This window comes from Vanessa atalanta, chromosome 11, assembly GCF_905147765.1.
Source record: "Vanessa atalanta chromosome 11, ilVanAtal1.2, whole genome shotgun sequence".
In the NCBI taxonomy this organism is placed as follows: domain Eukaryota; kingdom Metazoa; phylum Arthropoda; class Insecta; order Lepidoptera; family Nymphalidae; genus Vanessa; species Vanessa atalanta.
The window spans coordinates 5203528-5257121 of NC_061881.1; the positions used below are offsets into that span (position 1 = coordinate 5203528).

General features: G+C 30.7%; 1 protein-coding gene across 1 annotated transcript; it reads right to left on the reverse strand.

Moving 5' to 3' along the window:
* Positions 1-14773: 14773 nt before the first annotated feature.
* Positions 14774-51342, reverse strand: LOC125067524 (lachesin-like). The gene is made up of 10 exons (XM_047676182.1): positions 51242-51342; positions 23443-23546; positions 22225-22432; positions 21792-21947; positions 20849-20977; positions 17901-18038; positions 17375-17524; positions 17105-17173; positions 16222-16305; positions 14774-14856 (listed from the first exon to the last, which is right to left on the reverse strand). Exons 1-10 carry the CDS (start codon positions 51321-51323, stop codon positions 14774-14776), a joined length of 1203 nt encoding a protein of 400 aa, XP_047532138.1. The 5' UTR covers positions 51324-51342.
* Positions 51343-53594: the final 2252 nt, after the last annotated feature.

Sequence of the window (53594 nt, forward strand, 5' to 3'; positions counted from 1 at the left end):
CAAAATATATTTAAATACTGGCTTCATAAAGGTTTACCCGCTCGAAATTTACAAAACTACCTATAGCACACAAATGGTCACACCCCATTTTACATCTCGAGGGGTAAATTAAAAAAATAACCTATGTTCTTCCACGGAACTCAAATTATTTCCATACCACGGTTTAAGCGTGAAGAGGTAACAGATGGAGTTATTTTCGCACTTATAGTAGACGATGGTAAGTGGTCAACACCACGCATAGACATTGGCGCTGTAAGAAAAATTAACCGTTCTAAGGAACGTAAGCGTCGCCAATATACCGTCTACCTATGGAACTAAGATGCTACGTCCCTTTTGCTTGTAGTTGCACGGGCTACTCACCCTTCAAACTGGAATAAAACAGTACTAATTATTATTGTTGTTTGATGGTAGAATATCTGATGAGGAGGTGCACAAAGCCCAACCGCCAAATAAAGTAAAGTAAGAATTATAATATTTATAGTTTCAAAATATACATTTTTAGATATAGCTTATTATGTCAATGTATTCCAGATTAAATTGTCAGTCCGAGCGTTTTCCGAGCGAAAGCGTCCAAAACTGTAACAGATACATGAAAACTTTGTACGGAAGATTTGTAGATATCCAAAATGTTTAATATTATTTTAAGCACTTTGTGTAAATAAAATCACCGTTTGCACTTTGCGATTTGTTTTAGATTAATAACTATGTATATATTTAAGAGGGGGTTTGGATAGATATCCAGAATTACAATTATAAATATTCACAACGGACTTTCTGTTAGTGTGTAAAAAGTTAAGTGTTAGGTGCCTTATGCCTTTTTGTCATATAGAAAAATATAATCATCAGTCGAGTCGTTAAAACGTGAAAACTTAACAAACAAACAAACTTTTGAATTTATATGTATATTCAACGCAAATATCACGGCAGTAAAATATGTTTTAGATTATGCTTGTAAACTTAAATAACGCGACAACCAAAAGTGGTCTCATGCATTTAGTTAAGACCGTATAGATACTATTTCTTAATACCACTATAGAAAGAGACCTGTAATAAATGATTAACAATTGTTACCGTGTGTCCCGAATAAACTTCCTCTTATTCTTAACGGTACGATATGATAATAATCTGATCACGTTCAACTGCCAGATGAAATTGGAATGACGTAATTTTAAACGCGTTTTTGTAACGACGAATATTTCGTACGAATACTTTATTTTGGGGCATTATCGTTAAGTTTTAGTATGTAGGGAAAATTAAAGGTTCTAGCGGCGTAACTGTGTCCTGTAATTAAGTCTTTCCTATTTAACAACGCAGTCGCATGACTTAAAAATTCCTATCCATTTTTTAATACGGGAACATTTTGAACGACGACTTTAAGTATAACGTCGTATAAAACTCTTGTAAAAATTTGTTCGTCTGTTGCAGATGTTGGGTATCCTATGTACCCCCGTGAACAGGTATGTGAAGTTAAAAGCGTAACTTGGACATAAATAAATTAACCTACTTTTACATTTATAATATTATGTTAGGATGCTCGGATTTGATAAAGATTACAACTCGCTTGCATAAAAACAACTTACATAAACTTTTAGTTCAGCTTTCTATTAGTTATAGCGAGTTAATCTATTGAGATTACTAACTATATATTGATATAGAATTATGTTTGTCATCAACTTTTATGTATTTATGTCAAAATGTTAAAATTTACGTTAACACGTGAGAGGTGCAAGTATTCGACATAATTATGTAAATTATTTTTATATAACTTTATCAATTTTCGAAACACGGAATGTTTTGATTTAACCGGCGAATATTATCAAAACATGACTTAACGATTTTATTATTTAAATAAGTCTGACCATTGAGGAAAAACAAAATGAAAATCACAGCAGTAGTTTTTAAGATTAACGCTTCAATATGTATTTAAAAGAACATAATATAATATATTTCTATGAATTATTTAATTTGTATGTATCAATGTTAATGCCTCGATAAAGTCTTACAGCATGGCTAGAGATATTTCAATTTTCAAACAAATTATTTTTATGTTATTATACGAATCATGTTGTTTCATGTTTTAAAAGCATTTCATTGTTCGAAGCGAGCAACGTAGTTACGTAGGGAAAATGGGATGGTGCATTTTGCTTCCTGTGCCTTGGGCTGCAAAATGAAATGGCCACGAAAGGCTTTTCATTTTGTGATATTATTTTTAAGTAAGATTGCATATGATTAAGGCTCGGTTAAAGTACATATTTAATAAATATTTTGTATTTTAACTATTAGAAGGTATTTATTATTATAGTTTAAGCCTTTGTTTTGTTTAAGTACAAAAATATGGAGAGTCTCCAAAAACTCAATTACATAAATTAGTTTTGTGTGGATGGGGAGTGCCATTTATCTTTATAAATCTACCTTTTTTATCTAAAAGGAATATATGTATGTAATTACTTCTAGGTAAAGCTTTATAATAATTGTTTCAGTATGTCTCTGTTTGAACGTGAAAATCTCAAAAACTACCTGACGGTTTTTCATACGATTTTTGCTAATGGACGTTATTCATGAGGAAGATTTAGGTGTATAATTAATTATAAGTTTAGTGTGTTTACTGGTTAAAATATGAAGATAATTGTTGTCGACGTCGGAAAAAAATCATGCCAACGGAAACTTTACTGGCGTAAACTGCATACCGATAGAGTTTTATGTATACCCTTATTCTACACGTGTGAATCCGGGACGGGATGCTAGTATTATTCAAGAGATCAATTTAGTTTTTGGTTCGAGTTCATAAAAAATCAACTAATTTCATTGATACTAAAATGTTATAAAATTGATGGCGAAAATATTTTTAGTTTGCGAATAATACCAAAACTACAATGGACACAATAGCGTTGCATCCACGGGTATCGGGTATCATCTAATATTTGTAGATCCTAAAAATATACAGAATATTTATCAAATATTAATAGCATTTTTTCCAAACAAAGGAAATGTTAAGTTCACTTTAATCATCAGTATTATTATTTAACCATGTAAACCTGTAAACATTTCTAAGGTATGCGTTGAGATGTACATATTTGATGTATGAGAATTATTTAATTTAATTTAAAATATTTATGGAATTTTACGGCTAGATAAATGTATGAAATGCAAACTCAACGAATTGATTTAAATTTCAGTTCTCACAATATATTTCGGAAAATAAATAACCGATCTAATAACATATTGATACACTTGTAACTGTATTTTATTTCGTTAACTGAGTACCTACTTGTCGACTATGTCTTTTTTATGGTATAGGTTGGCGGACGAGCATATGGGCCAACTGATGGTACGTGGTCACCACCGCCCATAGACAATGGCGCTGTAAGAAATATTAACCATTCCTTACACCAATGCGCCATTAACCTTGGGAACTAAGATGTTATGTTCCTTGTGCCTATAGTTAAACTGGCTCAATCACCCTTCAAACCAGAACACGACAATACTGAGTACTGTTTTGTGGCGGTCGAATATCTAATGAGTGGGTGGTACCAAGTTAAATGTGGCGACAAATTGTTAGTTTTCACTTATGTTATTATGCTGTTTTCACGTTTGTCTTTTAGATCCCTTTGACACCAATAAAGACAATTTTATTGATCTATTTAGTATTCTTATTAAACAGCTGATAAATAAACATTCGATATCGACTATATGTGGTGTTTCTTAAACATAGCTGTTATTGACATTCGATTTATTTGTGTTCAAAATAACCGCTGCAAAATAAAACAATCAATGTTGTATGTTAATAATTAATAGTACTTTAGTATTAACAATCAACACGTACTCATAATAGATAGCTAATATTGTTCAGTGGTTAAAACACGCGAAACTTATACGAAAATTGCTGCTTCTAATCCCGGCACGCACTGATGAATTTTCAAGTGCTTAATTTGTGTTTATATTTCACCTCGGGCTTGTAGAGGTAGAAAATAATGTCCGGAATTTTTTACGTGTCAGATGAAAATCTACCAGTATTGATGAAGTGGTGGAATAAGCTTTATATCTAATACTCCATAAGGGAATCCCAGAACTGGGAAATAAACAGGCAGTTACTCTACTCATAATATCTTTGGCGCATATTTTGCCCGCTTAATGTGCCAAATTACTCGACGCTAGTATTACATTATAATAAAGCAAGTACTGCATATAAATAGCAGTAACAATTTAATTTAGTTATATATGTATTTTCAGCACAAAGTATTCAGATATTATTACTACGATACATTTTTTTCCTAACTATATAAACAAAGAATCTCGAAAACATAGCCGGCATTCAATTCGTTTTACACTACGATATGAATATCAAATGATCTATCCGATTTCAAATCTATGTCAAATGTGATTCAGACAAGTAACACGTTTTGTATGAGAAAACTACCGTATATTGGAAAAACTGTTCACAATGAGACTCTCATCTACTCATATGAGGATACATTGTCTGAAGCGGAACTAATTAGTGGTTTTATTATTAGACTTGCTTGGTTTAGTTACGAGTGAAGTTATGAACATAAAATAAGTAAATAGGAACTTTAGGGCGTCGTAACAATGAAAATGTCACTTTATGAAATGGGCCTACTGTTGATTAATGGAGTTGGAGTGGTGGGCTGTTCGGTGTTCTTATTCGTTTATTCATTCTGGTACCCATGTCAGAACGAAACAATATCGTAAATTATAATCCAGAATATTTTACAGAAACGCGGATTGCGATAAAAAAAAATACCGTTTCATAAATTTTAATTTATTATTTCAATATTTTTACACACACATCTATCCAGAAAAAGTGACGTCATTTTATATTTTCCTTTTATGTTTAGCATACTCTGAATAAATTATTTACTGCATGTTTTTAATAAATTTTTTTCACATTAGCAGCCTATAAATTACCCACTGCTGGGCTAAGGCCTCCTTTCCCTTCGAGGAGAAGCTTTGGAGCATATTCCACCACGCTGCTCCGCTCCAATGCGGGTTGGTGGGAATACACGTGTGGCAGAATTTTGTTGAAATTAGACACATGCAGGTTTCGTCACGATGTTTTCGTTCACCGCCGAGCACGAGATGAATTATAAACACAAATTAAGCACATGAAAATTCAGTGGTGCCTGACTGGGTTTTTACCCGAAATCATCGGTTAAGATGCATGCGTTCTAACCACTGGGCCATTTCGGCTCTTGGCGGTTTTTAATACATGCTTACTATTTCTGGAAAAGATACTATGGGAAAATAGAAGTTTAGATTACATTTTGTGTACTGGTTGTTTATAATACAGGAAAATTAATTAATAATTTAAGTATCTGTTAATATATAAGCAGGCAAAGATTAAACAGTACAGTGCTTTTTTTCCAATGTTTATCAAGCGACTTCCTGTTTTTGTTATAGACCTATTGATGAGTTTTGTTGTTATCAATTGAAAAATCGGAATAAGGGTATAAAGTATAAACATTTTCATAAATTTACTGTAATAATTATATCAACGAATTACAAACACTGAGCAAACATTAGTGCATATACATTTTGGTACTAAAATTTAAAAATAACGTTTTCAATTAAAATGTTTCAGCTTAAAACGTGGTTTACGGTTCTAACATTTAGAGGTTTATATAATAGAGGGTTCGCTTTGGAATTAATTATTTAATCAGGGCGGTCTGAGATGGAATAGAAACAATAAATGTCACGCGATATGATAACAACGCGATAGACAGTTTATGAAACGGCGTCGGTCCTGATAAATGGCGCTTCGGGACCCGACGGATGTAGTTTATGCATGGCTCTCGTCAAACTCATTATAAAACCCCGAGGAATTAATATTGTGTGTCGTTGGATTAATTTGAAAACGTTAATAATTTATTTTGAGAAAAAAATGCCATTATTAATTAATTTAAATGGCTATTATTTGGTATGAGATGATAGTTTTGAATTGAAACGCCATACAAATATCTCATCACTAATCAATAGTAACCGACCTATATGATTTGTATATTTTAAAAACTTTTTTTAGGAATGTGTGTTGAAATATATTATTTTTTTGTAACATAATTCACTTCGACATTCATTCAAGATAACAACTGTTGTCATTTATGTGTTTAAAATCGATACGTAACATACCGAACTAAATGAAAAGTAAATACCGCATGGCGGTTTCGATTTAGATAAAAATGAACCAATAATGCGTAGCACGAAATTAAAAACGTTCAGTAAATATTTTCAAGGGTTGCTTTGAATGAAATTGTATTCCAATATGGCGGGTGGGGCATTGAGAGTGATGTTTAAATAGGCTGCTAATCCTACCAATATTGAAATATCTGCGACAATATTCAGGCGGGATGCGGTGATCCGCTTTTATTAAAACACCGTTTTACATGCGAAACGGTAGAAAAAACGAAGGTACGCCACTATTACGTGTTCACTGTCGTCTCTGCGTATTAAGGGCACAACAATAGGTATTACTTTTTCAGACTTTCAAATTAGAGCTGTGTTGTCTGCAGTCGCGCGTTTGAATGAATATTAAAAATACTATTTTTAATTACATATTTCACATTTTTTTAATATTTATGTTTTATGTCTTACAAAAGTGGACGTTTGTAGCATGAGTTGTACCAGAAATTGCTTTACTAAAATTTGTCTCAATACCTTACAAGTATGCCAGTAGTAGGTACCTAATGCAATAAGCATCAAACGGTCCGTTCCCGTAGTTGGGAGTATCTAGATTTAAGATGCTACTAAATGTTACTTAGGGTGAATACATAATTTTTCCAGAAAGACGGGAATGATTCCTTTTATGTTTCTACGTAACGAGTATTAATGGTCCTGGCCGGGCCACCTTTCTTCTGTCATTTGCGAGCAATTAGGACACCCTCATTTCATAAATTGCGTAAGAATATGATTAATATCGTTTTTATTATGTCCGACTAAAATTTTAAGGACATATCAAATCATAAAATTTTGGTAATTGTAACATCTCGCTAATATAATCAAAAATAAGATTATTTAAATTTAAGTAGTATTAAAGCATATTAATGAATGACGGAATTGTTATTTATAACAATTAATAAAAAAAGCTAATTTAATCAAAAAAGAAATATTTTATTACACAATAGTAAAAAGTTAGTATTAAGCTTCATTCCTTAATGTATTGCAAAAAGTTATTAAATTTCAATAGATCCGTTTATAGGAAAATGGCATTAGAGCTTATCCTATCAGATTGTAAGACTAAACTTCGTTGCAGCTATTTCGATTTTACAACAAATTTTTAGTAGAGACGCGTCTCTTCTTACCAATCCGTTTTGGAACGGTATCCAAAGCTGGATAGAAATGGTAAATGAAAAATAAAACTAGAAGCTTATGCCAAGTTCACGAGTAAGCCGCACTAGCAGAGAGCAAGGAAACAGCACTTCACTCAACTGCCTTGTTACAAACGTTATAAAGTTGACCCTAGAGTACATTTACACTTTTTATGACTCAACGTGAGTGCTAGTTGAGGTTGAGATTAATTGAAACAAATAATGGTATTTTTTTTTCGAAGAGTTTTTAAATATAAGTTGAAATTAGCTATAATAGAGTGCAGTTACGTCATAGGTAAATGTATAAGTATACGTCGTAAGAGAGTTGGTGAGCAATTTGGTACATAATTTGCATATCTTTCATACCGATAAAGATATAAGTTCATTCATAAATTCGTAAATTGATTCAGTTACTTAAGGCTCTAGCCTTAATATACTCGTATAATAAAAATATTCATAAATAAGGGATATTACTCAATACAAGAATATATTAAAGATGTAAAAGCGAAGACTTAGTATTTATTGATTTCTAGGTTTTTTTGACATACTCTGTAATTAAAATAGTGGAAAAGATTGACTACCCAGTTTATTACCGGTTCTTCTGGTAGAATCTTCTTTCTGAACAGGAAATAGCTTTAAATTTAATTCAACAGTGTAACATGACGATTCAAGAGTGCTTTTATTTTGATTTTGATTTAATACATACCGTCTAAAAGATTTTCCAGTAGTACTGTTCCCAGGATGCATCTATTAGCTCACTGAATAAGAGAACTCACTTTTTGGAGTTAGATATGTACAAAGTACATATATATGTGTCTCGAAACACTGGAACTTATTTTTATAATTTACGGCCTTTGTGCATATCTCAATGTTCTTAGGTTGACTAGTACAGAATGTTTCCAGGTATTATGTCCGTCTTTTGCTCCACGTTGGTCAGTAACGGTTATTAGTGATAATAGATTTTTTTTTAATTACAACCTGCTCATAGACTTTGTTGCAGTTTTCTGAATACTATATATAAAAAGAGAGACAAATTGTATTTGTGAACAACTCGACTCCGTGTGTAAGGAGTGTGTGATTTTTTTTTTAATTTTAGCGTATGCATAAAATATCTTATTAGAGTATATCTAGTAAAAATATGCTAGTAAAAATCTTATTCGGCTTAAACAGAATATTCCAGGTATGATGACGGCTGCTGCAAATTGTTAAGACCATGTTATCCTGTGTAAAGTTTCCAATTAGTGCAAATTGGACGTTACTGCATTACATCGTTACCATTAGACAACATGTCATGAAGATGCATTAAAAAAAAACGAGTAAGTTAAGAAATATGTATATTACAAGAATTTTTAAGGAAGAAAAAAAAATCTTATCTATTATAAGTACAGATACGTCACATGTTCCCGTCAAATTTTTCTGCCTTTAATGAAAATAACACACACAATGAAATGAGATGCAATACAAAAATAACTTAGCTTATCTTGATGAAACGAAATATATTGAAAACAGCTTTAACTTGGTGATAAGACTGCAAGCCCATCTACCCAGATGGTCCCAGGTATCAGCCACGCATTAGATATTCTGTCAAAGAAAAGCACTATTTAGTATTGTTGTGTGTAATCTAAAGTTATTAAGTTTTTCAATCAATTTCAGCCAGATAAAAAGTATACCTTCATACAATAGAAATAATTTATATAATTTTCCACATATATCTACAGACTATAAACATTTTTATTTAATCGCACAAAGTTTGTAAAAGTCTGTACAAAAAGACAAAAATTCTTAATTAAATAAGCGTTCACTACTATTTATTTAAATTTTCATATAACAAAAAGGAAAAACGGAGTGTATAGTATGTCTTAAAATAAACGGATTACATTATTTTTGTACAAAGAGAACTCGAGTTCGTTTAATAATTCGTTATGGTTAGTTAGTTAAATACTTCCAGCTTATTTAAACGTTTACCTCCGCCCGAGGTGGAAAGCGCGGTGCAAATTATATTTAGTACAGAAATTACACCATTATCCTGTTTATTTGAATGGCTAAATAGATTATGTATATGGAATTCTACAACAACCTTATCCGTTATTCATTTGGTTGTGCTGCTTGCAAATTAAGTTGGCACTGTCCCAGAAATTGATATTTTCGATAGCAACTTTTGTATAGGTACTATTGTATAGAATATAAAAACTAGCTCTTAATTTCTATATATTTAAACAATAGAATATGCAAAGAAGATAATTTTTGTGCTTAATTTAAAAAACTCTCTAGAATACGTTATTTTTTTAAACCTACCTAAGAATTATTGTTTTGAACCTTCGAATTTTTAATGAGCTTAATTTGTGTTTATAATTCATTTGGCATCAATTTAGTAAAAAATAAAAATCTTTAGGAAAAGTGAACTGGTTAGATGAAAATCATATACATTTATATCTACCAGGCTGCATTGGAATAGCGCGGTGAAACAAGTTCTAAGCCTTATGATAAGGAGATACGGTCTTTGCCCAGCAATGGAACGTTCAGTTGCTGTTTCTATTAAAGACACTTTAAAGGCGATAAATCAAAAACTTCTTTATAAATAGCTTAGGTATTAAATCATTTATTTTACTTTAGCCTTTTAGCCCATTAGATAATCTTTATGTTAATAGTTATACAAAGGTGTTAAGCGTAACGTAAGTCTTTATTAAATAATTTATATATTAAGTGGATACAATCACATCAAATCTATGTTCGTTCATTTTAAAATGCACTGCGAAAAGGAAGTGATTATTTTAATGGTGGGAAGTCATAAAAAATGTTGGTGTTGGTTTCGTCATTAATGTGATGGACATAAAATTATTTTTCTGATAAAAATCTGTAACAAATGTAGGTGAAGTACCAGCGAAAAGACTTTTTAAAGAAAAATGGCATATCATTTACAGCGTATTTTTAATATAAGATAGATCAATTTACGTGTAATGTTTATAATAAAACGCTTACCGAATATAGTTTAACCCAGAACTTTTGAATACGAAATATATTATTTTTTACAACTCATACGTGGAATTTGTTAGACACATATAAATGTCAATTTTATGGATTGCATTTATATATATGTATATAACCGTGCATACTATTTACACTGATATTTGAGTGTAACATTTTATTATTTTCTTTTTAGGTACATTTTGCTAAATAATTCGGTGTTTTAAACGATTCTCATACCTGATATTTTACTTAGTGGTAGCCATTTGTATAGGCCCGCCTGGTGAGGCTACCACCAACAATTAATTTACCGTCAAACGTCTATAGTCTTTACTGCTGTGGTTAGGTTTGAAGGGTGAGTGAGTTAATGTAATTACAGGTACAATGTTAGCAGCACATTGACGGTGTAAGGATTGCCTTACACTTCTTGTTGTGCCATTGTGTATGGGATGTGACCTGTGACTGAAAATTTTGGATTTTTGTTACTCATAAATCATAAAAAATAACTGTTTCTGTATAATTTATATATCGTAATGTTACATATTATATGTAGAAAAAAAAAAATAAGATTTTTTTTTAAATAAATAAATTAACAAATATGTCTACTTTAATTAAACAAATATAATAAAGACTGTAAATTTAATTATGACGAAATGGCGCGTACTCACCATTTCCAGAAAGTCCAGGACACAATAATCGTAGCATTATTGCTCGGCGACAGCTCGGCCGTCGATAAATCCTTGTAAACAAAATTGTAACTGTCATCGATATCCTTCTTTATGATTGTACCGTTGAAGGGGACGTGAAATTCAAATTGTACAAAATCGTTTCTTCTCACAGAGATAGCTACGGCTGTATGTGTTATCTGAGAGAGCAGTTAAAAGCTTTTAAAACGTACGAGGCCGTTGGACAATGACTTTGACGGGGCGTTATTATTATGTTTTATTCTCCCTCTCGACGCCTTATTATTTTTATACCTTTTCTTTATAGGAGGTTATCGGCTATAAAAAACGAAATGTTTCTTGCTTGATTGAACCTTCGTGAAGCGCGTATTTTATTTCCTTATAACTCGTAGCGATATATTGTGATATATTTCTAATATTAATATTATACATATTTTATTACACCTTACGAGAGAATCTTAACAATTTCGTGACGCGAATAATAATGAATAAGATTCCATTGAGCTATAAAATCTTATAATATTGGATATCGTACGTATACGTAGATAGCCCGATAAGTGGCAACGATAAATTAATAGGTCATTTTCTAATAAAGCATACGATGTTGCGAGGTAGAAAAGCGGGGTTTATGGCTAATATGGTGCAACCCGCTCACGGCTTGAAACTTAGTTGCATTTTGCATAAAATCGATATCTTGTAGGGCGCTTGTAATAATAAATGCCTCTGGTGTGAGTTATCTTAGTTTCAATGTATTTTTATTCTCATCGCACCATGATAATAAAAGTTAATTTATTAGTTACACAGGTGTTTTAATAAACAAATAATTCTATGTCTATTAGTGCCTAAGAAATCAAATATTGGCCATGAATAGTATTTCAAGAATATATTTAGTAAAAAATATTAAGATTTCTTTAATTGTAATTTCTGAATTTAAGATCGTAAAAAAAATTTAGATAGTATTTAAAAGGACATATTTTTAAATAAATTTGATTGGTCAGGTAAAACGGTTAAAATTAAGGATAATAAAAACTCAACTTAATGTGTGAATGGAAATAAAACACATAATATTAAAATATTCAGTTACAAACACACACATACTTAAACCCACACATTTACATATATTACAATAAAACTTATTCGTATCTCTCATTAAAAACGATTCAATAAATATACCTGTTTTTCGTGATGTTAAATTTTAATTTTAGAATTGTAACTCGTTTCAGTATTTACGAGTCCTTGACAAAATTTTCATATGAGTTCATCTAAAAAGTGGCCTGATACGAGAACTAACAAACATGGCATGGGCGCAGCAAAACGTCGGTAAAAGTTGCATAAAAAAAAGTCTTGGTTGCAAGAGTAGAGGCACGACAGGCGTCCGTCCCTCGGGCAGCGGCTGTCATCGCATTCAGTTATGAATAAAACTCGACGATGCTTCTTCCAAATTTAAAACTGGCAGAGTTATATTCGGGCTCGTCAGTTACTTCATGACTTGGCGTAAGTGCATTAAGGCTTCGGTGTAGCTAAGCGGCCAGGTACCTCCGCTATTTTATTATGCAAAACAAGTTTCACCAGGAATAAATGTGCAATAATTTCGAAAACAATAGAATTTTGCAGCTCGAGATCTCATATTTTCTGGAAGCCGACACTGCATTCGGTATCATCGAGATGCGACAGATAAGAAATGAAAGTTTTAAAGTGTTAGTTTCTATTATCGTAAGTAGGTCGCGGGAATAGTGTTTGCGTACTGTAATAAGATGCCTCGAGGGTATTCGTCATTGCTCTTATGTAAATAAGTTCGCTTGCAGAAAATATTTTTAAATGTTTCGTTTTCTTCCACTTTTTACTGGATTTGATAAAAAAGAAACGCAACATAAATAAATAAAAATAGACGAGATGACCGTGCTTACATTTTTCAGTACAATATAATAAGAATATTTTATGCGTCAGAGAGATTGAATTTTATAAATAATACAAATGTTTTTTTTACAAAAAGTTTATTTCATAACTTTAAAGAAACATCTAACGGTCACTATTACTTAAATTTAACAAGTCGATTTGTTATTTGAGATATAATTTATGGAAAGTGATGATGGATTCGTCGGCGAAGGTAATCTACATACAAACAGCTATAAATTGCTACATATAACATTTATTGATATTTTTCATGTAAACAAACACAATAATTTAAACATTTTTGTTAAAATTAAAACATTAATGAGGATTTACACAATAAGGAATATCATTGGAATATGTTTTGTAAACTACGGTTAACATTCTATCTCAGAAGCACAGCAATCGAATCAACGTAGATTTTTGTTTACTAAATCAGTAATATACTAGAAATATCCAACTGCACTTGAAAGAGATTTCCACGTTAGTCCAAAAGCCCTTCATAGTTTAATTAAAAGCTAGTTTTAAGAAATATATTATAGATTTTCTATTTTCTAGTTTGGACATTCAAACGTTTTGTACAACAATGACTGTACACAACTAACTATTACAATAATTTGAGACTAGGAATTTATATTACAAAGCACGCCATATTGTCTTTATTGCAGAACGGAATGAATTATTTTTACACATTTTATAGTCAAACAGTTTCATTTTAAGCGAATTTTGATAGCATTATGTGACGTGTGCGACCGACACGCGACTCTAGGGAATGGTTATAAGTTAACGATTGTGAATAAAGTATAAAAGTTTAATATTTATTAAAATTATGAAGTTGACTAGAACTTATTGACAGACTATTTGAACCGGAAAAGGTAATTTTTGGCGTGATGCACTTACTTGAGAACATTATAATATAGGTACTCTTAAATAAAAGACAAATGCTTTGTTTCTTAAACAAAATTACTCTCATCTGATGAAATACCGTATATTCTTTCATTTTGTTTCGCAGTTCAATCTATAATCAAAATTTTTGTTCAATTACTTTGAATTAAAAATAATAGTTTGATTTTTTTTAACTTTTACAATTGATTTTACTATATATATAATTTGTAGTTATTTCGGCTGCTCTGATTTATAACATTTACTTTAAATCAAAAGTAAAAGTAACAATCTAAAAATGTCCCACTATGCCTTCTCTCTTTTTGAGGAAAACGCTTGAAACTGATTACAGTTTTTTTATAAATGAGAAACATATAAAGGAATATCGTTTTCATCCTATATTTAAGTTCCATCGTTGATATTAACTCTCTGTTATAGATTAAGTAAACAATACATTTAATTAATATTTACAACAACCTTATATATGTACATATATTGGAATTTCGATATATAACCAGATATGGCACAATTACCGTAAAATCTATCAGTCTTTATAAAGATACGAATCAATTAACATCTACTTTAAATAGAATCGAGTCATTGTAATCATAATAAGAAATATATAAAACTAGAAGTAAACTGGTACCTTACAGAATAAATAACTTTCAGTAAAATAATCTCAATTAAAATTATACTATAACTTTGCTTAGTCGAAAATCGTTTTAAGTTATAATTGCTCTTGTCTAGGAAATTCATTCCACTTATGCCCTGAAATTACAAACCGCACTTAGATACCCACATATGTATGTGTGGGTAAGTTTCTTTGCTCAGTAGTACAGATGGAAACTTGTTTGGGAAAAAAATATTTATTCGATGTTTTATGAAGTATTTTTTAACAGAAACAGCTACACACATTTATTATAATTATTTACAGAATAACAACTATGAAAAATACTTTTTTTGTTCACAAAGTTAGTTTTACAGACACTTCACAATCAATTGGCACTACAAGAGTTCTTTGAAGTTTTCAACGACGTGTCAGCTAAGAAGGGCCACGGCAAAAGTGCTGTAAATGAAGCCATGAATCCTAGAAGAACTAGAAGATTGAGTTGATTCATAATCTGTAGAAAAAAAAGCTAATTAGTTTTCGTGCTTTGTCGCATTTATCGATACCTCTATATTATTCGGGTGAGGAACTTATTTGTTTGTATACGACTATCAGAGTCAGCCAGAATCTGTCAGATATTTTTTTTCGGTTAGTCAGTCACCGAGATCGGAGTATAAGTAAAGCGTTTGAAACAACGCGGAACAATTAGTTATCAAAATATTTTAGTAATGTATTCAATATTTATTATCATTATATATTTACAGAATAAGTTCGATTAAAATAAATTTATTCCTTAAGTATTACGTAATCTTAACCCGCTGTATGTTTCAAGACAAGCCCTTAATTTTATTTCTGTTTGAGATCCGAAAACGGATCGCTAATTATTGTATAATTAGCGATCCGTTTTCGGTAAACTGTAAACTTTTCTGGGTATTAAATTTAATTTGAAAAAGTTAACAATTGGTAATTTCAAGTATTTTTAAAATAATGGTGTTTATTTTGGTCTATTTACAATTCAATAAACGTTAGCGAGGTATAATTTATTACCTTGTGTCGACATTACAATATTCATTACTGCCAAATAGTTATCATTTAAAATTTTGTGAATATATTTAAATATGAAAAAAAATAATGATACTAATATGAATACATTTAAAAAAGAAACCTAATCCTTTATGAGTCCTCAGATAATTATCATTGTCGTTCTGAATTTTGACTTGCTAATACTCCTAATTTTATTTTTTATTCATGTTTTCTAAGAATTATTTAAAGTATTAGAAGTGTATATTGTTATTATGTAGTACGAATAAGTTTCAGAAATGTAAGTAGCAGTCAGTTTTGCGGTTGTGTCCCTGGAAAGGGTATAAAAAGCAAACAGCTAAGCTAGTTTGTATAAACCAATAACCGGCGTTGAGTAATATGAGCTTGTTTATATCATTTATAATAAATGATATTTCTAATGGATGAAAATGTTTTGTTATTTATTAAGAGTTTAAAAGGTTTTCTAATACAGTTTACGTATTTATATCTTATTAGATCTCTAACGAATATCATATTATAAGACTTTTAAAAATAGATCTATTAACGTAATTAAGATAAAAGTTAATTAATTACAATTAACAAGACAACAAAAATTATGAAATTTCAGGTTAAATAACTTTTACTACTCATACCCTACAGTTCACTTGTAAAATTAGCAATAGATGTAACTTATATACAAAGTTGGTTTCAATAGTAGAATCTGTGGCAGTACATGTCTACAATGACCCAAAAAAAGAACAAAATAATAAATAATAATAACAAATATATAAATTTATTTCTTAGCAAGATTATATTTTAAATATAGAATAATATTTAGTAATTTTATTAATATACATACCAATATCTTTCCATTCCTCAACTTCATAATCTCCTATAACTCTATTTTCTGCTGAAGTATCTCGCCATCGGTTCTTGTGTTTACCTTATAAATAAAAATATACAATTAATTTATATTATAAAAATGTTATCTTATAATATCATAGAGACTTAGATTAATTCATTACGAGATTAAGGGCTCTTTGTTTTGCAACGTTGCGTTGATAGGATTTCCCGTTGACGTCTTTAATGATATCCGACAGATTTATTTGGTTATTATTTTTACGATACGAATAACATGGAGCACGCTTATTTGAGAATATACAAAGATATTGCACTAAAACACGGTAAGAGACAAGGGTTAGTTCTAGTTTTCGAAAACAATATTGGAACAAAAGCGCCTTTCAATTCTAAATACACCGTATAGTCTCGCAAAGAATATAGAGGAAAGCCCAAATCTGTAACAATAAAAATGTACATTGAAAGTCAAAGAGCAAACAAAATCGCTTTTCCCACAATAATATTACTAACGACCCAATTGTACGGAAGCATTGGGCTACGGCGGCAAAACCAATAAATACAGAATCAACCATCGACCTTTCTCGATCGGCAGCTACAGGCCGACGATGAATGTATAAAAGGCACGTGGGCCACAGAAGTTTTGACTGGTATTAGTCTCCTAACCCTGGTTTACATGGCTATATTAAATTTCCAAATTTTCCAATAAGCAGAAGGGAGGATGAACATGAAAAATTAATTCCGAAATCACTGAACTCGAAAGGGTTTCATTGAAGTTCCTACCTGCTTAAATATTAATTATTCGCCTATCTATGTCTTATTGCTGATTTGAGTGAAAATAATTAGTTTATATTCAATTGGTTTTAACATTTGTTTGTTATATTTACCTTTTTTTCGTTGAGGAAATGTCGGGACGTAATTAATTGTAGTACTTGTTGTTGATGGAGCTGGAATTTCTGTGCGAAATGAAACAAACAAAAGTAATAAATTGGCTCTTTTGAATAATATCCTATAATTATAATTATTTTAATAATTCCGGTATTTTAAAATATAAAAAAAGACATTTTAACAATTTATTTCAAGAAGTGTATGTTTTGCATAGATAATATATTAACGAGGTAAGTTAAAGTGTTTGCTCGGTTAAAATTGTAGCTCACCGTCAAGTCGAATAAGACCATCCGTCTCACCGAGGGAATTCTTAGCTACGCAACGGTAAGATGAGAAATCCCTGGACGATACTTTACGTATAGTCAGTTTCATTTTTCGACTATAACTATCGTCGTTTAATGCTGTTATATATTTGTTACCTGTGAAATAATTTTGGTTTTAATTAAATCATATAATTGTGAAAATAAAATATATAAATATATGTACAAAGATGGTCTTGTGACCCCTATGAATCAAATAAATCTAATCAAATTTCTTTATTCAATAAAGACGCATTACACTTACTTATTGATTATCAAATTATACACTACGGCTGGTTTGAAAAAAAATACCCTGACCTGAGAATAACTGACGGAAGAAACTTAGTGGGTTATTAGAAATAAATGTAACGTATATTTCAATTAAAATTAGAATTTTCATGCTAGAGAATTCAATTGAATGTAAAAAAAATAAAGTTTCTTATATAAATTAATTCATCACATTAAAGTAAAACATGTCCTCTAATAAGATACAAACCAGATATGATCATATCTCCACGGTCCGTGGTCCAGTAGTTAATAGAGGATGGGTAGGCCTCTGTGTGGCATTCCAGCGTTACGTCCTGCCCTACATATGCAGCCTCCAACTGATTCGGGATCGATAACATCGGCGGGACTGCACACAAACATTACATTCCAATATAAATGTATTTAATAGTTTTAAATATATTAAATGACGTCTATAATATCGGACTAAAAACATTAAAATATATCGGCGAATTATAATGATGTTCAAGGTAAATAATACTTATTTAAATTCAAAATGTATTTTGTCCAAGTAGGTTGTACCATGTACTTTGGAATAGTCATTTTACAAGATATCTATTAAATATAAAGCTACCACTGGTTCGGAATGTAGATTCTATGAAAAAGAATCGGAATAAAATTCATTAGCAACTGTTTTTAGGGTTTGGTTATTGGTTTAAACGAGATCTAGTTACGTTTTTTTTTAATACGTCATAAATCGTAAACCACAATTTACATTTCATTCAATCCACTCAAATATAAAAAAAAAAACATAAAATTTCATAAACATAAGCCTTATGCATAAAACGTGAACCATTATTTTTATAAATAATGGTACTGAAACCTTCGAGCGCGAGGTCTACTCGCACTTGGCCGGTTTTTTTATTTACCAGTTACTTAACTAAATTTTAACAAAATACGCTAATATTACACCAGAAAATTAAAAAAAATATATACTGCATGCTGTTTTATTATTCATTATATTAACTTACATGGAGTAATGTTATGCATTATTTATAATCAAACATATGAAATTCCAAATTTACTTTGATCATTGCCAATTTGTGATAGCAAATAGCCACATTACCGTAAGATTAAAGCTTCGTTGTTATAATGGAATACGACGAATTCATAAGGAAGTTTCATTGGTTAATCGAGTGAAAGTTACGTGAACATTTTACGTATAGTTCATAAGAAACGTAGAGCTATGAATGTGCTGAGATACGAAATGTGAATTAGGGGTAAGGAAATCGCCTCATTGGCTTTCGGGCCGTCGATGCGACAGAGGTGACGACGCGGGCGCGGAGACCAGATAGCTATTACAGCGTCCGTGCCATATTCACGTCAGCATAATGTTCTAATTGGCCGCAATTACCTCCGTTCCAGCGGAAGGCTCTGTCAGATACCTTGTCCTCGTAAATACTCGTTAACGACGCCCGCATTGAGAAAAATAATATTTTAGAACGCTTACCACCGTCAAAAGAAAACGATGTGAAAACGTTCGCGTCCTTACGTCGGAAGAATTTGAGGCTGAGTTAACAGGGCGAGAGATATGTGCCCGGCGGTTACTTTACTGGAACGTGATATTTGTATAATTTGGAGTATGTGTCCCATCTATTCGCTCTATTCTAAGTAAAACTAGTGGCTATTTTGTTCCGATGACTAAAAAATAATATTCAAGCAACGTTTACAAAATATAATTAAGTAATTTTACTTTCAAGGTCATTTACGTTAAGTATACTTTAATGTATACCTTATTTAAGAAAATAAAGTATTTATATTATATAGAAGTTTAATTTAACTAAATAAACAGAGGAAACATTTTTTAAATCCCATTTTAACATTATTTAGTTCGTGTTTGTTTTCAAGTGTCATTTTAATTTGAGAGATCATGACATGATGATACGCTATTGTGATAAACTATTATTGGAGCTTAATTAGAGACCAAAATGAAACATAATACGCTTGTATCAGCTGTATCAGCTAGCTTATGAATTGATTTAGGCGAAGTTAAATACCTAAAATTATTAACATTGTTGGTTATTGTGTTTCAGTTCTAAGTTATGATAAATTATAATAAATAAATAATAGTATAAGTGTTTAATTTGTATTTAAATTTATGAATGGTAAGTAAAAAGGATTATTATTTTAAAACATGAACTAACGAAAGCTTTAAAAATCAGATTGATATAATAACATAAATAAATATTATTAAATGTAATTTATTTTTAAATTAAGAAAACATTTAATGATTTATAAAACAAAATGGACCGGACTTTGTTAGTTCAAGAAGCCACGCAATTACAGTCATATTTTCCAGTATAAGAAAAATATTTAACGTTAAAAAATAAAACGTACTTTTAAAAGTTGCTGCTGAACGCCCATTGGTCCTTTCGGTAAAGGTAGCACGTACATACGCTCGAACTTGTATTCCATAAAACTCTTTAATTGTAATCTATTGAGTTTTGTTTTTATTGGTTTCTGGGTTTCATTAAAATATATATTTTAAAGTAAAAACCGTAAACATACCGTGTGATAGTAAATGTACGATTGTACTTCACGTTAAAAATTATTCGATAGATTTATACAGTTTTTGGAGTACAAATATGTATTATATCAATTGTTACTATTTTTTACGACAAAACACTACGAAAACTCATTATGCTTATTGACACAAACAAATAACAACCTTCATCCCTTTTTAAATTAAATTAAATATGTAGATAGCTGTGAGATTTAAGTGGAATCTGCAATTAATTGTCTTTTGTATGATTGATAGCATCAATTTATATTACAGACATCCCACATATAAATAATAATTCATTGTTCTGTACAATACATACAAAGGAAATACATATGTATTGGGTAAAATAACTAAATAATAACATGCAAGTTTATTTTTTAATAGTGGGCGTATTTATTGATAGTTCCATTACAAAATATAATTCCCTAAATATATTTATTAAAATTCACAGCTTTAATTCCTGATTCCAATTAAATATTTTATTTTGACAAATTTTATATATTTAATAAATAACATCGAACAAATAGTTTTGTTTGTGCTGTTAGCAGTATAGTCCTGTGAGGTATTTAATGTTTTATAAAAAACCGTATATAATTTTAACTATGCAAAGAATAAAAAATATTAAAAGAGTTACCACATACATAATATCTACTTACACTGTACCATTAATACGACTCGTTTACTGATCGAAGGCGGCACGCCGTTGGAAGCGATGCAAAGATATGCTCCCATGTGTAGTCTTGATACTTTCGATATAGTTAGATTCTCACCATCAACTACATTCACTGAAAAATGTTATTCAATTAATCATATTAACAACCCCGACCACAATAATCTATTAAGCCACAAAGTTTAAGGAGAGTAATTGTTTGAGTGTGTGCGTGCGTGCCTTCAGCTGACATTTATCATGTAAACTGATATTATTATCAAAATAAATCTTTGTATATATTTATATACTACAATATAAGACATTTTTTTGATATTTCAAGATTAATTACATAATACAAGTAATCACTCCTTGATTACAAATAACTGTTCAGATAATGCACGGACATAATATCTATTCGAATTTAATTCTAAAGTAATGAGATTGTTCAACATAATATTAAACAAGCGAAGTTCTACTCCACCGCTTCAATCTTGTAAATATTTCGGCTATGCGAAGATTGTACAATTTGGTTGTATTGTACGAAACAATTGGTTCAAGTTGTCATTTCGCCGGAAGGTCGCTCGATATCCCGAACCATTGGATTCAGACATTCACCTAAAGTCGCAAGGAAATTTGAGACTCGTTTCTTACAGGAATTCGAATTATTCGAAAGGACCTTTAAGGTATTTCGTTTATTTCATCGAAAATTCATGGTTAGACTCTCTCTTCTCAAGTGTTGCGCTTCTTTACGTGATTTTCGAGCTTGTATTTTATCGGTCTTTTATTTTTCTTCTGTTTTATTTCGTAAATTTGTCAACATAATGATTTAAGGATGTTTTGTGATATTTTCGTTGGTAGATATCTTACCTAATTTCTTATGATGTTTCGGATTTTATTTTTATTATATAGTATATTAAATAAATAAAATAGCTAAATTTTATTTCCATTACCTGATTCACCATTGCAATTAAACTCCTGACCATCCTCACGTCTCCACATGACATAGGGCTCAGGGTAGCCTGTGGCTCTACAAACCATGGTAACATTTGTTCCTTCCCGGACAACCATATCCGTAGAAGTCATATTGTCGATAATCATGGGCGGTACTAAAAACAGTATATCGTATATACGCAAAATGTATATGTTGTAGGAAAAAATAAAATGAAGAAACACATTAACTATGAGCTTGTTTTATGAGGCATTAAAAAGTAGTTTTCTGTGGCTAGCAAAAAAGTAAGGAGAACTCAAGGTCTAAAATGAAATTTCAAGACTTACACTTACGCAATAAAGCACTAGACTTACGCAAATATTTTACGATTTATAAAATTTGCTTTAACTATATAGTGAGTGTACAAATAATTTTAAAACTTATTTTATACGAACCAACGACTTGTAGGTAACCTTTCCTTGAGCGCATAGGATCGGTGTTGACTTGACACATGTACCAGCCGCGATCTACCTCTTGTACGTTCTTGATGTGTAGATACCATGAGCGGTGGTCGTTGTACGACAGACTGATTCGCGGATTCTGGGTTATTATATTGTGATGGATGCTCAGAATTGTTTGAGTGTCTACACGTACCCATGCGACCTACGTAAAAACATATAATAATATTGTTATATTTACATAAAATGTACACAGTTTTTGATTTAGCGTCTTGACCAAAAGTTATGCTTATAATCGCATAATAAGCGCGTTCTAAGTCTTCTACTCAAACTGAGAGGAGACCTAGGCCCAATAGTGAGCGTAGTTCTCAAGCAAATATTTTACTTGATATTTTTCAATCTATTTCAAAATCCAATCTGAGATGAACTAGCAAATACGTGCTAGTTTATTTCAACTTAGTTTTGGAACAAAAATTCATAAAAGTCATTTTATATTCTACACTATTATTCGCGATTCAGAACACACAATGAGGTAATTCAATAATCTCTTTGTTCCAGACCACAATGCTACAGAGCAGTGCGCGAGCGTGGACTTGTTTACTCGTCAAAGAATATTAAATCGTCTTCTAAAACTCAGCTCTGGTGTATTCGCCTCATCCCACTTAAATCTGAGCACACTACATGCCACTCCAATTTCACTAACTAGCCGTCCTGCATGATTAATAACTGGCGAATCGTGCATTCTGAGCAAAGTGATATTAAGTTGGCTTGTTAAAACTTTACTTCCTGCGCCGCTCGAATGAAGTTGTATAGAATTTCTGTAACTATGCACGGATATATTTATAGAAACAGTATGCATTCATAGTGTACCCAGTAACATATTTTAATTATAAATATAGACTCATTTAAGGCAAAAACGAATCGTATTCATAGACGTTGCTATACGAGTGTTTAGTAAAACTTAGATATCTCTCTTTTCTATCATCATTGATTTCACAGAAATATCACAGAAATAAAAGAAAACATCATTATTTAAGTAGCACCCCCTAATATTTATAGATAAAGCTGTATGCGTATACGACTCATATTTAGGCAAATCATTTAAACGCTTTATTACGTCTATTACCAATTGAAACGAATAAGGCGAAAGTATTCAGGATGTGGACGTTATTCTTTGGCTTTATTAAAATCGTAAATTGAATTGGTTGACGATACCTTGTATCCTCTAAGATCCTCGACGACGCACGCGAGAAGGGCGTCCCTTCCGACAGTCACCGTAACGTTGGGCACCGGTTCCACGAATCGAGGGAACAACGATTCTGCAACAAGTCAGTAATAAAATATTCAATTGTGTTGTGTTTACTTTAGTCGTTATTTGTTGCTTTCAAATCTCAGAGATAAAAGTCAAAGTGAATTATTTTATAAAAAAATATTATATTTCCAAAATTGTATTCAATTCCGATTTCCAATAGCAAAATGAAATTGTGATTGCTTTATGTATTTAAAAATAACGTTGTTTTGTAAATGCTTTTGTATAACTGCGTTTTTCGGATAAAAAAAAAATGATTGCAGCTGTTAACAATGTGCTGTTGTGAAATTCAAATATATATAGGTGTATATGCAAATGGATCCAAGTCCAAAAATATAAATTTAGTTAAACGAGGTTAGTTAAATACCTTCATCATAACATATATTATATATCACAAAGAGTGCACTACATATAATCGTTGCACAGTGCTACTTAGGAACAGCGCTGTACTACGTAGGTAATTTAATAATTTAACTGAAAATAGCAAACTAGGTTTCTATCTGGTTTCTAGAGCACTGCCAAGTTCTGTATGCTGTGTGCCCCTTACATCGAGTTCAGCGTTTTTAAAGTTTACGTTGCCTATTGTCGACTACAATGCCCTGTACAAATACTTAGTTATTTATTCAGATCTTTTCTTTGAAGGCACATGAACCTTGTTAATATGAAAATGTGTTGTATTTGAATCGCATTTCACACATTTTTTACGTTTCAACCGTAAACTTGATTTAAGCAATATAAAACACAGGCTTATAAAATGTTTCTTCTCATTTTTTACGTTTCATAATAATGATGTGTATATTTTTTAAAGGAATTAATGCCGGTCTCATCTTCTGTGTAACAAACAATTCAAGTTAATGTAGGTCATATTCTAGGTTTGAAACCAATTGAAACGGTAGGCTCATAAAGCATGCCTATCGACCGACATCGATCCCACTCCAGCTCCCATGAAAATTGTTTCAATAATCACAAATGTTTCAAGAAGATAATATGAAAATATGCTTTAGCATTGTAGCACAATTACAATATTACAATACTATCTATACAAAAAAGCGATTATAATCATAAATTTATTTAATGGTATTCATTTCAAAATAACTTATTTTTTATGGATCGATTAATATATGTTGTAATTAATATGAATTAATATTTATTTTTAATTAATTTTGAGATTATTTTGTTACTTATAATTTCGATAATGAATGTGACACTATCATTACACTACATTAACAGCCTGTAAATTTCCCGCTACTGGGCTAAGGCCTCCTCTCTCTTTGCGCAGAAGGTTTGGAGCATATTCCACCACACTGGTCCAATGCGGTTAGGTGGAACACACATGTGGCAGAATTTCGTTAAACCATAATTTGTAGGTTATAATGGAATCAATAAAAAAAAGGATCAATCTAGAGACATCAGTTAAATGGTGCGTCTCCTATACTTTTATAATTGAGTAAACGTCAAAGTTAATGTGATACACATGTCGATATGAGCGATGCTCAAAGCCTGCAACAATCTATTTAGGCTAAACAACCTGAGACACGGAAAAATATCCGCGAATGATTGATGAGTGAACGCGAATAGAACAAATCCATCCAGAGCCCATCAATCTTGGCTGTACAGAGTACAGCCTTCTCTGCACGACGTCTCCCTCTCTAATGAAAGAAGAGCTCCGAGCACATATAAACAATCGGAAAATGTTGTTTCTAATATCCAGCGCATGATAGATGGCTCAGTACGAGACTTACTTAAATAAGTGATAAACTCTCTCAGCGTAATTGAATTGAGAAAATATTTCATTTTCATGTGACTTTAATAAATTATGGTATTATGATATAATAAGTAACAGATGGTTGATTTTTTTTAGATCGTCGATTTTACAAAAATAAACTTTAACGGTTACATAATAAGAATGAAATTAAAAGTTAATTGATTGCTGTACAAAAACAATTAAGGTTGAAACTCACACGCGTAGCCAATCTCTGCAACGGTGCGTATTTGCTACAGTAGGTTGTTTGACGAGAACGCAATTACCACCTACTTTCCTATGTAAAATGCAATTAATATGAAGCAGCTGTGAGTCAAAATAGAATCGAGTTACATTTAATAACATATTGACTTAAATTAACAATGATACCGTTTCTATTTATTCAAACTATTATTCAATTATTAAAAGTTATGTTGTTTTGTTACAATTAGCTAGTTTTCTTCGACAGAAGTAAGTACAATATAATAACTAAATCGAGTTTATTAGTACTTTTATTGAGACGATATTTTGCTAATTGTGCTGTTTCATTAAGTCTAATATTTAATCTAAAGAAGATTGCAAATCTACTAGACCGATGATCAAAAAAGTAAAAAGTAACATTGTTAAATAAAACGTACTACTTTATCGTTAACCTTATCGTTCTGTTTCATAAATTAATTAATTATGATACTGTTAATATATTCGACTCTAATAAGGGACATTGCGTAGGTACTTGAAATAACATGATTATGAGCCGTGAATAGATCAGGTTGGTGAGTGTTTGCGAATGCAAGTGATGGACCGGCCTTTCTCGGTATCCGTATTTACCTAATTGGAACAGTGCGCTGTGACAAAAGTCCACGTTGTCCACCCCAGTAAATTAGATTCTCCGTCCCACGTTCCGTTGCTCTGAAAATTCACATTCGCTTTACTTACCTCTTTTACCCCAAATTAACTACCCTTCGTCCTAATTGAAAAACGCGCCAAAGCCCCATTACCCCATTAAATTCTGTCCGCTTTATTGCTATTTAATATTAAACATGTTAACCTTAAATTCGCTCTGACATGTTACAAATATAACGTCCTGTTTAATGTCAGTTCATTTTAATGCGCTCAGTTTTGTGTGCTATATTTATGATTATAGAAATGAAAAATTCATTCCAATATGACATTGGATTTGTTTTAACGAAAACATCTAGCGCATGAAAAACAATATTATTCGATATGCAATCACCATAAGCTTATAACTATGCAACAGTTATGCGTTTGAAAATTGAATTATCTGTTTTCCATTCGAGAATAGTGTTCTAAAAATAAAACCGATTTCAGTAAATGCGATCTGGCGAGTCTCATGCAGCACCACCGCGGCTTCAGCGTGGGTACATTCATGAGTATCGATTTTATGCAAAATGCAACAAGATTCACTTGAATGTCTGTAGGTACGTATTATTCGAAACATCTATCGAGCAATTACACGGGAATCGCTATCGGCCTTGTAAATGGAGGAACGGCGTCAGGGCGTTGAAATGCGATGTCCTATTCGATGAAATTGTGAGGATTGAAGTCGTGTATAAACATGAAACACAATTAGCGGTTAGGGTCTAATTACGCCGTGAGCTTTAATAGCTCATTTGTGATATCGCGTAGAAAGCCAATTTGAAAGTATTAGATTTCATGTTAATTAAATGAAGTGTTTTATAAGTATCTAGATTTTTTAGTGTTGCCGATTTAAATAGAGTCGAGATGGCCCAGTGGTGCAGAACGCGTGCATCTTAACCGATGATTTCGTGTTCAAACCCAGGCAGGCACCACTGAAATTTCATGTGCTTAATTTGTGTTTATAATTCATCTCGTGCTCGGCGGTGAAGGAAAACATCGTGAGGAAACCTGCATGTGTCTAATTTCAACGAAATTCTGCCACATGTGTATTCCGCCAACCCGCATTGGAGCAGCGTGGTGGAATATGCTCCAAACCTTCTCCTCAAAGGAGAGGAGGCCTTTATCCCAGCAGTGGGACATTTACGGGCTGCTAATGCTAATAAAAAATGATTTAAATAAAATTTGCCAATATTTTATTATTAATACTAAAATATATTACTTCACTTCAATATGTATACAATATACATGTATAAAAGTTTATTAAATATTTTTAACAATGACGTTACAAGGCTTTTGACAAATATGTCAAATCTTTATAATGATAAGGAGATCGTAGCTTCTTTCATTGTTGCAAAATTTTTTACTTATGGTTTTGCTTATACTAGGTTAAGTGTAGGTATATTTTCATTTATTTATTGTGGTAACATTTCAGCGATAATTATCTGTTATTAAGCGATATGCACTACAATGGTCTTAAAGTAACTGTTAAAAAATATTTTTTTATTTTATGTTATAATAAATTTTATCTGAATCTGTGTTTAACTTCTTCTTCTATATAATCGCTGCAATAATCACGTTCGACGTATAAGAAACTTCAGTCTTAGCTATGTACAAACATGATCATGCTTTGGTGAAATTTGTAAACATTAACACGTAGATAATTAGTGTTTACACTTGTGTATTGTTTCAAACAATGTACATAATATTATGTATTACACTAAACCGCCGAGATTGTTTGCTTAATTTACTCGTACTTTGTTGAATTTAATATACGCATTAATCAATATAGCGTAATAGTGTGTATGAATTGTGTATTAGTAATTGGGAAATATGATTTTAAGATCGTTTTAAGTCAATTATAATCAAATGCATCAGTATGAAACATTTTGATCATAATTTATGATTAACGGCTAATTAAAAATAAATTTATGTTTATTAAATTTATTAATTTTACTATTTAATTAAATTGTACGTTATTTATTTTATTTTTATCACTGTTGCTCTATTAATCATATATTATGTACATTGAATACATATTTTTTATTTTTCTATATAATTTTATTTTTCTATAAGCATATCTAAGTGAAGAATTATTTAATTTTGTAAATCTTGGTTGATAAAAATATATTTATAAAAATACAAACAGATACTAACATACACAATTCGAATCAATAATCGAATATAAAAATCTCTGTGATCCGAGATTTTTGATCCCATTGAAATTCAATGGAATTATTTTAATTGCAAGGAATGTCGGTCAGGCAATTATTTAAAGTTTGTTGTAAACAATTATTCGTTACTATGCTCTCGCCACCTATTGTACACTACCTACCGAACTATGCAAGCAGCCTTAACGCAAACATCAACAATAATCATTATACAAGTACTAAGGTTGTTATGGATATGTCATTTCGGATTTGGATATGGATAATATTATACCGGTTTCAGATATTATAATATAGAAATTGTAAAAGAAAAAATAATAAGATATTAATTTTAATTTACTTGTAAGCTATTATTTAGTGTTAGATTAGGTAACTAATACACCAAAGGGGAGACCAATGAAATGATGGATTGTGTGAAAGACTATATGACTGGAAATAATCTTACTTGTGACGTCAGACAGAGATGTATGGAAGAAGAAGACATGCTGCGCCGACCCCAAATAAAATTGGGATAGGGCAGGAGGATGATGATGTTGATGAGGTTAGGTAACTACCTAACAGCTTTAAATTATTATTAGCTATTCTATTTAAGTAAGATTATTATAAATATATTTTATCCCTCATCCCTGAAACAAACTTAATCAAAGTAACATTAATATATAATACAAATGAGCCGAGATGGCTCCGTAGTTAGAACACATGACTCTTAACCAAACATTGCGAGTTCAAACCGGGCACCTTTTTATGTGCTCAATTTGTGTTTATAATTGTTATGAAGTGTAGCGGTAAAGAAAATAATCGTGAATCTGTATGTGTTGCATGAAAGTCCGCCACGTGAATGAATATGCTCCAATCCAATATCAATCTAATTTCCCCGAAAGGAAATGAAGACATATCCTAGCAGTGAGGAATTAACATACTGTTTTTATTTTATTTTTATTTTTATTTAATAAGTACACTAACAATATACATATTAATTGATGGTTTACACAACATAATGTATAACTTTTGTGAATTCATTATGTTTAGCACATATGCGCACTATCGGAGCCAGTTTTCCAAGATGAGTTAAAATAAATAAATAATAAATACTGTTAAAAGTAATTTAATTTATTGTTAACAGTATGTAAAGCCTGTCAATTTCCCAAGTTCGAACAATTAAAAACCAAATATTCTTTCTCTATATTAGCCATTGAATACAAATAATATTCTTTAAATCAGTAAAAATCTTAAGCAAAGCAAAATATGTTCGAGCTTTTTACGTATATTTTTAAATGAGAAACAAAATAACACAATCTTCCGGGCAAAAGTCACAAACGAAAATATTGAAGCGGAGTCGTCTCCCCGGCTTATAAAAATACTCTGCATGACAGCTCAGCGTTATATTACAGTTATAAATCAGAGACATCGCGACAGAGGCGCGTGGCGCGTGGCGAGGTGGTGCCACCTCGTAGGCGACACCAATCAGATGCATAAATATCCCCCAGCACACCTATGCCTACATGACACGATACGATTCGAATCTACAAATGTCAACTGTTAGATAACATGCATTCGCTTCGACTTATCTCGAATCCAGTGCTTGCTGTAATTTGTTTACACGAGAAGACTAGCGTTAAACGTCGCATTACTTTGAATAATTAATTTACTTCGAGAACTGACTTACTTGTATAAGACTTTATATTATGTTATTTGTTTATTACAATATTATGAAGTTTTATATTTAAATAACCTAGTGAGTCTAGTTTTCACTTATAAATCATATATCTATTCCGATAGAACTGTCTGCAGTTGCAGTTAAATTTTTTGTAAATTCATTTTATTCTTTGCGCTACGGGAGAAGTGTGTACCTATAGAAGAGCTATCGTCAGTAAAGGTTTTTTCAACAACAGCAAAAAAGAAAAACATCGAGGTCAACACTCGTATTGTAAACGAGTAGTAAAACTTTAAAGCGCTGTGTACACCGTGAACGCTAGTGCCTGGCAATGGTTTCCGGCTCATATCGTCAAATTGGAACGCGCGTGCCTCGCCAGGGTGAATTACGTTACGGAGAGAACGGTGACGTTGTGAGATTCACTTATAGCATTCACATCGTAGTAATATCCAACACAATGTTGCATTCTTGTTATATCGTTAATAAAATGCTATTGTATAGCGGAAACCGCACATCGAAAAATCAGAGAGCGTCGCCTGAAATGCTACCGGTGCCGGCATCGGCATAGACGTCAGAAATATGACCAAACGTTGCACACATACGAAATATATGGCACAATAGAACGCGGCTCGTGTCGAGCCGTGCCGGGCTCTGCGACTTTTTTTCATACCTACTGGTTATTGTTATAATCTCCAGGCAATTCTTATAAAGTTTTTACTGTATGTAAAACCAAAGCATTTATTTTGGCAATAAAGCAGCATTTTAGCATAATCATGCGATTGCACATTTATCCTTTTTTATTATTAACAGTAAAAATACTAGTTTTTTTGTCGTGGAGACTGATTTTGTATTTTCATCTCAAATATTTTAAGGACAAATTCATCTTATATAATTCCTTGTTGAATATTTTGAAATTATATTCATAACAGTGTCTTAAAAAGAAATATAATTTATGGTTCTAATTTAAAAACTATACATACATTTTGTAAATTAGTTGGGTCATTGAAAATAATTTGTGAAACTGCATTTCGTGACTTTGGTGAGCGTAGTGGCGTTGAAGCTGACTTACGATGCAAACTGCCGTTAACTTTAAGGAAGAAAACTTGTTTCGAAATATTCTCAAAGACGAAAAGACCGAGCAATGCAAATAAGGAAGCTTTATCTACATTGCGATTTCTTTAAAAAATATCGAACTTCGCTTGGAACTTATAAAAATTAGTTGCAAACTCGGTGAATATAATGTTTTCAGCACGGCAACAAAAATGTCAACTAAGCAACATGCATAATATATGATCTCGAGAAAAGTTTAAGAGAGGGTCTGCTTTGTTTTAAGATTTTCTCGGATAGTGTCAGTTTTTATATGAAAATTTAATATTACATATCTTTATGTTGGTTATTCTGGAATATGACATGTTTTATATCTTTAATTTATGTTACTGTCGAGAAATATTTTTGAATCTAAAGTAAATCTTATTTTAGATTAAATGTATATTACTCCGTTAACACTATTCCAGTACGGATCGACGTATATGTACATTTTTCAGTTTTCTGTGGACATATACAAGATTTCTCATCATGTCTTCCGCACCGCTGAGCATGAAATGAATAACAAAGACTAACGAAACACTTTATAGTTCGAGAAAGGCACCCTTAATTTTAACGCGTCATTGTCGTTGAGAACCACGTGCTCCACAAATTGGATCATCATAAAAATTATAAATAATTAAAGTACAATATTAACTTATGTTGTGTTGATTTTTGTGCAGTGTAACGTATTCTTCCATTAGTTTTAGTTAAAAATATAATCATATCCAATAACGTTTCAAAATAGCTTTCAAGAATAAATAGATGAGTGTAGAGTAAGTATTAATATTGCCTAATTTCTGGTGAAATATGCATGTCTCATTATTATATTTTCCTGCGACATCTCGTCTAGAATATAATTAATGTTCTATGTCACTGGATCTCTTATATTGTATGTAATGTGTGTAATATATGTATATATTATATGATGTTATATTCCCACGTATTTTATTCGTAAGCTTAACTGCTGTAATGTCGTAATTATTGTGTAATAAGATAAGTTTTTAGGTAAATAGTGAATTTTTTGCTTGTTCTTCATATTACTTTGTACGAATATTATAAATAGGTAATTTTTGTTTGTTAATTGTTTGTTTATATTTTGGAAATAATTTAAGGTGTAGCTCATTATTTCAACGTAGTCATGGAAAAAATTGTCCTACCGAGCATTTTCGAAGCGAACGCCACCCAAACTGTTACCGATGCATGAAATCTATGTAAGAAAGATTTATAAATCTTTTAAACTTGGCATACAAATATGGAATTTGAGAGAAGATGAAAATAATGTACGGGACGCAACCTATTTAACGAGGATGGAGTGATGTTAATAGTAAGTCGTGAAACGTGACAGATTTTTGGTAATAAGTATAGGACTTATTTAATAAAATGCAACAATGTTATTATGTTTATATAGTACTATTGTATCAATTATTATTATTAAGTTACAATTATTATTATACTACGCTCTTATTATAATATCGACAGTTATATGATACGTATTGACATATCAAATTATTGTCAATATAATATTATATAACTGCTTGACCTATCGAATTATTGTTTTAATTGATCTTAAATATTTTAATTAAATTAAGACAAAAAATGAATTTTATAATCAAATATTATCAAAAATAAATAAATGACGTTAAATCGTATAATATAAATCACTAAACATATTTGAGTCTTAATACTATAATATACATGTTTTATATTCATCTATAATAATTGAAAACAATTATGAACTTTAAATTTAATATAAATTAATAATGTAAACGAACAAACTTTTCTATTAAATATATTCAGTTTAAATTGAAAACAGTAGTCATTGGCATGATAACTTTTCGAATAATTGCTTATTATCTACTAATTAACTATCAATGGATCCAAACGGCAAATTGGATTCCAAATTATATTCAGAAAAACCCATGTTTTATATCAACTGTTTACAAAAATAATTAAGTTTTAAAATATTTTTTAAAAATCGAGCTGTGATGATGATTATATCCTTATGACAGTGTTTGATCATTGCGGCTTTTGTAATAAAATGGCTATCAGCACCGTTCATTGTTGCCTGTGCACAAACTTGTGCTGTCTATTAGGATCAGATCAAGGTGAGGTTAAAGTTGCGGACTTATAGCTCCGGGTCTCCACAAGAGAGGATTTTAAAACCAAAATATAATTAGGTGCCACGACTCTATTGCTCCAGAATTCGTGATCTTTTACTGATCTTCCTAATCTCTCAGCATTATCTAATTCCTAACTCTCTTAATCCTATGAAACGAAAATCTGAGATGACCGGAAAGGGATCAGATGCAGAACCCAAGGCTTGCGTGTTGTCCGAAACATAGGAGTAATATGTAACACAGCTATGAGCATATTTACGTCGTACTATGCAATTTAACGATATCGTGACCTAAATTGTTACATCTTTGATTTACGCGAAACGTTGTCGCAATGTGCCACATCGACATTGTAACTTGCTTATGTGTGGTAGTCGCCTTTTGATTCATATGATCTGGGAGTTGAACTGAGGACTTCAAGATCCACAGGTATATATATGATATCCAATATACCGTGGATTCTGAAGTCCTCAGTGAAGTGGCAGTTAAAACTAACAAAAAAATCCAATACAGGAAAACTTCAATGCGCCGGTTTTTTTTTTGTTTTTTTATCTAAATCTAGAAAGCAACTTTTTCAACGTGCTTTCGGTAAACTAGATAAAAGCAATCTGTGGTACGATATCCATCACTTAGATTAGTTTGTAGTTATAGGCTCCGGCTTAATTGTTATAATCGGTGATGATAGTTGATACTAATGAGTTCGATTATTTCTAGGTAAAAAAATATAATAAATACATTTTAAATTAGATTCAGTAACACAATTTGATTTATAAAAAACAATTTGTATTTATGAGAGATTATATGAGAAATTTTTTTGCTCGATAACCGACTCAGGTTTTGAGTTTATTAAGAATATTTATGAAGCTTGGAAGTCACAGGATGCCTTAGGGATATGCTGTGACTTACATGGCCTATGATTAAACATGTGACTCTAGTCAGGAAATAATATGGAATAATAATTTAGGAATAAGAGTATGTGCACTTGACTTTTGACTTTGTAACTTAAAAATATAATTCTTAATTTGAAAAATTATCAAGTTAAATTTTTTTATAAAAAAGGTATTATTTCAGCTTTGTTATTAGATCCTAAACTATTTTTAAGTAAATAAAATATTATTTTTTCGCTTCGAGTTAGTAATTTTGAAGGTGATTTTTTTCATTAAAAAAAATAACATTATATATGATGTTTAATTAAATCAGTTATTTTTATTTTTTTTATATTTTATTGGTGTCTATTTTTTTTCTATTTTCAATGACACAATATACTATGATTATTATTCAATGATATACATATGTCTTACGATTAGAAACAAATATTTTATACCACCAAATAATATGGATATAATTATAGTATAGGTGTAATATTATGTTATGGAATGGTGAAAATAAAACATATATATCAATAGATATACGATCACTGCGATCATGGGTAGTTCTCCAAGAAGTTCAAAGTTTATCGTTTAAGGTCTTCATTATACCCTACAAAAATCATGTCCAAATCGGACCAGTAATTTTTGAGAAAATCACGGACATGCATACATAGGAGTTGCATAGAGAACCTTCTTTTATGAAGGCAGTTAATAAAAATTCATAATTAATTAACGTAATGTCTCATTCATAAATAATATATAAAAGTTCCTTAATTCTCAATTATATATTTATTACAGTATTTATATAAAAAAGTTACAGCCAGTGAATGTCCCACTCCTGGGTAAAGGCTCCTCTCACTTTTGAGTATTTATATTACTAATTAATTTCCGTATGCGATTCAATGTCTCTTTTTATATTGTTTTGATATTATATTCTCTATTATACCGTAATAAATATTATTTTTCTTTTTTTGTTCCGAATATGTTGAATCTCGGCTGTAAAAGGTCGTAGGATAAAAATAAGAGATTTATTTTCGTGTAGGTGTTTAGGTCTTTAGACTATTTTTTTTTAATATTACAGTTTTTTTACATAAAAGATAGATAATTTAAAGATCTTATAATCTTATCTGATAATAGATAAAACATATATTTACATTAAGATCTTAATTAGGCGTCAAATCATATAACAATTAAATATAGTTACTGCACAAATCATGACAGCGTTGAGTGGTGCAAGAATGCTAGCAGCGAATTACAATTTCGATCCTCTGCAGAAAAAATGACTCAGCCCTCCTGTCACTAGTGGAGGAGATAAGACGGTTAAACTCTTAATAATTTTTTTGCACTATAACTTAAGGTCCAAGTGTTTCAACTCCAAACGGAACTAATATAATTAATTATAGCGTTCGATCTCGCCCCCCTTTTATTAGACATGAAAGACCCTGTATACTGAAAGAGTCTTTCGCTTTTCTACACATCTGTGCTCAGAGCATAGCAGTGCTAAATGTTATAGGGAAACATTCATCATCAAAAGTTTCCCAATATATTTTAAGGTTAACAAGTAGTCATTGATCTGACTTTTTTGTACATAAAGCTAAAATCCTGACTTTTTGCACTTGTTAAGATTGGGTACACCATGTATGTAAGTGTAACGTGAACCAATGGTAAATCCAAAAGATTTTCTTTGTGTCTTTAAATAGTATATATAATAAGTAGTTAAATTACCCCAGAACTTCGGGATCTATTGCCTTATATCAGCTAGATATCGATATTCTGGGTTGAGATAGGGCCGACAGGAAGTTATTGAGTTTTTCTTTGGAAAATTTAAGAGTGTACACTTCTTTGCCTCATAACGCACGTAAAGCCGTAGGTCCTTCGCCTAAATTATTTCCGATCGTTTCAGATTTATTATTCCATTGGGTTATGAGAGTGAACGTGAGTGACTACATACACTTGTCCACTATAAAATATCCTGCGTAGTTGAGTAGTCTCCAGAAAGATTGGCTCTGTGGCTACAATCGGTCCGGATGACATTATAATTTAGATAACTCTTGCTACTCTTCTTTAAGCATTTGTTTTTCTACAAATAAACACCTTTAAACCTATAATGAATGATGAACAAAATTTTTTAGGGGATATAAAAATAATCCAGTAGAAAATCCTTAGAGGAAAAAACTTATAGTGCATATTTAAGCGTGGCGTTTGTTAGATCCATTAGACTTTAGAAAGAAAAATAAAATTTCATTCTAATCGCACGAGCGGAGAGGCGAAACGTGACAAATAGTCTGTTGTTCACTAAATCAATGGCAGTGGAATTTGAAATCAAAAGTAATCTGCGTACGCGGAAACACGGAAGGAGATGGATGCCAAGGAAAATACACGAGAAAATTCAAAAGAAAAGCAAGGTGGAGCGGGCGTCGAAAATTGGCTTCATTAGATAGAGGGGAGGCGTGAGATGAAGCACAAAGTACTGTGTGCTGCGGGATACCTTCCCCTATGAACTAATTAGTGTTTTAGCTGCATTCATAAATTATCATGTTTCCACAGTTGATAATAATAATTTGTTATGGAATTTATTTTGTTTGTAAATGAAACATTTTTCTTCAATAAAATATATAATTTGAATTCTAAGATACTTGCCTAAAATCATTTTAAATTTATTGAATTTAATATTGTTACTAAAATAGAACCGGCAGGTTTAATTAAGGATAATGATGAAATCATATTTAAATAGTTATCGAAGCTATAAAATATTTAACGAAAATTCAGTACATGGCGACATAAAAAAGCCTTGGTTCAGAAAGTAATAAAAATAGACAAAATTAATTTATGAGTGATATGAACATTCAGGTGAACTAAGGCGACCTAATTACCAGATTTTAGAGTGAGCTCGACGCTCGGCACATCACTATGTAATCTACTTATCGAAAGCGTGCGGTGCAGCGAGTGTAATAACAGATCGATGCTAAGTGAGCAAAAGTTTTATAATTGCTCAACTACGTAAAATTTTGTCAAGTAACATGTTTTAGTTGCTGGACCATCACAGTCAAAAACACGTTAATTAAATATTGGGTAAGCATAACGAAACTTTCATGTCCACAATTTGTGTTTATAATTCATCTCGTACTCAGTAAAGGACATATAGTTAGTAAACGTGCATGGGTTAGCTTTATATTTGCTAAATGTATATCTCTCAATACGATTTGGTACAGCGCGGTGCTATATAAACCTATACTTAAAGAGGAAAGGAGATATATGGCTCGCTCTAGGACATTGACGGGTTATTACTACGCTGCTAATAAGTAATAATTTGTAAAAAATCATATATCATCTGAGTAGTTACTTACTTAGATCATATGTGAATAATTTATATTGTTTATGTAGTATTACTAACCTAACCTAACAAATCTAAATTTTTTTAAAAATAACTAATAGAAATGTTAAAATCTTTTTATTATGTTGTCATTATAGCGTTTTGTGATTTAATAAGCTCCAATAACGGCAATTTTTTTTGTCAGTTTTAAAATACGCATTGCTTAAATATAATGGCGCATTTAGAAAAATGAGTGACGATTTCTAAGAGGAGATTACCGAGGAGGTGCAATCGTTTCTATAAGTAGAAATGATTTTAATGTCTAGTTATAAGCCTATATAATAAAAAGGATCAACAAATCGGTTAAAAATTAGAGAAAATTTTCTTTTTGATTTTGTTTTACTATATATAATTATTGTGAGTTTGATAATTTATTTATTATAAAAAAAAAATAAGTTGACATAATTTGGATTATTTTAGTTTTATCTACATTGTATGATTATAGTCATCTTTTATTAATTATCACAGTCAGAATAACAACAAAAGCTTTTTATTTTTGTTAAAAAATGTATTAGGCGTTTCCCATACGTGATGCGTTTTCTTTTGACCCAGCGACTCATAGGGGGCATAATACCATAATCACGACGCTTTGCAGGCGGGTTGGCGATCGCTGCTAGTCGTTTTTCTGTAAATATTCATTTGAGAAGACTTCTACGACCCCACGGGATGAGATGGGTGGTCATATTGAACATTGATAATAAATAATCCATATACAGATAACATTATTAATTAAATTTAGTCACGACTTTCTAATATTATAATTATCTTGTAAAACATTTATTTACATACGAATTGAAGACTGATTTAATTAAGAACAAGTAATAAAATCAAATCTCAGTATATAAATATACTGAAAGATTAGACTTTTTTATTTCGCTGAAACCGTTTATATTTTTATTCAATTTGTTTTGGAAAAGCAAACGTTAAAATCGGTCACTAGGTTACCACTTACCATTTAGCGAATGTCTAGACATTGGCAATGTAAAAAATATAAAACTTTAGATATAAGTTTGCAAGTAACGTGTAACTCTCAAAAAATACTAAGCAAAAGTGTATGTCAATCATTATTAGATTAAAATAAAACACATCGAGAAAAACATGAGATTGATTTATTTCTAAGACAATATTAAGTATTTCTTTATTTACTTACTATTTTTTTTATAATCATAAAACTATGAGGTCTTATAGTTATTGATTTAAAAAAATCTACAATTATTACGTCGAATAATAATTTTCTTTTATAATTATATCCTGTTGCTCTTTTGTTTTATTACAATGTCTGGTAGTGTCTGTTTTATTTGTACGTATAATGTGTGTGTTATGAGAATAATGTTTTTTTAGTTATTAATTGTATAGAAAAGTGAAATGTTATGAAAAGGTTACTGCTTACCCTCTTCAAAAATAAATAAATAAATAAACAGTAGTTTTATTCGTAAAAACTTTATAGCCTGTAGCTTCAAAGACAAAATATACCTAGATGATAGTAGAAACATAAGTTGGCGGAAATCAGTTTGTATAAAAATAAACATATCCAGACAAAACTGGTATACATAATAATCCTTATTTTACTTTTTCACAAAGGAAGGCCGTCGGGCAAATGGTAACTGATCACGATCCATCTAATGGTAACTGATCACGATCATTCGTCGGCATTTACTGTCAGGAATGTTAAGCATTCCGCACGCCGCCGATGTATTGCCAGCCATGTGAACTACGATTTTGTTGTGCCTGTAATTACACTTCTTTGGTCATTTAGCCTTTAATCTGAAACACAGCAATACACAGCATTGCTGTCTGATGGTAGGATAAATGAATGCGTTGTACCAACATAGATGCGCTTGCACAAATAATCTAACCACTTAATTAGTTTTAGTTTTCACCAAAAAACATTTGATTGAAAAAAATTATAAAAAGTTATGACGTGTTTTTTATTTCGTATATATAATTTATTAACGCTATAAACTAAAAACAATTTATATTCATCTGAAGATTCTCATTCCATTACTTTATCTTATTAAGTAGAATTGGGTTTGGTTGGGCATAGTAATTTATTCCTTTTAAGTCAAAGGATCGCTTTATATTTAATATAAATTTGCTATGACAATGTAATCAAAAATAATATCGACGGATCTGGATGAAATAGAACTATACAATAAACGTTGAGGATTTGTCAATTTCAACACCACAATTTGAATGTATATGTATATTTCAATGTAGTTTGGTTTGTATTATGACATAAAAGTATTATAAAAATATAAAATATACACAATAGTGTAAACAGAACAAATTAGCCGTAAATAGTGGGATTAGAAATGAGTGACAGGGAGGCGGAGTTGGGGAGATAACTTGGAGCATGCAGATCGTACAATATATCTAAAACTATGTTAAGTTAGTTAAAATTAGTTTGTCTGTATTATGATATTAATTTTCTAAATGTCTTTTTATTATAAAACAGTTCAGTTTTATTACCAAAAAATGTATTAGTATTGAAGAGTTACAGAGGGTTGATGAAATAATGTTCCGAGCAGTCAGTTTAGACTGTACGATAAAAAAGCATAACACAATTTAATAGTACTGCTACATATATACTGCTATATACATTATATTTAGTACAGAATTAGAGAAAATATTTAAAAATAACAAAAGAAAATAAAACTTTTTAGTTAAAACTACTAAAGGTCTGGACTAATTGTAGCAAAGTATTTTTCACAATTAACAAATAAAAAATAAGCCTTATTTTTTAAATTGAATATAAAACAACCGATTGTTTGAAATAGCGGTTCTACTGAGAATAACTGGTAACAGCCCTTATTCTCAAATTAAGTGTGTAATGTTTTGTCATATATTTATTCTTGACTTGTATGATAAATTTTATTTATTTAATTTAAGATTTAAATATACAGAGCGGCATAGTTAAAAATTACCGCAGTATTTTATTAAATACTTTGCCACAGGAAGGACGTTTCGACTTGCCGAGTTGGAACTTGCTGTTAGGTTGGCTAACACAATAACTTTATTAAGGTACTCTATATTGTAATATAATTAATTCTTTGAAAGAAATAAAAAAGCAAGACAGTTTATTGAATTACCATTACTTTTATATATAACTCATGAAATTTGCCCTATAAAATTTCCATATCCATAATTATATATGAAGCCTACCTATATGTAAATATTATAAATATCTGAGTGAGTTTATCTCTTTGATTCTCTTTAACGTCTTATTCTCATTGGATTATCATAATATTTGCATACACATTATCGAGGACATAGAGTAATTAATATCTGACAAATCTCCAACCGCGTGGTCGAGCCGCGGGCGGGAACATTCTTCCCATGATTCATTCTCGAAATTACAACATTTTGTTAGATGCATAAATTAAAAAGGATACTAAAACTAGATGTAAGTTAGGTAAATTTACAAACAATAGTATTGTAATACTGGGATAGTTAAAGTTAAGGCATTGTTGCTAAGTTATGGAACACTTTAAATAGTTTTTTTTCATATAATATGATGTGGTTCGTTGTTTTAAATAATAGAGGTTTATTTTTAGTATATATATATTAATAAGAACCAATTTCAAATACATAGAAGTCTTAGTCAAGACTTTCCGAGCACGGAGATTTTAATGATATGTTATGAGAAAAGTGAACGGAAAAGTTTTGCTATCACGGCCGCATAGCTGGTGTTAGCAAGGCTTGTTTATGTGGCAATTGGCATTGCAATGAACTGGCATTCTAGCGAGAGCAAGTTCCAAAGGCGTTCCCGAGTTGAGTAACAAATTGAAGCATAGCGCTGGCAACTCGCAAATAATCATACACAAGGTACCAACCTAGGTAAGTTTTGAACCGAGCGAGCGCTGAAAGTTCATCCAACTTTAGTCTGATAGTAATTTACTTTGGTGCTGCGGTCAAGACAGATGAATATGATAATAGAATTTATTGTTTTTATTTAAATAGCTTTTCGGATGTCTTTTTCGGTAAACAATTAAAGTAATAAAATGAATGACTATATTATATCATCGGATAACCTTTTACAGCCACAAAAATCATTCATTTTATTCATCGTTCAATTTAAATATCGAAAATTGCATTTTTATTTAAATCAAAATATATTATTTTTGTTGTCCCTCCCTAATCCGCTCCATGTTTGCGTTTCATTCTTTTGTTTATTGACAGAGTAAGCAAATAGAATTGAGTAAAGAACAATGAATATTGAAGATAGAGGTCGATTTTAGAGCAACACTCATACAGATTTAACAAAATCCATTAATACCCTTTTGAATATTCTACGGATCATCCAGCAAAAAGCTAATCCGTTGAATAATGGCGTTATAGATATCAACGTCGAAGCAGACGTAGTGAAAAATATGCCAGTTGTTCGGCGCTCAACGAGTATATAGTATTAATAATGATAATAAATTTTGCTTTGTTAAAGCTTTTATTGTTTTCATAACAATTAGGCGCTAATATAGTTGTGAGTAATTGAACCTTTCTATTATTAATTGTGCAAATCGTTTATAAACATAAAAATTCTGTGAATATATATATATATTTAATTCTAGCTATTCGTTTAGCCGTATATAATATTATCGGACTATAACTCGTAAACAAGCTCAAAATAAATAGTTCAGCAATCTATCCACATGTACAGTAATATCACATCATATAGCTAGGCAAAGCAAGGATTTTTAAAAGGACGCATGCATCTCATGCGTCCCTTTAAATAAATCTATGGTCTTTAAAATTGAACACTCCTCACTTTGACAAAAATAATACAGACTTCAAATGAATAATGTTCGTTGGTGTGTACGGCTCTGCTCTTGTGTGAAAGCGTTGTTTCGCGAAATATGTGTTGCGATTTCAAATTATACCTATAAAGGTGTTTTCTTTTATTTTCATGGAAGTACCTACAAACTACATACAACTTAATAAAAAGAAAAAATATAATTATACCAATTTGAATATCGAATAAGTTCTATACATTAACTTGTTACCAACTCATATTTCTAAACTTAACCGTTGCAATTATTATAATAATTCAAGCAGAGGAGTGAGCAAGAGCTATTAATAATTATATTTTTGAATTAAGCCCTTTCCTTTGTCTCTCCATAAATGCAGGATATTATATAATCTAGAGAGAAGAATATAAAAGTCAAAGTGACGTCATAGCCCATAAGCTGCGGACGATCAAGACGCTTCGAACGTTACCCATTTGTTGAATTATGATAAATTGTTTAGAAGTTATGCGGGAAAAGATGAACATCCGGGCAGAAATCATATGCCCTTTGTAGTTACAAAAAACTGCATTAAAATTCAAAGTCTAGGTTAGAAAAATTTTGTTAACGAAGTTTCAAATTAATTCAAAAAAATATACTATAAAGGATATTGAATCATGTGTTGATACGGAAACATCGATATTGTTATTTTAGATTCTTTCATTTTAGGCTGTACAAATATTGCCTTTTATGTTCATTTTATATTTCATTGAACGAAGTAAAGAAAATAAAAATAATTCTGAGTGATTGAAATGTTCGGAATAGGTTTGTTAAGATGCGAACATGAACTATATAATCATATATAAATTATTTTAGTTACATTTTTTTAACAGCCTACTTTCATCAATGTTATTCGATTATTTATATTTACTAGTACAACCCCGTAGACCTTATCTTGCCTGTGTTCATATTATAAAGAAGTTTATATGCTTCAGACTGTAGTCCCGCCTAGAGGAGAGTTATAACAAGGTGGGTTGTATAAAAAAATTCTCAATGATATGTGTTTCAACTTTTAGTTTTTTTTTTTATCATAATTAATATATTGCTTATTCAAGCAGGCTAAATAAAATTATTTTCCGATGGTTCGAAGTATTGATTTTATCTCGAAATTCAACACAAGAAATGTAGTTGTATTTTACAACATTTTAAATACAAAGTTTTGTCAATCAAATAATATATATTTTTTAAAATTGGAAAAGATAAAAATATATGTGGAATTCTAGTATATAAACGAATACCTTGTCCCATGGTGGATTTATTGACTTGATTGATAGTAATCGGTCAAGCGGTGTCGCATTCTATTCATTTCAAACTGTTATATCAAATTCCACTATTAAAAGGATATTATGAATAAATAAAAAATAAAAATAGTTACTGTACAAATCATATCCAGCAGCATTTCCCCGTGGAATCGTAGTTCCGATCTTCTGGGCAAAAATTTAACCCGCCTTCTCGTCACCAGAGGTGTTATAATTTTAATAGAAGTTTTCCATATTATTATATATTACACCTATTGTTCTAAGATCCAAGTCTTTAAACTGCAAAAGGAAGACATAATTTAAAATATAAGAAGAATAGTATAAAGAATAAGCAAAATATTTGCATCGTTTGTTCGCACCAGTTTTTTCCGCTGGTTGGCTCTGGCTCTTAAAACTGTTTTTCTCATATGAATCGGGGCAGTGTATCAGCATATAAAGCGTCGCATACTAAAAGTCTACCTGAACTCCTTGGACAAGAAAGTATAAAGTGAAAGAGTTCACTTTCGTAAAGGACAGTGGTGTTGAAATATTTACAAATATTATATATATATATAGTTAACGTTGTAAATATGAATAATAATTGGATTAATAAAAGTTACCTCATAATTTGGAACATATGATAAATCCTCTGAAATTCATCACTTTCACTCACTACATTACACTTTTCATTTACTACAGACCTCGGTAATAATAATAATTTGGTATGCTTAAAAAAACTAAAAGACTAAAATTATACTTCGGTATTTTTTTTTAATATATCTTTGACAGACGTGTTGTCCGTTCCTTGTTTTTTTTTAATATTGTTAATTTGTATTAACGTTATTTCAATGTGTATGCACGTATTTTTACCAAGAAGCGTCACAATCAAAGTTTCAAGATTACAAATTGTTGTAAATATAGTATTCATATGAAAATATAAGTTTGAGTTGCACATCGTAGAGTCCATAAGACTTCTTTATTGACTTGGAAGGTTTTTTTTAATTAATTCTGCTATTTGTAGCATCAGGAAATAATTTGTGAAATTAATTATAAGTTCTTTAAAAATAAATTGGAAAGATACAAGCTACACATGTACCTAGAAAATATTTATTTCAAACATGTAACGAAAATATTACTTATGCCGAATACAACTAAAAAACTTACGCCGCCCAGTAATCCTTTTTAGTTCTATTAGTTTTATTTCTACAATCCGTACACGAAATAGGATCTGGGCGTTTCTTGGTCATTTATCTTCTTGGCTTTAAGTAGTTGTTGCTTATCCGCCGTATTTGTAATGAGACGAATAAAATTGTATTTTTACGAGATACATAACTTTGTTTACAATCTGTTTTTAAAGAGCTGTAATAGTTTGGTAATAAACAAATCAAAGCAGGTTTGAATAATATAAAACTCTTCTGTCGAATATATTAAGTTATATATATGTTTTATTCTTTACCCTTTAACATAATAGGCTTTTGTTTATGAGTAAATCATTAATAGTATATTCCAAAATCAGTCTTTTATAAGTTTATCTAAACGCTATATTATTGTAATGTCCTTGGATTTTATCCGTGATAGGGCTTGGTACAGATCAATTTTTTATACGAACTCCAAACAGCAATAGGTATATTTTCGCGGTCCAGTTTGAATGGTGAGTGGGCCAGTGAAATCACAAACAAATGATATTTCTTGGTAAATGGCGTATAACGATTGTAAGAAGAGTTTTTTCGTTCTTATAGTGTCAACAGTCTTTGTTTACGCTCAGTCTTAACATTTGCTAAAGAAAAAAAAAACGTGCTAGTTATATAACAACGTAATATTTCTTGGTTACAAAATAAATTACTAACCAACAATTGTTAGACGCGTTTCATATATAATTTTCATAACTTACAACAATCCCAGTGGTTAGACGACTAATGGATCATTTGTGAAAATCAAATTGATGTTCAAAATTAACACTATTATTACAAACAGCTATTAAACTTATTAATGTATACCTCTAACTATTGTAGATTGCGACTGGGTTTAGTTTTACATCAAAACAATTTCATCGTTTGTAAACAAAAAAAAACATTTAGCTCTGGAAATATTTTACATTTTTTAAATGAATAAACGTATATATTACGAGGGTTTTATATCACCCAATCATATAGAATAAAAAAGGCTCTGCCTAGGGCCACTAGCCGATGCAGATGCGGGGCACCTAGGTAGTTGCTTCACTGTCTAATGGATAATCTGGCCCTAATGACATCTCGTGCTTGGTAGTGGATGTGTTTCTGTCATATGTATATTCATGAATCCGCATTAGAACAGCTGGAATAAGCTTGAAAGCTTAAGGAGGTTAAAAGGAGGATCTGTGCCCATTAGCAGTCTTTGACCGTAAATGTCCCAAGTTACGGACTTTTATTTACTTTTAATGTTTTCTATATGATGAGATAAACATTAATAAATGTTGATTGAAATATTTATTTTTAAAATAAATTCGATGATTTTTTGATATCCACCTTGACAATCCTCCAAATAAATTTATGAGTTCATCAAAGATTTAAAAGTATAAAAGACATTAATAGTAATATTAACGGTTTATATAATAATAATTAATATAAACCGATTTTGTCTGTTTGCAAGATTAAAACTGCTTATTCAATTGATCCGCGACGTCGCAGGTTACTTTATGATCTTATACTCATCGTCAACGTTGTTTTTGTTTTATTTGACATATTTTAATTTTTGCAGCGCAGTCAGTATTCGCGTTTCAAGTCTTGTTACTGACTATGAAAAAATTATACCGAGAATTATTAGCATACCAACAACCGAAGATTATCTACTAAATATTATTGTCACTGTATCTTTCAGAAATAAATGACAGGAAATAATTAAGCCACAAGCAAACTTAATTAATTTTAACAAAGTATTATAACGTTGTTTAAATTAAATTTATTTCAACTTTCTTAGTAAGGAGACATTTCAATTGTTTAATGAGGAGCAGGAGGTGGCCCAGTGGTTTGAATAAGTGAATCTTGACTGAAGTTCGCATGTTCAAATCTGAGCGTCATTTTCATGTAGCTATAATTCATAAAATCTACATATGTCTAGTAAGAATCTGTTAAAAAATATCGACATTCGAAAATGGTCGAATAAGCTCCAAACCTTTTCCTTAAAAGAAGAGAAGAGATCTTAGCCCAGCAGTGGCCATTTAACACGTTGCTTCTGATATGGATGTTAATAATATACAAGGAATAAATGACGGACAGACTATCCTTGTACGAGTGAAGACATTTCTAGATATATATATGGAATGAAGTATTATGGAATAAAAACTGAATGGTACTTGAGCGAAACTGGGTTATATGGTATTGACGTAAATTAAATACTAGTATGTAAAAGATTTTATAAAATAATATTAAGTTTTTCATCCTTATATTTTTCATTTTATCATTCTTTACTTTTTTAAGTCTCGTTCTTGGGGTAATATGCTTCAAAGATACGTGTGTCTCGTATAATAAACATATTTAATCAACATGCTGATGAATAAAAAAATAATAATTTCATTTGATTAAACCATGTAAAGAAAAATGTCTTTGCTTATTCGCTTTAATGAATTCGAAAATTATACAAAACCATGTGCAAACATGCTCAACTTTTTCATACTTAAATCATAAAGTATTATTAATTTATATATTTATTTAAATTTAGAATACTCTAGAGAGATTCTGTAAAAATTCACTTCGTATCTCACTCGTGAAATGTTGACAAACGACTTATAGTGATTTGTCATTTTGATACGTGATTCCTATAAATTTTATTATAATTACAGTCGATTTCGCTTATCACATTTTTATCGCTTTACACTCGTGTTCTGTGGTAAGTTTCGAGTTTCTTCTTACAGAATACCTTCCCTGATTGTAATAGTTTAGTTTCAACTACCTAAGACATAATTTGTTTTGTACACTCACAAAGAAATGTTTTTTTTTTCGGCCAGGAATCTTCGCGGGCGTATGCAGAACTACTTTCCAATATACACAATTGGATTAATGGTTCAGTAACACATACTGAATAAACGTATAAAAAATATTTTTTATTTATTTTTTATTAATTTATGAAATTGATTTTTTAGGATTATTCACTGCAGTCAATACGACGTAAAGATCAATTTTAGAAATCATGATAGATATATTATATTGTCTGTGCCACACATATATTGCTTTGTGATTAGTTTATATGATTAATGATAGTCCCCAATGTGAAGTAGGGAAGTGAATCAGCGTCGATAAGCATTATAGATGAATTAAAACTTTTTATGAGATCTTATGGAATAATTTTGTCAAACTGGGGTCAGGTCACGCAAATGATACGGTTTCATAGCTATGGTAACAAATTTATATGTGCCATAGCTTAGTACGTATTTTTTGAAGGACAATAGCTCAATAATAATGGCTCAATATAATAATTCTCCTATGATATCATTATATATATATATATATATAAATGATATCTTAGGAGAATGATTGTATATGTAGGCGGACGAGCACAAGGGCCACCTGATGGTAAGCGGACACCACTACGGAGCCCATAGACATTGGCGCTGTAAGAAATATTAATCAATCCTTACATCGCTATTTCCCTTGGGAAATAAGATATTATGTCTCTTGTGCCTGTAGTTAGCTCACTCACCTTTCAAACCGGAACACAAAAATAATGAGTACTGCTGTTCGGCGGTAAAATATATGAGTGGATACATACCCAGACGGGCCTGCATAAAACCCTACCATCAAGTAAATTATTATATTATTTATTTAAAAATATTTTTTCCTTAATACTCCACTCAAAAGATTGAATAAAAGAGATTTGTTATGATTGATTATAAAAATAATACCGTGACAGATAGGATACCTTCCATAAACTAATCGTATTCTTCTCCTCTGATTGATTCGTTTTAATCATTTCACGTTAACATTATGTTAGTAAAATCAACATTATTCTTATGTAGTTGCCTAGTTACAGAGCCTTCTTATTAATTGATTACTATTCGTATAATTAAGATTTATTGATACAAAACAATGTTATCAAATTTCCATAGAACATAATACTGGGTAAATATATTTTCGTATAAATATAATTAATTACAACCAATTTAGTAGATATAAAAATACACAATATATGAAAAGCGCTCCGACCAAAAGGCAATATGGTGTTGTAAGCAAGACGCTATTACCTTTTTAAATAGCAAGACTCAGCCTTTGAGTTTTTTAAACCAGCTCTTGAGGTCCCAGAATTATGAGTCAGTCTAGTAGACACGTTTTTTAAATTATTTTTTAGCTTATCAATGAATGGACCATGCGTTTTAATGTCCAGCTCATTAGATACATTTGAAATTGTTTAGTATTGCTTCAGACGCTCGGTGCGATGTCATCCAAGTCAGTCATCAACAATAAAAAAAACTACAACCATGGACAAATTACTCAATATTTGTCGGTCATTAAACATCATAAGTAAATATATTTATAAAAAAATATATATGTAAAGAAACTTCGTTTGTTTTGCTTTTTGTGTGTATAAGATCAATATTCGAGTTTTGTTTTGTTATTTGGTGAAATTGATAGTTATGTTATTTCAACCAAAAAAAAATACAAATATTATTTTCAAGCCTCGGTAAATAATGTTTGAGTTTCCTTTTCCTGGATATATTTATCATATTTATGGTAGAGCTACTAGGGCCACATGTTTATTAGCAGATATTTATTATTTATTTATTCAAACAATTCTTACAATTCGATAATAAGAAAAATATGGACACAAATGTAAGGCAATGTAAGATAAATTGAGCTCGACTAAACAAAATAGGGATTCAAAGATAAATCTTAAGCATTCTTCAAATATAGTGAAATGCATAGAACGGTAGAGCAATTTACAAGCGTTTTACACTTATAAACTAACCCAATAGCAAAAGAATTATTGTTTACAGAAAGACTCTGTTATATTATTATTCATGTAGCTTTCGATTCCGATCCCCCCAGATAAATCGTAAAATGGGAAGCAAATACAATTAATATCGATTCTTTTTATTTTAGTAATTGATACTAAATAAACAAAAAAAAAACTATTTTAGAACAAACAAACGTTATTGACATCCCACTCAATGACGAACAAAGATGATTAATCAATATGTGTATTTTATTATATTAACTGTACAAATTTGAAATCTGTGTTATAACTTATGTATTAAATTACAATACTTCAATTTAAGCAAGTCACCTTCAAATGAATAAGTACGTTGTTACATAAAAAAGGGTTATTTTTATATTTAACAAAATTAAAAAGAAAGTATTTATACATTCCAGCTATCATTGTTACAAACCAATTAAATTATTTTAAACTACTTTAATATTTTTGAATTAAGAGGTGTATGTATCACGTAGTTTTTTTATGATGTAAGATTTATTTGTAATCAACAACGTTACAGATAATTTAATATACAATTTGATTAAACTGGTCTGTGCTATTAAGCCACATAAGATAATAAAAACACAAATTATTATTTATATTAACTATATTTTAGCAAAGAAATCGAAATACAATAATTATATTAGATACAAAATATTTCCAACTTAAGAGAATATGTGTCTCTTAGGATTACAATTATATAATTAATGATTTTCTCACTTTTATCTCTCGATAAAGACATTTCTGAACCTCAGAACAGTATTAAAACTTTTATTTATTGCCTATAACCTCATTACAGTTTTATTAGTAGAACATTAACAAAGTGTCATGTTTACAAGAGTCTTCTTTAACTTTCGTTAGACTTTGCAAGTGTTAAAGTTAATTATTGTTGCTTACGGGGTAATTAGTTATGTCCAGTAAAATCATAGACTTCATGTCAATATTTTGCGTACGAGTATACAAACATACAAAAAGTTATGTGTGTTTAATACGGGTTGAATATAAAAAAAAAGTTTTTATTTATTGAAATATTTACTTTAAGAAAAAAGTTCCGTCACGTGTGTTTATATAAAAAAATGAAATACTTAAAAAATATAAGCATGTATAGTAAACTTTTTTTAAAAAAAAAATAATAACTACGTATGTATCGTGTGATTTTCTTTCCATTTCTATTTAAATAAAAACAACTACATGAACTTTATATCTTTTTAAAAATTGGTAAACGACACTAAACATTGCTTCTAATTGACAGCTGCAACGGCCAGCATTTTTTATCCATTGCTCGCTACAAGAAACATAATAATGAAATCCATCCGTTTGTAAACTTTATTTTGAACTTTTCACATGGAATCCCACTGCAGGTAATACAGGCACATTTCCGTCCGATTTACTAACTTGTATCGTAAATCAACGAAACTTTCATTAATTTAAGCAATTGATAATCACTAATTAAATTGTATTTCTCAAAACTTTTTCAAAATTATATCTTCTACTAGCCTTTTATTACATAAAAAGGATAACTTTGTTTATCAAAAGTTTAAAATATGAAGTTGTTGCAAAAAAGGAAAACAAGAGAATAAATAAAACTGCTAACTTTGTAAGACGAAAAGTTTTATCGCGGCTAAAATTTATTTTCTCTTATTCGATAGAATAAACAAGATAAGGAGTGAGCTTAGAAATGTGTAAATGAAACAAATTGTATTGTATTTTAAAATCAATACAATAATTAAAATTTTAATTAATATGGTTATATAATTAATAAAAAATTAAACACTTTATACAGCAGCGATGATGTTGGTGAAAATACACTGACTTGTTAATATTAATTTTAAAATATAACTTAATTTAGTTTTTTTCAAACTTACCGTCGGATGATGTAACAGGACTTGCATTCATTAAAAGTAATAATACTACTGCAGACTGCCAAGCGCATCCCAGGCAGTTCATATTGTTTTAATATTTATTTAACCCATCAGCATTATAAAGAAGGAAACTCCGAACTTTTGTATCTATTGGTGATATGTCAACAAAAGTGTTGTCAAGAGTTTGTTGGTGTGGCGAAGGATTCGCTCATTGATTTGCCGGCTTGACGTAGATATCGGTTTGATTAAATATTCATTGAGTGGTTGTGGGTTGAGCGGGCGGCAAACAGCGAAATCGTGGTCGCGTTCGCCGTACAAAGTGGCGTTAAGGTGTCGGGGCGCGTGGCGGCAGCCTCGGGCCGCTCTGGCTACGTACTGCCCGCGCTACACAGAACCTCGCCGCTTTGTCTACGAATCTTCTACGCTCGCGGCGCTTGCGTAGCCCCGCCTCGCTCTCGAATGAAAGGACGGAACATTGCCAGTATTTGTAACAGTTTGCGTCAAATTGATATAAATGGAGACGGTTTTAATAAAGTGTAATTGACTTTTGCCGACTTTGCGTCGCATTAATTTCGGCCACGCTAAGACGCCTCGGGCAGGTGCGGCATTAAATACCATCGGAGTAACTTCGCTTTTTGCCATGAATAATCTCAAATTTAAATGAATGTTAATTATGACGAGATTTTAAGTTTCATAAGATAGCCAAAAGATTCATGCTAAGTAACAAAAATATTTTTTCCCCTCGTTTGACATTGAATCTATTATTTAATACGGAATTCAATTTAGAAGTCGTTATAATAGTATTTTTGAGAAAAAAGCTTTCCTGAATTATATATTCAGCCGTATACCTCGATATCGGTATCCGCTTATATAATATTTGAGTAAATTTTTATGCTCGATCTATTTAATCAGAGAGATAACGAATTAAAACGAATTTCTTGTTACGACAATTTGTTTTCAGAATTTGCTACATCTATATCTTAATACCCTTTAAGAAAGATAAATACTAACACTTTAGACAGGAATGTTAACTTTGTAGCGTTGTATTAGTTGTGTTTCTGTTACCCGAATTCTCAAGGGTGTTGTTATTTAAGGCTTTATCACTAGTTAATATAATCGCATAAACTTCACAGTGGGAAGGCGAGATACGGTGGGAAAACGACAGGTGATACGCATTAGACACTGACTTTACTTGTTATCGTCATGAAGGAGGACAATTTATTCCGACCTTAATAGTAGTATATTTTATAAAAGAAAAATTACTGCTAAAGTTTCTATCACTAAAACGATTAATAATTTTGAATAATGTATTATACAATACTTAAATATATAAAAATCATAAATTCAAATCATAATCACATTGCACTGGTATCTAAATAATGATCAAATCTAGATTCGGTATTCGATTCGCAAAGTTTGTCATCCATGTAAATAACTAATTAGTTTTGCGCGTAAGTAGTTAATTGAAATTCATGCATTTGTTATGAATACATGAAACAGTGAATTTATGAATTTCTTATTTATTTAATAGATTATTCGTTACGTTTTGTTGTATCAATACTGTGCTAGCATTTAGAAGTATTTCATCAAACTCGTTTTATTAGAACGATAGTGTAACCTTTTTTTATATATTTTATTGAGGCTAATGTAGTTTGCTTGACTCAGCGTGACTGTCTAAATAAAATATTGTCTAAATTGGGTGTTGATTTATATCTATCATTACTCATACTCGTAAAGGCGAGGAAAAAAGTCTCATTAAAATTTTATTTATTTTATTTTACTACTTTATTGAACACCACAAAGTAAATGTGACAAAAGGCGAACTTAATGCCTAAAGGCATTCTCTGCCAGTCAACCTTTAGGTCAAACAGAAAACCATGAAGGCAGCAATTAATAATTAATTAACTTAAATTACATATGTATCATACATACTTTATATATATACATATTCATATAGCATCTACAAAATAAATATTGATCTATACTGTTTATAGTAAAAACATAAAAATAATAAAACGTAATAATAATAATAGTGCATAATAGAAGTAGAGACTTTCTGACTTTTCTGAAAAACTAAAATAAACTGATATATTCTACTGTCTAGATTTGTCTGTTTTGGTTTAAATTTTCAACGTAATATTTAGCAAAAGATAAAATAAAATTACGATAAACAATACAATATTATAATAATACAAATAGTTCCGAATGTGGATATCTTAAAGGATTACACGAAGGCAAATCCTATCTTGTACGAAAGTCTCTTGATTTGGATATATACGGTAATATTATTGTATATTACCAAATAAATAGGGCTGAGCGACGATAAGCGCGGACAGAAAGCGGGTCGGTTATATAG

Excerpts from the sequence above, each read along its gene's own strand:
- LOC125067524 (XM_047676182.1), bottom strand. The coding sequence starts at position 51,323 with ATGAACTGCCTGGGATGCGCTTGGCAGTCTGCAGTAGTATTATTACTT. Across the intron at positions 18,039-20,848 it reads AGTCGTATTAATGGTACAGT|TCCCGCCGATGTTATCGATC; the intron begins GTAAGTAGATAT and ends GTTTGTGTGCAG. Across the intron at positions 17,525-17,900 it reads TGGAGATATGATCATATCTG|GTAACAAATATATAACAGCA; the intron begins GTTTGTATCTTA and ends ATTATTTCACAG.